Genomic DNA, 72,089 nt, shown 5'->3' on the forward strand with positions numbered 1-72,089 from the left:
AGAAGAGGGGCTGGCCCCCTTTTCCCTTGAGGATGGGTGTTTTTACTCTGCATAATCTTCAGCATGCAGAAAAGGAGGCTATAAAGATGCAAGCTTTATCCTTGCCCACTATGCCAGGCAGACTCTATGATCCAAGGAAGACTGCTTTCATTGCCCTAGAACAGGCCAAACTGACAAAGATTGACCATCAAGAGGATGAGTTTGATGACCTGTTCGTAGCTGCTGATACAATAAGCCAAACCAAAGAGCTTGCCAGGATGAAATACAATGATGAGAATTTAACTGAGTTCAATAAACTTAGAGAGCAGAGGTTGCAAACTCTGCCTCTAGATTTATTGTCATTAACCTCAGCATCCTCCTCAAGCGAGCCTGGTCGGAAACAGACAAGCCAACCTCCTGTTATAACTAAGGAACAAAAGAAACAACAGGAGGATAGGCAAAAGAAGCAGCAGGCAGAGAAGCAGGAAAAGCAGCAGAAAGAGCAGAAGGAACAAGAACAGAGAAAGCAGAAGCAGATGGAGGAACAGCGGAAGAAGGAAGAAGAAGAAAAACAAAAGAAAGAACTGGCAGATAGGCAGAAAAAGGAATTAGCGGATAAGCAAAGAAGAGAGCAAGAAGAGAAACAGAGAAAGGAGTTAGAGGAGCAGCAGCGGAAAGAGCTGGAGGAGCAGAAGAGGTTGGAACAAGAAAAGGAGAAGAGTAAATCCCAGACGGAGCAACACAAACAGACCTCCATAGATCCTGAATTGCTTAAACAATGGAATCAATTCGATTCCATTATCAGTGGAAAGGAAGGCTCCAAAGACACAGACACCTCTAAGACAAGCGACGCACCAGACACCACTTCTTCTCAGGTTCTAAGCGGAACCAGCGGCCCACCCACTTCAAAGGATGTCGAGGTAATCACCAAAGACCCTTCCGATCAGATTGTGCTCCAGGTGGAAGATATTCCTCCCCTGGACGTTTTCTACAGCCCTAGGCACAAAGCAGTTGTTAAGCGCTCAAGGAAGAGACGAAGGCTTGATCAACCTTCCATCTTTCCTGAGCAAACAGTCACGGGGAATGTAGTCTGGAAGGAGGAATTGGACCCCTCCGATGATCTGACAAAGCTGTCGCAGTATGCGGGAGCTTATTCCGCAGCGACTATTGACAAAGCATCGGAGGTAAGTCTTCTATTGAAGACCAAGGACCAGGAAATTGGTGCATTACAAGCAGAAGTAGCAGAGGCGAAGAACAAGGCAGCGCAGGTAGAAGAGCAGTTGCTGACACAACAGCAAGAAAACAATATATTGACCCAGCAACTGCAAACTGAAAAACAGAGGATTGACCAGAGCGCAATCCAGAAGCAGAAAGAATTAACGGAGGCATTGGCACAATTGAGAGCGGCAAACGAGCTAATGATGAAGTCAAAGGATGAGCAAATCGCTCAACTGTTAGCACAACTCGAAGATATCAAAGGCACCAAGAAAGTAGAGACTTTCAGAGCAGAAGCAGCTGAAATAAATGGCGCATTAATATCTCTGGTTAGACTCCTATGCCGACAACTTACCGAGGTTGAGCCATTATGTGAAATATCTACAACAGTATGTAAGCAGATAGAAAGGGCCAGAAATGAGCTGGATCAAGCCGAAGAAACTATAGCCGAATATCTTGATTGGCAAGATTCTGATGTGGGGAAGGCAGCGAACTTGCCTAGAATCTATGAAACATACAAAGACATACTCTTCATGGAATGGAACACTCAGATGATGAAAGCAGAAAGGGAAGCTTCAAGGTGTAAATTGATTGCTAGCAATATTGTTGATTTAGTCAACAATACACTCTATTTGGCCAACATGATCTCTCAGTGCACACCTGGAAGCATAACCACGGCGAACATGATTGAACAAACAAGTTATCATGAACTGGAGGAAAAGAGAAAGTTAATCGCTGGAGTAAATACTTTAACCTCCGACGCATATTGGCTCTTTCTAATCAAGCCACACACTCAAAGGTCGGCCCTCAAGTGTTTAACAGATGCTCTCGGATGCCTGATCCCCGACATTAATGATGCCACATATGATGCCCAGATCACTTCGCGTATCAACACTCCACCGGAAGTAGAGCCAATGCTGGCGATATGTCAGCTGAGGTTTAAAGGCAAAGAGCCCACCGAATGAAGCATTGCTGCCGACTGCCAGATCGCCAAAAAAAATGGAAAATATTTATTGATGCCAATTTAATAGCTTTTCAGTTTTTTCTTAGATATTTAGATTAGATTAGTATTTATAGACCCTTTCATTGTTTTGGAAAGGGTCGTAAAATTTTGTAATAGACTTAAAGGCTAAAGTTTGCACTACTGTGCTTCAGTCTATATTCTTTTGTGAAACTCGACCGATAGTCCTTAATTTGACAAGAAAGTTGTTTTATGCAATTGCGCACTATTGTCTCTTGTTTGGAATGCTTTCTGGTTTGAAGAAAGGACTGCGACATAGCGATTTATATAATGGATTGTTGAGCGGCTTACATGGTACTTTTATCTGCATCTGGCCTCTTTCCTCTCATATGAATTGTTGTGTTATTATTTTTGCTATTGTTGAATACATGTATGCGCTGTAACAGCAAATCTTCATTTCATTCCACTATTGGATGTTTTGTGATATGCCCTTTCTTTTAATCATGCATGTAGCAATGATATGAATGACAATGTGTAGTAATTCGCTATTATCGCTCTGCATAACTAATTATGCAGAGCAATCTTAAATGGTTTAAACATCTATGCTTTAGTGTTAGAGTCATCTATATGCCTGCCTTAAAGCACAGATTATCAAACGCTACGCTTTAAAAAGATTGATAAGTCCCGGGATTAGATTATAGTTAATATATTTCGCCGATAGTTTTAGTTGTTAGCTTATCACCATCATACATCATAAGTTACTCATCCATCCCACTTTTATCCATTATTGGGAAACTGGTCCCATTATCCCCAGTCAGAGCCACTATTCCAAACGGAAAAGGAGCTGTACTAAGGTCCGGACCGGGTGGTTTCCCCTTTGTTGTGGCAGCGATTTTCGAGGCCTCAACACAACAATAAGCTATATATCATGCTCTTCAAAAACATATAACCTAAACATCAAGTTATCTAACATAAAACAACTATATCAATACATACAACCACAGGTTACCATTATTCTTGATTAATTGACTCATGTGCATATGACTATGCTAATCAACTATCATAAATCATGTATGTAACCATAACATCAAAATACATGTACATAAACCTAATGTATATAAAAATCCTTTCCCAACATACAAACATGTATAACGACATGTATAACTATAACCAAGACCGTACATGCATAACGACTGCATATAGAAATATAACACACGAGTACAAAACCACAGACAAATTCTTCTAGCTAGAGCCCATTCATCAATGCATGACCATATCAACTTCACAAACCATGACCTCATGCATGACAACAACCATTACTCCATTGAACGCATTGTCATATGCAACCATCAACATGCATAATCAACTACACATGTGCACGAACACATGTAGTCGAGCATAAGTGATCAATACTTGTAACTAAACCTATAAGACTTATACATGTATTCAAACATACAAGAATGCAACCAAACATACAAGGATGTAATCAAGCGACATATAATCAACATGTATGCAACAGATAATCATGATGATGCATTCCACGAAATCAACATCAACTTCTTCATGACAACCTTACTACAACCATAATCAATCGTCAAGCAAATTAAACAAGCACATGGAATGCAAGTGTAGGAGACACACATTAAAATCACAGGCATGAATGAACAACACATAGCCCATCTAGTATGAGGTGTGAACCATGCTTTGATACCACTCTGTCACACCCTCCTCCAACATCTACCCAAGTGACAATGCCAACTGGGTAAACATGTGACGAGAGGCTATCATGATTGGATTTGACATCCTATGTGACCTTAAGGAAGTGGAATCGATAGAACACATCAACCAACCTATCCACATCAACAACAAAGCCCTCAGGAGACATGTCAACCACTCAGACATCTTGTCCCCGGGTTCCACTGATGTTTTGGACATCATAGGCCTTAGTCGCTCCCATGCTATAGGCAAGAGAGCATTCAGAAACCCAAAGTTGCTCTCACAGGCTTGCCTACGAGCGACAAGAGACTAAATTTATCATTGCCATGCCAGTGACCCCGAGATTCGATCCACTTTTTCAAGCCTAGAGCCTAGGTCACTGCTCAGAATGGAATGATAACTCAGAAACAATAAAATAATAGTGAAAAAATGATACAAAATCTATAAGTTGATCAAGACCTTAATCAAACCCCTACTATCCATGCTAGGCATTTCATCAAGAATATCATCAACATGTAGCCTACAAGTGTAAACAATAGAATTAAATATATGGATCTCATACTTTTCTGAGAATCTCTATGAACCATTGTTCCCTCATGTCATTTGTTACATTATTATCTATTATGCCATAGATACATTATCCATTCATTTACAAGTAAAAACATGATAAGAGCCATACATAGTTGTTGTCATAAAACATACATATAACCAACATAATAGGGACAAAAATGTCATAAGCAGATCAGCCATAAAATCCACATATATATATAAGTACATTCACACATGAAAATCAAGGGAATGAATTTATCATTAATGAATGCAATAAACCAATTGGAGATGGGACTACCAGGTTCCACTCGACCATAGAATTGAGCCAAATATCTCTTCAACCATTCCCCCTCGTGCCATATTCCAAGCATGAATGTGGGACTCATAGAACACACCAAGAACACCAAATAAGCATGGATTCCACTAGAGTTCTCCACCTACACTGTGATGAATTTTCAATCCTGCTAGTCTCCCTGACTTTACCATAATCCACAGTCTGATCCTGGGATCACTAGGCCCTACACCAAGACACACTCTCTAGGCTTTACCATACATCCAATCCTCAGACTACTAGGCCCAACAAAGAGAAATCCAACTCTTGGCTTTACTGTATATCCTGCCATTCACCGACAAGGATTCCTAGGCCCACCAAGGCACACAAACTTGGCTTTACCACAACCCATAGTCTGGCTCAGGCATTACTACTCCAGTGACTTTATCGCGATCCACAGTCTAGTTCAAGGACCCCTAAGCCATGTTTTTGTCATTTCGGAGATCCACCCCACTCAACTTCGAATCCATCCTGCCATTCCAGCTTAACCAAATATGAGAACCCGTCCCATCAAGGCTATCAGGAAATGACAAGGCTAGGCTAAAGAACATTGTCACAACTGGAAAAACCCATGCCATGATAGAAAAGAACCACATTCAATCCCATGCATGCCAAATCTAGTAAGGAAAATACGCATGCAAGTCGATACTTGTAATGAAGCCTGTTTTAAATGCTTGATTCCACCTTTCCCTACTTGATCTTTGCTTCATATTGCCTTCTTTGCCTTTCTTTCTCTAATGCCAAAGTACTCCAAGAAACTCTAAGTGTCCAAGAGTGAGATATAGAGAGAGAGAATAATGAGAGAGCTCCAAAATTGTATTGATCAACCTGCCCACTGATCCTCAAAAGCCTTTTTATCAATGAGGCCTCTATTTTCTTCATTTTCCATTATTTTCCTTCAATTTCATCCTCGCATGTAACTTGTGACCTTTCACCGTCCTTTTGTACTAATTTCCTTTATTTTCATAAATAAAATGGCAATAAATGCCTCATGCCTTTTCAAATCCTTAGTCATTTCCTTTGCTAATTTCCTTAGCCATAAACAACCAAATAAATACCCACTAGGATGTTTTTGCCCAACATTCAGCTTGGAATATGTGTCCCATCATCCATGGCCTTATATATATTTTACATGGAATTTTCACCAGGGTTGTTTCAACTTGCAACTCAATCTGCAATTCAATCTGCAATGGGGTTAGGTTTAGTCGTTGGTGCTAGTTGTTGCAGAGAAATTCTTGTTGTTGGGCGATGCAACTCTGTCTATCCAAAGAAAGACTTCTTTCATTTTACCTACGAGGATATATGTACAGACTAGGCAATAATAACATAATGTACAAAACTCTGACCAAATTAAATTCACTGTGAATTCTAGCTAGATGTAGCATGTTGTTGGCCTTCAGTTCAACAAGACTCAAAATGAATAATCTTGTTGATTAGCTGGTAAGTGGATCCTTAAGAAACGACTTGAGAAATTGTGGATCCTTAATGAATAGATTGAGCAATATTTTTTTCTATACTTTCAAGCATTTACATTTCTCTTTATTTTACTTCTATGAAAAATATGCAAAATGTCTTTTCCTTGCAAAATATGCCGTAAATAATAGATTATGATTTCCTATGAAATTGCAATTTAATCTGAAATAATGCAATACAAGGAAATAAAATTACCTCCATAAACTGAGATGAAAATTATGATTGTGTTCAAAATTTAATTTGTGCTTACAAAAATGTACTTTTCTCCCATGAAAACAGAATCCCTGTGATGTTCCTTTCCCACTGCTTGTTGAAGAACATTTTAGTTAGGTTGAAATTTACAAAGAAAGTGTTGCTCTAGCTTATCTGGGCTACCTCAATAACTAGGGATGTTGCATTTGTTTGGCCATAAAGAAAAATTTAGATTTTTGAACTAAATACAGCCTACGTTTAACATTTCGAAAATCTTGGAGGATTTTGATTTAATTTTGATTTGTGGGTCGAGTTTTCCTCTAGAATATTCTCCAAGAGAATTATGCTAATTTAACAAATTTACTCGCATTTTCAAGTAATTGTAGAAAATTTTGAGAAATTAATGAAAGAAAAATTTAAAAAGCAATGAATCCTGATCACACTTGCGTAGATATTGGGTTAGAAAGTTGGAGAGGGAGAGCTTGGGATTGGAGAACTTGGCTTGTAAAGAACTAGAGAGAGTGGGAGAGCTTGTTCATGTTGCTTGTTGAAGAATATGAGATTTCGACCTTAGTTTGGATCCTGAGGTCCTAGATTTTAGGATAAAGCAAGGGTCGATCTTGGTCTGTATACTAATTCCTTCTTGGTTTTTTTGTTTGAGAGTAAGGCATCATTTACTACTTTTCTGCTTTTGATCACCAAATAAGAAGTTCCTTGTTGTTCACTATTTGATTACCTTAAAAAACCTGTCTCTTCAAACTATCTAAAGCCATTGCCATATCTAATTGTGTCATATCATTATCAATGAGCCATTAAAAGAGTGCCTCAAACATAAATCAAATGGGTATGAAGACATCCAATTGCATCACAAACAATGTATACAAGAAATTTGAATTATTCTATTACAAAGGGAAAGGTAGAGCTTCATGCCCATCACTGGGCAAACTGCACTAACCTAAGAGCCAAGCCCAGGGAAAGCACAATGTCATTTTCTCCACTGACGATTTACTGAAATTAAGTGGTGCATGAAAGAAGTCCAATGATTAAAAAGCGAATGAAATACTTCTTGTGCAAATAAAACTACCCCATCCCACACAGGCAGATCTCGCCTTCTCACCAAAGCTGAAAACAAGGTTGTCAAGGGTACTACCTTTTTTCGCTACCTCGATACCTCTCACTAAGCCAGGTGTTGCATATAGAAAGTCCTGCCCACCAGGGGAAAGCTTCAGTGCTTTGGAGGTTACCTTTAACCAACCAGAGGAGGTGAGGGGACATGACGAGATGGGTGATTACTTCCTAGAATGGACACCTGCTGCTAGGGGTAGGTAAGGAAGACTTTTTCGAGGTTACTTAAGTGAACTTAGGGCAGTGAGATTTTATGTTATTAATGATTTTGACACAAGCTATCATGAACACCTCGGTTAACGGGCCAAAATTAACTCAATTGCAGTGATTCATGGAGCACTCAACTGTGGTCATTCATGTTGCACTAGAGGACCAACATATCCAGCGGTGAAAGATTGGAGCTTGTGAAGTTTGCAGTGGCTTATTTTAATCAATTAGACACATGAAATACATGCAAGCTCCACCTAACAAGTCTTTTCCTTTTTATTTTAAATTTACTTTATTTATTAAATATCTTACTTTTTATTAAATTTTAAATTTTAAATTTTTACTATATGCGCATGCATAAATTAAAACAAACTAACATAAGGTTGATGCATGGACCTTGCATACAACTCAAGTGTGCATTCAAGAAGTTTATGAGCATGTAATGTTTGGCTATAGTTTCTCTCACTCTAAACATTCATTGCCTAAAAAACAATTACATGCTTGGAAATTAAGTCTTTTAGTTTTTTTATTCTAAAATTTCCTACTCTTACACATCTTAGGTTTCTTCATGAGTTATAGGCAGGCACACTGTATATTATAATAACTAAAACAAATCATGTGATACAATATGCACTCATTATGGTTTGTAGAATCTTCACTTTTTGGTGATTTTTGCATCCTTATCTTCAACTCCTAGTATTCATTACTTTTTAAAGATTTATTATCGATCCTAAATAGCAAATTTTCAAGCCTATGTTGTAGGCTTCATCATTACCAAAACTTATATTTTAGCAGTATATTTTGAAAACATGTGTTAGCTTGTCACAAGTTGTTCTCCTTCAATGGATGGTGAGGTAGAAATCTAGTTGGTCATTCAAAATTATAGTTATGTTTTTAATTCTTCCATCAAATATACCTCTCATAATCTGGGTGTTTCCTCAAAATTTTCATTGAAACAACTAACTAATTGGGAAAATTTCATTTCTAGTGAAGGATTTCCTTGATGGATAAATTCTTCTAGTCAAAACCAATTGCTCATTCATTTGTCTATTTTATAAATATTTCATGGCCATGAAACATATTTATGTTTTAGTTTAGATAACAAAGATGATGAAAGAAACAAGCAAAAGGGATTGTGGTTAAAATGCATTGTTCTAATAATGTTTATGAATGATTTGTTTTTCAGCATGACCATAAACTTTTTCTGCCATACTTCCAATCTTGTTGTTAGTATTTATTTTCCAAACACCATCATGCTTACAACACCAAATATCATGTTTGTAGATGAGGTTCATTCGAGATGCTTATTGCATTTTTCATTGCCCACTAACACATCAATGTCTTGGCAAGATACTCATTCCATGGCAACAGTAAATGGAACTAACTACATTCCAACTATACTTACCTATGATTTTTGTTTTCTCTTATAAATAACCCACAACAAAAATCTCAATCTGTTGATAATTTTTCATCGACTTTAACAAGGGAAAGATGGATGGATGGTGATATCACCCAAGATGTCTTTCAAATCCTCTTTTCATTCCTTAAGCACAAAGAATTTTTTCAAAGGAAGGACGTAATCGAATTCAATGCGTTGGAAAAAGCATTACAATTTCATTGGAATCAAAGGAAAACCTGACAAATGTTTAGTTTGATTCTATGGAGAAGGAAGACTTTGTGGCATAATTCAAGATGTTTAACTTTGAGTTGTGTAACCATGTTAGCATAGGACTTTAAACATAGGATTAACCAAATGGCACCTTAAATTTAAAGTAAATTCTTATACATAGCTTATGCCTATGCCTTTTAGGCTAGGAAAAAATATTTTTGGCTTCTAAATAAGCTTTCATCTCCCCTCTAAAGCAATCAAAATTTATTTTTGGCTAAAAATAAGCTTTATCTCTGCAATGGAATCCCTTAGGAATGTAATCATTTAGAATTCATTTTGTAATGATTTCCATTGCCTCTCATTTGGGTTGAAGAGTGCTTTGAATTATCTTATTTGTGTATCAAATTTCACCTATGTGCATGGAGGGGAACACTGAGTGCCACCTAAAAATTCATTTCATGTAATTACAATTGAAATATTATCAATACAAGTGCTTTTTTCTAATTTCTAATTTGTTGCAATTGATAGTTTGCCCTTTTCCAAATCTGTGTTGTCTTCATAAAAAAAAAATGATCATATTAAAACTGGGGTGTGCAAACCTCCTTATTAGTATTGGAAACCATGTATTTTGTGTCGTTGGTTTCACCATCTTCAATAGTTTATTTATTAACTTCAAATCCAATCCTGGACACATCCTTAGTGCTAGAAACCATATATTTTGGGCTACTGGTTTCACCATATTCAATAGCTTATTTATTATGTTCAAATCTAGGCCTTGACACATCATTTTCAAAAGTTGGGATGGGAATGATATTTTCCATGTTCGCTTCTACATTTTCCATGGTGTTGGAAGTAATAATTTCTTCATTTATAATGGTCACCTATTCATTTTCAAACACATAACTTTTCTCACCTTTCAATTATAGGTTATTTTCTTCATCATCTAATGCAAGGTTGCTCATCTCTTCTTTCAAGTATGGCCTCTTATGACCAACCTCTTTAGAACAACATTAAATACCTGCCAGCTTTAGTGTAATGAACTCAAGAAAGCATTGTTTGATAAATAAATATTTTCATCAAAGAGAAAGCTAATGCCTTCTACCTTACAATAGATTTCACTAGCACAAAACCATATATAGTGGTTATTTGCAATCCATCCTCAACCTTTAGGTAAAGTCTCTAATTCATCTTCTCCCTTTGATAACATATTGAAATGGTTCTCAACTTCAAGCAATATGAAATTGTGAATGGTTCTTTGTTGCAGGGGCATTCACGAGAGCACATTAGAAATCTTGTGCTTACATCTGAACTTCAATTGTGCCTTTCTTTTTTTCCATTGATATTGGTCAAATCTATCAGTGAACCAGTTGGAAAATCTTGCTACAAGTGTTATTAATATAGGAACTCAAACCCAATTTTTTTATATTTTATTTTATTTTAAAATATTCTAGTATATTTAATTAAAAATTATACTATTTAATTTTATTATTTTATTATTTTTATTTTTAATTAAAAATAATTTTAATTATTGATAATATTGCAATTAATGAAAACTTTCGTCCTTGCCCTGATCTTGGTAGGAAAACGAGATTTAGATACTTCCCGAAGTAGAGGATATGCCATTTTCTGTCTATATCACTTTACATGTATGATAACCATTTGCATATTTATTCTTAATTAGTTAACAATGAATTGCTAATTTCGTGTTGATTTTATTTCAAAGTGGGGAAGGGACTGCAATGAACTTGGCTGGCCTAATCAACACATTGTATCTCTTTCGAAACCGATCCCCTCCAATCTCCATGCTTCCATAATCATATTACATTACATATTAGTATTATTACCTTTGGCTGGCCTAATCAACACATTGTATCTCTTTCGAAACCTATCCCCTCCAATCTCCATGCTTCCATAATCATATTACATTACATATTAGTATTATTACCTTACGGTTTATCGCTGGGAATTTGTATGCTTTTTATTGTACACTATTAAGCCAAAGTGTTAAATTCAAACCCAACTAACTTGAGACTAATGCCTCCATAAATTCCATTTTTATCAGATAAATCACTTGTAAGCTACCTCAAAAAAGCTTAATAAAGACATCATGTTCAATATCCAAGTCGTGAGAAATACACGTCAAGAAATATGCATCTGATGTTGAATTTTCATCAAATAAACCCTTCTACATGTGAAAACAATATAGATTGTACAGGGAGAAAAACTTAGGTTCATTTGATTACGAAGATAATATTTAAACATTCAAAAAGCATAGAACTCCAGGTAAGAACAAGATTAAAATTCAAGCACAAATGAGAGGATTCTTAGAAATGTTTTAGTTTCATATAATTGCTGATGTCCCAATCCTTAAACATTTGTACAGGAATAGAAAGGAAAAATAAAATGCATTCTAACAAAAATCCAATGTTAATAACAATGACACTAGCGTTCTCATGTGTACAATTAATAGAATTTTCAAATCTTCGCCATGTTACAAAATCAATGCGTACAACTCTAGCAAGCCAATTTGATGAATTTGTAAATTACTACTTTTAAGAGAAGATAATATGAGGCACACAATAAATAGATCAATGTGAACTTCCATATTTTAGGAAGTTTACATAACACTTAAAATTTATTATATAACATGATTAAGAATGAAAAATGGCAGAAATAATGGTTCACAGGCAGAAGGAGTTGGTGAAAATTAATAATAAACCCCTTTTACAACATGGTCTCCTAGAGTAGCATGAGAATTTTGTGATCCACTCACTTGTTGCTTGACTGGAAAAATGAGGGACATAATATATGATTGATTTGACCCTGAAAGGAGCACTGCCACTTAAGTGACCTTTCTCTTATTTGAGTATTTTTGAGCTACAAATAAATCACTCTTATTATCATCTACCAAAAGCTGGAGAAGTGTTCTAACATCCAACACCAAACAAATCAGAGTAACACTCCAAATTATCTTACAATAAGAGAGCAAGTGCTTGGAATGACTAGAAGTTTGAATTTAGAATACTAAAGGCATTTGAGCTTGACTTTGAAAATTGTAATGTCTTTGGGTTGCTCGCAAAATATTGGAAAACCCATCTCATATTCAACGATGACATTCAGGTTTTCCTATAATGTTTGATTATGTTGGCTATCTTACAATGTAACCTGTGTAACAAAGCCACAACTTTTCAATCAGTGAAATAGTATTCAAATAATGAGTTCTAAATATGTTATTCATGGATATTTAAAATGATGGTTGTGTTGGGATTAAGGATTTCACTATCCATGTTTTCAATAAGAAAGCAGGGTGCATCTTTGGTATTTCAGGGCACAACTATAGTGGTTCTGGAAGAGTTGGTTGCATCCTTAAAGGTGACTGGTGGAACATTAGCTCATTATACCTTCCTCTTCCTAGGAGCCTGAGAGGTAAATCTAGCTCTATGTGTGAACCATGCAAATGAGTCAAAGACGAGTTGCTTTACACTAATTAAAAATAATGGTGACCTTATCTTCCAAGCTCCTATGCAAGAATTCTAGGTCAGGCGCCAATTTTTACCTGCAAAGCTGGGTTTATGAAATTTTCTTTTTCCTGTTATGAAATTAAAGATCTTTACTTATGTTATGTCTGCAACAGATGCAATATTATATCTTTCCAACCTACACAATATTATAATACATTTTTTGAGCGAAATTGCTTTCAAGATTATGACTCTTTCTAAATTGATTAGTCCAAGTTGTGGCCATTGTTTACTTCCGATTTCTTCTTATCTAGATTGGATGAAGCTTCACTATACTGGTTTCCAAGCTCCATTTCTACTTTCTAATCCTACCTAAACTCATCTTCCTCTGAGTTTTTAAACGTTTGTGTGCATTCTGTATCTTTATTTCCAAGAGCACATCTGGTGCTTCCCATGTATATCAATTATAGTTATTTGTTGCTTAGCCGCACAAACCCTACTTCCTCAACACTAGCATAAATTACGTTGGAAAGGTAGAAGAGGAAAGGCACAAAATTTCACACACACAATAACAGGGGCTGTGACTCTTCAGTTAATCACCCAAATTTGATGATTACAATGAACCTCGTGAGGAGTATTTAAACTTTTTCAAACAACCTTAACATGCACACACACTCTAAATTTGAATTTACCCAAAATAAGACTGAACTCGAATTAATCAACTTGATTGAGTTAATCGACTCTCTCAATTTAGACAACTCTGCATGCAGGAGTAATTAAATATCTTTAACAATTTAGTTAAATAAATTAAAAATTTGAAGAACTTATATAGATTTTCATTATGTCATGTCTTTGTTCTAATTCTTATAGTTTATTTAGGCCTCACAATCCTATTTGGATTCTTGTGTTGCATCCTTAAGGAGTGTTCTTAATCATTTAGGAATTAAGAGAACCTACAATCAAATCAATTGAATGCAAATATTTATGCTCCTTAAAGTGTCTGAACTATATATGGTGAAAATATTTCTAGGTAGGAACATGAATTATGGAGCTTATAGTACTTGAAATGACGAAATAGGTAAATGAAAGACGTCAGTTTCTTCTATAAGTTTTGACTTTATGAGCATATATTTTGTTGTTTTCCTTGTGAAAATATTCCCGAGGGTACATACTAAGGTATTTTTACTCTCGTGGAGTAATAAATCACTGATAGAGGCTTGCGAGAAGATATGGATGGTTGACTCCAAGGTATTTTAAAATTTATCACAAAACCATAAATACAAATGAGATCATTGTGTTATTTGTACATTGAGAGCACTTCTAATATCTAATGTTTTAAGGAATCCTTGTCTTGTGTTACAGGGACTCATAGTAAAGTCAATAATGGAATCTCTTCAACATTTCAAGAGGCCATGGGAACATGAGAAGGAACCCCACAAAGATCTCTTAGATGTTGTGAAGTTTCTATCTAAATTCTTAAAAGATACATTTTGAATGATTATTAATTGAAAGTTTTGTTTCTTAATTTGCCATAAACATCCAATATGATGCAAAATACTTTTTATTGGTTCGAAGTTGCTATTTGATTCTCTTTACGAGCGAAAATTGCAAATATCTCTCAACATTTTATGGTTACATGTGATTTAGGTAATCAAACCGACAATATTGATTGGCTCATCATGAGTTAGAAGAAATTTCACAAAAGGAAGTAACCGAGGCTATTTCCTCTTACTGCGATGTATTATGATATTTCCGCCTAATTACCTCAATGGACGAAGCAAATGTCAAAATGTGTTGATATATAAATAGTTGTCATACCATTTTGCTCATTTGTACTCTATCTTCTTAGTTAAATATGTTAAGATCAAATTGTTGATTAAGAAAAGTTCAATGTTCCTTATATTGAACTAGAACCTTGCAAAAACTTGTTATTGTGGCTCTCTCGAATCCAACTAGTCAGTCAGAATGCAGTGCAGAGGAGGCATATAATTGGAGTCAGGTGTGCTTGTATATATATTGATGACTGCAACTGAGATTATATCAATTTAGTTTTGGAATTTTAAATATGTTAGTTTATAAAGATTGAAGGGCCTTATAATGACCATTATTTTCCTTTGATATTAAGTCTAATAAACGAGTGGCACCGAGACTTACATTGCAGGGGTGTGCAATTTTTGCTAGTGATTCTTGAACAAATCTTGTACATTTTCACATTAGGTTTAGTGAGAAAAAAAGTTCTTAGGGTTGATTATATTCATTGTATGTGGAATTTGAATGTTGTGATTCTCTTAGTGGATGTTGGTTTTCCTTGATATTGGAATACTAAAACTGACATATTTTTCCCTTTAATATTGGTATTTCCTTGGGTTGAATATTGTACTATGACACAACCTTGTCCATATTCCAGTTATGTGATAGGAGAAAATGAAGAGAAGTCAAAAGGATTCTCTGAGTCTTCACACCTATTCTTTCTTTTCGATTTCGCAGTCCACCAATGCATACATTTTCCCTAAATTTGGTTTAGGAGTAGTCATGTCGACGATATAATGTTGGCAGCTGATAATGATTTATCATTTCCTCCCTTTCCTATTTCTAGAAATTGACCTTTCCTATGATAATAAAATATGCATTCACATGTCTAGAAGTTCAAATTTAGAATTAAAAAGCATGTGAGACCAGCATTTTATGATTCTTAGTCGTTTGACAATTTTAAGAAACACTCTGTAAACCATTGTTGTATTAGCGAAACTTGCAATATTTAAAATTAACCCAAGTCATAATCGGTATTCGTTTTGGACATTTTGTTTTGCTGCCATTCAAATCAGAAAGAAGTATAGTATATCTACGGACCTCTAAATAAGTAATTACTTATTTAGAGATTAGATGCAAATGGTTAAGATTTATTTTTTACTAAAAACTATAAAAACTGCAGTTAGCTACTCATTTGGTTATAATGTGAAATTCAAAATAAATAAAAAAGTCTCTTAACTTTTGTCCATTAATATCGACGCCACATTTTTAATTTTCTCCTAACTTATGTCTTGGTAATGATTCTGTATTTAGTTTTTGATATTAGCGGTAATCTGGATTTACTTTTCGTTGTTGCCGATTTTTAATTCATATGACGACATTTTTAACTCGCACGGCAATACTGTTATTAGAAATAGAAAGAAGGTAAAATTAAGCACAATATAAATTATTTTTTATATTTTTATTGATCACAAAAATTACATATATAAGATACAAATAATTGATTTTGACAAATTTAAATTTTAAGAAAGTGGATCTATAATTTAGATATGAAACTACAATATGTAAAATAACACCTTGAAATATTCACTAACAATTTATAACACATAGAACACATCACATATAGAAACATGGCTTCCAACAACCGCCTAAATAAATAAAAAGTAACCATCAATACCTTAATAAAATACCATTATTGTTGAAAATGGTTTTTTTTTTTCAACTTCAAAGCACCTGACAAGAGACCATTATATAAAAAATTTAAACACATTTCACACCCAGAATGCCCTGTCTTGCCATCAAAATCCAAATCTGGTTCCAAATCAAAATCCAAGGCATAGATGAGTGTTTGAAGGCGTAGTTCAAACACAGTTTAACTAGTTGACATTTTGTTGGCATGTTTTGCGTTTTTTTATACGATGTTCTGTTTTTTATTGAGATTTTGTTGCTATTTTTTTGGTTTTCGGAATTTTAAGGATAAGATAATTTTGTTATTTAAATTTCATTTAAGAATAATCAAAATAATAGAGATTTAAAAATTTAATAATTTATAAATAAAACATTAACTTCTTAATCAAAATTTCAAAATATTGCAAGGATGTGGCATGTCCCACGGAAACGGTGTTTAATTATCTAATATGGAAATCCGTGTCATGCTAATATACTAATTCCCCGAAATGACATGGACATTATCCATAAGTACCAAGATTTTGAGATGCACAGTACCAAAAATTGGATTTGGAGTCAGGTTAAGCTCACCTCAAGCTTCTCACAAGATGTTCGTAACAACGCCGTCACTTCTGACAACATGTTCCTAAAACAATGCCGTCAGTGTAAACGAACGGCTTACAGCGTATTCGTTATTTAATGCAACCTCACTTGCTTTTACATTACCGTACGCTTTCCAGGGAGGGTTTATAGTACTTTTTTAAGAAAGGGCATTATTATTCTGCCTATGCATTCATTCATGAATGAGAGATCTTTCATATTTCAATATCTCTTTCCTTGAAAAATTGATATAATTTATGGGAGAACCACCAATATTGAAAGGAATATTAAATTTATCAAGAGTATGCATATGAAAACATAAATAAAATTAATGAACAAAAAATAAGAGAATTTTGATTCTCAATCTATGAAGTGAACTCTTACTGGAATTTCATATCCTTATATAGGAGCAATGAATACATTATTATATAGCCCACATATTTTTAATTTCATTATCCATTATCTGACTAATCTACTGTCCCTAATAATTCGTTGAATGATCACTGACTTCATCTACAAATTTGTTGCCCTAATTCTGATAACTCAGAACACAAAATTTGTTGGCTAATTTGTCAGCGATTACATAGCTTTATTTTAAGCATTATCTTCAACACTCCCCCTTAATGCTTAATGAGGCGATTCTAAGCATATCCCTTAAGTATTCGAGCTTCCCTCTAAGTAGTGCTTTGATAAATATATCTGCAAGTTGTTCATTTGTTGTACAAAATTTTATTTGAATTTATCCTTTTGCCACATAGTCTCTTATGAAATGATATTTGATATCAATGTGTTTGGTGCGATTATGAAACATTGGATTTTTAGTTATGGCAATGGTAGACAAGTTATCACAGTAAATAGTTGTGGCATATTTTGGTTCTTGTTTTAGATCTAACAATACTTTCTTCAACCAAATTGCTTCACATGTTGCTATTGCTGTTGCAATATACTCTGCCTCTGTAGAAGACAATGAAATAGTTGGTTGCTTCTTTGAACACCATAATACTACACTTGATCCAACGCTGAATACATAACCTGAAGTGATTTTTCTATCATCAAAATATCCAGCCGAGTCACTATCTGTATAACCAACCAACCCAAAATTATTTGATGAAGCATACCAAATCCCATAATTTCTTGTTCCAGAAACATACCTCAAAATTCTTTTTGCTGCTCCAAAATGGATCTTACTTGGACTTTGCATGAATCTGGAAATCAAGCCCACTGCATGCATAATATCAGGCCTAGTGGTAATAAGATACAAAAAATTCCTACCAGACTCCTATAGGATTGAGCATCTACCTTTTCAGCTCCATCTTCTACAGAAAATTTTTCATTTGTGCTCATGGGTGTGCTCATGGGTTTACAATTTCCCATTTTCCATTTTTAAATAAAATTTGAAATATATTTTTCTTGTGAAATAAAAATCCCATCATTCATTTGTATCACTCTTATGCCAAGAAAATAATGGAGCAAACTCAAATCAGTGATTTCAAATTCAATCATCATAGCTTCCCTAAACTCTTCCACTAACAAATTACTTGAATATGTGTATATCAAGTCATCTACATATAAGCACACATTTATTATATCATTACCATTGACTTGATATATAATGTGTGTTCATTTTCACTTCTATTTAACCTCTTTTTCAAAAAATAAGTGTCAACTCTGTTGTACCATGCTCTTGGAGTTTGTTTAAGCCCATAAAGAGCCTTTTTCAGTTTGTAGACTTTGTGTTCATTTTCTGCTTCTTCATATCCTTGGGGCTGGTGAACATATACATCTTCTTTCAACTCACCATTTAAAAAGACTGATTTAACATCAAATTGATAAACTAATCATTTAAATTCAGTTGGCAATGCCAAAACGGTTCTGATTGTATCAAATCTTGCAACAGGAGCATATGTTTCATTGTAGTCAATCCCTGGTTGTTGAGCATATCCCTTTGCTACTAACCTTGCTTTGTGCCTTTATATTGATCCATCAGTTGCATACTTGGTTTTCTACAGTCATTTCACCCCAATGACTTATTTTTCAGTAGGAGGATCCACAAGCTCCCATGCTGCATTATTTTTAATTGTTGCCATCTCTTCATCCATTGCTTTGCACCAAACTAACTCTTTTACTGCTTCTTCAAAACATCTTGGTTCTGCTTCAATCTGAGACATCAAAGAAAAATTAGTATAACCATAAATTTCATTTAAAGATTTTGTCCTTTTTGGAGGAGGACTTGGACTTGAAACGGGACTTGAAGTAGCAGAAGATGATGGAGTGGATGTGGCCTCTGAAGTATTTTGATTACTCGATGGATTTGAAGAAACAAAAGATTCATCTTCTTGTATAATAATACTTAGAGTTTGTTGTTGCACATCACGATTCCCCTAGCATTCTTCTTTCTCATCAAATAAGACATCACGACTAATAATTAATTTTTCAATTTCTAGATTGTACAATCTATAACCTTTAGTTTCTTCACAATATCCAATAAAAATGCATTTCACACTTTTATCATCAAGCTTTCCTAATTTTTCAGCAGGAACATGAGCATATGCAATGCAACCAAAGACTCTTAAATGAGAAATATTGGGTTTTCTTCCACACCATGCTTCATAAGGGGTAATATTTTGCACACTTCTTGTTGGGAATATATTAAGCAAATAAACAGATGTAGCTACAACTTCAGCCCAAAAAATGTTTGGAAGGTTTTTACCTTTCATTATGCTCCTAGCCATCTCAACAATTGTTCTATTCTTACGTTCAGCAATGCCATTCTGTTGGGGAGTATAATTAGCTGTCAATTGCCTTTGAATTCCATTAATTTTACAATAAGAATCAAATTTATTAGAAGTGAATTCTTCCCCTCTATCTGTGCGTAATGTTTTTAGACAATAACCACTTTGCTTTTCCACAAGAGCTTTAAATTGTTGAAATATGACAAATGCATCAGATTTTTCTTTAATGAAATATACCCATGTTCTTCTACTAAAATCATCCACAAAAATAATGAAACACTTATTTTTGTTGAGAGACAAGGTTTGCATAGGACCACATATATCTGCATGCACTAGTTACAATGGTTTACTTGCTCTCCATGATTTTCCTACTGGAAATAAATCTCTATATTGCTTACCAAGAATACACCCTTCATAGAGTTTATCAGTAGATCCAATAAATGGTAACCCTTTGACAATTTGCTTGTTATATAACAATTTCAAGCCTTTAATATTCAAGTCCATATCTTATGTGCCATAGCCAAGAACTATCATTATAAGCAACATTTAATGATGTACTTGCTTGAATCACAAGGGAGATTGAAAGCAAAAATTCTGTTTTGCAGTGTATTAGTCCTAGCAATAATTTTATTGTGATCATTTTTATCATAGATAATGCATTGCTTGTCTTTGAAAACAGTTAAATATCCATTTTCAAGGAGTTGCCCCACACTCAAGAAATTATGTGCTAGACCAGGAACATATAAAACATCATTAATGTGCTTTAGTTTTCCTTGTTTTGTCTTCACAACAATTGTTCCCTTACCTTTAGCTTCCACTGGCTTGTCATCTCCCAATAGTACATCAGATTTTGTAGATTCATCTATCTTTACAAAGCCATCTTTGTTTCCTGTCATGTGATTGCTGCAACCACTATCCATAAGCCACACCTCTTTGGAAACATTATTAGTTGAATTAGAAGCCAAGAATAAAATGCCAACCTCTTCTTTTTCTTCAGAAAAATTAACTTCTGGTGTTTGTTTTTTCCAACAATTTCTTTCATAATGGCTAAATCTTTTACAATAAAAACACTAAACTTGGGATTTATTAAATCTTTTACCTCCATCGTTGTCATCATTACCTCTTTCTTTGTTGTATGCAGAAAAAAATCTTCCTCGACCTCTGCCTCCTCTGTATGTTTGTCCTCTTCCTCTTCCTCTTCCAAAAATGTTCTGGGTTTCCTCATGAGAGGAACCACTTTTGTCTTTGAAAATATTTCCTTTTGCTTGAAAAGCTTACTCAATAGATTTTTCAGAAAATCTATTGATTCTTTGCTCATGAGATTGAAGAGACTCCATTAGCTTATTCACAGACAACTGAGTTAGATCCTTAGACTCCTTAATAGCAACAACAACCCCATCAAATTTTGCAGGGAAACTTCTTAAAATCTTCTCTACAATTTTTTGATCTTTTAAATCTTCTCTGTAAGACCTAATTTCATTCACTATACCCATAACTCTAGTGATAAAATTCTAAATAAATTCAGAATTTTGCATGCACAAGGTTTCAAGTTCTTTTCTTAATGACTACAACTTAACAATTTTTACTTTATCACTTCCTTGATATGCTTGCTACAAAGCATCCCATGCCTCCTTTGATTTCGTTATTGCAACCAGTCTCGAAAAGATAGAATCATACACTGCTTGTTGGATTAGGAAGAGAGCCTTCGAATCTTTCTTACGATTTTCCTTTAGCTGGTTTCTTTGGTTTTGAGTACAACGAGCAAGTGTGTGAGCATTCTGCATATCCATTCTCTATGGAATCTCACAAATCTTATGAGAAAAACATTGTTTTCATCTTAATGCTCCAAAAACCAAAGTTCTCACCTTTAAACATTGGTATTTGTGGTTGAGAAATATTCACATTGTTGGCCATTGCTGCTAAGTACTGAGGACTCCAACCAATAATTTGAATCTGCACAGGGTTCACAAAATTATGAAAACTCTTGCAAATGGCTTTCACAAACTTTTGAAACCTCTTGTCAACAACACACACTTTACATATAAATCAATTCTCTTAACCTAGCTCTGATACTATGATGTTAAATCTATCAAGAGCATGCATATGAAAACATAAACAAAACTAATGAAAAAAATTAAATAAGAAAACTCTGATTTTCAATCCATGAAGTAAACTCTGATTTTCAATCCATGAAGTAAACTCTGGTTGGAATCTCGTATCCTCATAGAAACAATGAATACATTATTATATAGTCCATATATTTCTAATTTTATTATCAATTATTTGACTAATCTACTGTCCTTTGTTGAATGATCACTGACTTCATCTATAAATTCGCTGCCCTAATAACTCAGAACACAAAATTTGCTAGCTAATTTGTCAGCAATTACATAGCTTTATTTTAAGCATTGTCTTCAACAGCGAAAAGCACGATGGAAATGAATGAGGAAATATGGAAGAGATTAACGCAAGACCTGTTAATGGTGGTTTTGGCAAGACTGCCTATGGAAAGCATTGTGAGGTTTCGCGCAGTTTGCAAAAGTTGGAAGGAAATGTTTCAATCCGCGAAGTTCAGGGGGTTGGTGGCCACCTCAGCAGTTTCTTCTAGTGAGGCATTTCTCATTGTTCCGGGAAGGAAACAGTTAACATCCCTTGATTCATCTCAGCCATTGTACGTCAGAAACCTATGGATTGGTATAGAATGTGGCTACAAATTTCGACGTCTGTCTTTGGATTTTCTTCCGAGCCCTGTTGTTGTGGTGGCAAGTTGCAAGAACATACTTTGTTGTTGGAGTGGAAAAGATGAAATTTACATATGCAATCCTGTCATCCAAACCTGGATAGAACTTCCACAACGTTTTGAAGATACAGCGTGGGATTTCATTAGTCTAGATTTTGATACACGCACGGCACGTTGTACCCTTATCATGGGAAGGAATTCTACTTCACAAAATTTTATGGTGGTAGAGATGTATGATTCCAAAACTAATAAGTGGACTCAATTAGAAACAACTGTGGGCAATCTAGTTCGACCTCAAGGGGAAGGCATACATTCGAATGGGAGATATTATTGGTTAAATGAATTACATGACAGGGATTGCTTGAGCATAGTCGCATTCGATGGAGAACAGAAGCAATGGAATGTAATCAAGGGGCCACCGAACATAAGAGTTGGCATCCTCCCCCGAAGACTTCATGCAACATTTGTTACTGGTTGCGAAGGGCGTATAGTATTAGTTTGTACGGGTCACATTTCTTTATGGGAACTCAGTATAGATGAAGTAGAAGGAGAGAAATGGGCTCCATTTAAACCAGTGGAGGTTGAGCACGAATTGAGGAACCTGATGTTTTGCATGGACATGACAGTGAATCACAGTGGCTGCGCATTAGTCTTTCTGCCCGTGACGAATGTTTTTGCGGTTTGGAGCGAGGAAGCAAATAAATTGCAGAAGATAGAGTTTGGACAAATACCTGATTTTTCAGATTATATTGGTTCTCATATTTCAGTGCGTACCTTCCAAGTAAACAATATTTTCTGGCCCTAGTATACACGGGGCTGCTTATTTCAGTTTTGTTACTGCTTTTGTGTCTTACATACGAACCTCGTTCAGATATTTTTATGGGTGTGGAGAACAGTGGTAGATTTTATTGTTTTTTAAATTCTCTAAACTTGTGTTTGGAGGGTATCTAAAACTGCTATGAATGCGTCTTTTTGTTGTTTGACTTCTGATCTCATATATCAATATTCGTTATCAACACTGTCTTGAATTGACACAGCTGTGTGCCATTTTTGTAAAGAGACTAAAATCAGTTTTGCAGTGATCTATTTAATTGGGAGGTTCTTATCTCGTTTGTATCAATTCTTTAGTGTAAACTTATAATTTCAGGTAAAATTATTTTTTCATTTTGATAATAGAATAGCATTATTAAGGCATTCTGCTGTGGGAGGTGAATGTGGAGAGATTTTAACACGAGGGAAGTAACGAGTCGCATCCTTGTAGAGCTCGCTTAAAACAGTGAGACACAATAAGACATATATATGTTTTGTTGGCTTATTTTGAGGGCATGGGCAAACAGGTTTAGTTTTGTGAAATTTTAGGGTTTTTTTTTATGAATCAAATTTTTGTTTCTGAAAAGTTCAGTGATATTTTGTTTATGTAATCAAGATTGTATTCAGGCTTTTGTGGTAGTTCTTTGCAGTGGCATGATCTAGATTATCCACAGTTTTGATATTTTGTTTATGTAATCAAGATTGTATTCAGGCTTTTGTGGTAGTTCTTTGCAGTGGCATGATCCGGATTATCCACAGTTTTGTGTTCATTCTGTCGACGTTTTAAATCCCAAAGGGGGTCCATTATCAGGACTAAATCAGATAGAAGAATGAAAGCTTTATTTTTCTATCTAATTTAGTCCTGATGATGGACCCCCTTTAAAGTTTGAAAGGTCGATATAATGAACACGAAACTGTGGATAATCCGGATCATGCCACTGCAAAGATTGTATTCATTGTACTTGGAAGAATGATGACCTCTTTGGGGATATATGTATATAAATTGGTAGATGTTGAGATTGTAAAGTTGTTTCAATTCAATTTACTCCTATTTTGGTTGAAATTTACTGTACAAATGACATGGCATTGTTGGTCATCAATTCAAAGTGTTTCTGCTTTACAGTATGCTGAAGATTAGTGAATTAAACGACAGAATGTCAGAGTGATAGTGAATTAAACCACAGAAATTTAGAGTGATTCTTTTAGTCCTTGGAGTGATTCTTCTAAGAGATTATATTTAATTTTTAGCTTTTTATTTAATGTGCAATTTTTTTTGAATCTATATTAATTTACCTAAATTTATTACCTTTGTTTTGATTTTGAAAAATAAATTTATTTTCATGTTTTAAATGTGTAAAGTATCAGATTTATCAATTGACAAAAAAAATTATGAATTGACAGAAAAAATAGTGAAGATGCCATTTATATTTTACCAATTGCAAACAAGAAAATCATTTTAAAATTTATTTTTTTGATTAACCTGCAATTTACCACATCAAATAATTGGGAACTCACTTTGGTGGATGTTCTGAAAAAAAATCATTTTAAAATTTATTTTTTGATTAACCTGCAATTTACCACATCAAATAATTGGGAACTCACTTTGGTGGATGTTCTGATGTTGAGATATTTATCTTCCAAGTTTAAATGCTGAGTACCTCCAACATTTCAGATAAATTTGTGATTCAGCTTTGTGTCTGTTTTAAATCGAATAATGTATTTATCTTCCAAGTTTAAATGCTGAGTACCTCCAATATTTCAGATAAATCTGTGATTCCCCTTTGTGTCTTTGTGTGTTTTTTTTTTAATCTTTTGCCAACTCTTCACCCCACCTCCGGATCTTTACACAAATATGCAATTCCTAAATTTTTATTATTGCAATATAATTATAAAAATTATAGGTGCTAGCTGGGAATCGTCTCATGGTTTTGTCAATTTTACTGTTTTCTAAGTATAATAGATTATACACGTGGAGATAATGGATAATTTTTTTAAATATGTGAGTTACTCCTAAGTTACTAATCCCAGAAGCTTTTTTATTTTTCAATAGGTATGAGTTGTAGTTGAGTAAAAAAAATTATAATCAATTAGTGTGTATAAAATCAATATATCCCATTGCTATATAATTTTTTTCCAGTACGAAAAAAGTTGTATATATTAATATAGTCCGCAACAGAAGTTTGATACAGAAAATATATGAAATAGGGAAAATATTTTGTTCCGCCGTATCTCCTACATCTCTTCAGGAACATGAGAAATCTTCTAACAAAGATACATGTACAGTAGGCTCTATAAATGTATGCTATTATTCAGCGAAAACTGAGCAAACGAGACGGATCCCATAGTGATGCACATGTTCCATATTCAGCATTGAGAGGATAGGCCCTTCTTTGATAAGTCATCAGCAATTAGCAATCATGTTTTGGGAGCGATTTATATGAGCAATGGAGAACTCCTTTGTAGAAATCCAGAATGAGGAGATTTTTAAAGGTTGGCATTTTTAATGGAATGTTTGCCAATCACATGATCTATAATAATTTTTGAGTCTCCATAGATTTGAAGGCCGCCAATATTCAGGAAAGTGCAGAAATTTAGAAGGCCATATAATGCCATTGCTTCAGCTTTATTGTTAGTTCCAGCACCCCTGTTCCTAAAAAATTTGTAGTGCAGGTCCTCCATAATATTTATATACATTCCACAACCGCAATTACCTTCTTGAGCAGCACCATCAAAGAATGCCCTCGGAAATGATAATAGAGGATAGGAAGGCACTTTAGATAAACAATTCCCTGATCCAAAAAAATTTGTAGTGCAGGTCCTCCATAATATTTATATACATTCCACAACCGCAATTACCTTCTTGAGCAGCACCATCAAAGAATGCCCTCGGAAATGATAATAGAGGATTGGAAGGCACTTTAGATAAACCATTCCTTTGTTGAGGAATGTAGGGAGAGAGCGAGAGGTATAAAGAGATAATTTGGTTAAATATGAGCATAAAGTCCTCCCTATAATTTTGAAAAATGACCCGGTTCCTCCATTTCCATATGTACCAGAAAACTATAAGAGGGATAGGCCTCCATATCCCTTTCTGCTTACTCCACCAATCCAAAACATCTTTATAGAAGTATGAAAGAAGAGCAAAAAACCAAAATGTGAGGCCAGTCAGGGATGGAATTTGACGGGCATTTTCATTAGGCATTTTGACCGTATTTGACGGTTGGATTTCGTGGATGCCCTTTTTTGTGAAGCGCTGGGAAGGGTAGAACACTTTTTTTTTTTTTTCCGAAGAAAAAGCGAACTTTTTATTAAGGAGATAAAAAGTTACATTGCAGATGCTGAGCATTTCCATAAGTTGCTGCTTGCAGAACCAAGCATACAAAAAACACTTAAGGCTCCTTTCTGTAGATGAGACACAGAAAAGCAGAGCAGTCAAGCAGTTACAGTCCACTGTAGCAAACAGCAGTGACCCAAATAGAGCACGACCGAGCAATATAAACAACCCAGCAAAGCATGCAAAAGATCAAAAACATACCAACGGGCCTCCTCAACAGAGAGGAAAACAGCCCACCAAAAATATAACCACGAGTTTTGGAACTGAAATATGTCTGAGTGATAAAAAAGTCTGTGCAAAAAAATGTAAAGTCTAGAGTGCCGAAAGCGAAAAAAAAACACCAGCTGATAAGGTTAAGTATAAGGCGGTGCATCTGAAATAACAGTCTGTCCTTGACAGACTTCAACTATTTTCCACCTTCCCAGAACTTGCTGCAAACCTTCCTTAGAAAGTTTGTCCGCGTCATCGTTGCTGTCCCTGTAAATATGGCATATGGAGAAAGAGTTAAAAGATGTTTTTAAGGCCTGTATTTCCTGAAGCAAGGGTTTCAATAAAAGATTTCTGCAAGTACTTTTTCCGTTAACCCAGTTAACAACGTTGAGAGAGTCTCCAAAGATCTGAATAGTGAAGGTGTTCCTTTGAATGAGCCAACAGAGGAGGAGCCTTAAAGCTGATAATTCAGCAAAGTTGTTTGTGCCAGACCCCAGACCAATGGAGGCTTTGAGGGAGTGATCAGCGTTGTTGTGTATAACAATGCCAGCACCTGCTATGTTATTTTGAGAGGCACCATCAAAAAACGCCCAAGGGATGCCAGCTTTGATTTGGACTGTTTTGTCATGATTTTGAGGTCTTTTTTCTTCGGGTTCTGGGATTGAATCGTAAATGGAAACTACTTGGATGGCAATGTTGGAAGACTGTGAATCCTTGTCTTGAAAGATGGACCTATTTCTCGCCAGCCAGACTCCCCAGCAAATGAGCGGTGGGAGATTCCTGAGATTCCCATCCGGATAGTGCTGCCACCAGTTTGACCAGGCCTCAGCCAGATTCCCATTGCCCCATTGAAATTTTTTGTTCATTAGCTTTTCGGCCTCCCTCCAGACTTTGACAGTTTCCGGACATTGTAGGAACAGATGGGTTATTGAATCCTCTGCAGCTTTACAGAGAGAACACCTTCCCGGACCATGCATGAATCTGGCCTGAAGAATGTCCCAGGTAGGGACTTTCCTTTTAAGGAGACACCAAAGAAAGAGTCTAGCCTTAGCAGGGCATTTGAGCTTCCAAATATGAGTACTTGACATATCCTCACTGCAAGTCTGCAACCCCGATAGATTTGCCACTTGATTAAAAGGGGAAACTTACCTTTATTAGCGTTTAAGAATATTAGTTGTTTGAGTATATCTGCGATGGCGGATGATTATTGATCTGAACATCCTTTCCATCTTTCTTTCTGCTCCCTTTTATAGAGTACACCACCTTTCTTCTACATAAAAAAAACCAAAAAAAAATAGGACCAAGGTCGTAAAGTACCGGTAAAAATGCCAATCAGCGCCATTGTTGCCCCTCCATTTCACAGTTTGGAACGCAATGAAAATTTATGATACAGATTGATGGTGGCGTGGCTTCATCTTCAAACTGCGCAAGCGCAAAGAAAGAGCTCTGGGCTGTTTACTTCCCACAATCGCACTCTCAAGGAATATGCTCATTGAAAGCTACCCCAGCGGAAAATGGGATCGGAGGAAACTGCGAATTGGCCCCTCAGGTTAGGCATTGAATTCTTTTCTTCAGAGACTCCGAGTCTGAGTCGCTGCCAACTTTTAATTTTTTTTATTTCATAACCCGTGCCAAGTGAATTTGAGTTTATTAAGTATAATTTATTTTCTTTTAATCAGAATATACAACTTGAGCGGGCCTAATGGTTAAGAGCATGTGTTTCCTCCTAAGAGGTCACAGGTTCAAAACCAGAAGGGGGTAGAGTATGTATTCCTTCGTAGACGGAGGTGGGTCCCTTGTCCCACAAATAAGGGGTCTCATACACCAATTTGGATTATTATTATTATTATTATTATGAACCAGATATAGATGCATCTTCGGTGTATAATTAAATTTGGGGTAATTTATTTCTGTGCAAATAAACTCCAACTTTCCACCTCTGTCATCTTGAATTAGACGGAGGTGGGTCCCTTGTCCCACAAACAAGGGGTCTCATACACCAATTTGGATTATTATTATTATGAACCAGATATAGATGCATCTTCGGTGTATAATTAAATTTGGGGTGATTTATTTCTGTGCAAATAAACTCCAACTTTCCACCTCTGTCATCTTGAATTAAATCAGCCTCTGGTTTTTTTCCCTTTTTCTGATAACCAATAAAATAAAAATCTATCACAAAAGAAATAGAGAGAAAGAACTGAAATAATAACAAAGGTGGAAATTTCATCATTAATCGAATCTTATTGAAATTGGAGATTCATCATTATCTAAAATCTCATGTTATGCAATTTTGCAATCTCTACATGTAATAATAATTTGAATTTTTATATATATAATCAATTTGTATCATATTTTCCTTAAAAATTACCACATTCAACTTTTATATTTATTTAATACTTCTCAATCCTGTACAAATGGCGAAAATAATTTGAATTTTATTACCATAGAAACAATATTCACTATATTTTCCTTTAAAATCCTAAAAATCATCAACTTCAACTTTTCATTTATTTTATACTTCTTCATGAAAGACTAAATATTATAATAATTTGAATTTCATAAAGTTTAAAAATCATTTGTAATTTAAACTTTTCAGTTATTATATGCTTCCCATTGGAAGACTAAATTTAATAATGATTTATTTCGAGTTATCTGAGAAAAACGATTTCTATATATCCTCTTTTACAACTCTTCATTCATCCATCTATTATATACACTCTCTTTTGCACTCATCCATTTATTTGAAGACAAATTTTAAATTAGATCTGAAAGGCCAAAAAAAACACTAGTTAATAATTATAACACCAATCTATAGATATCTACAAAAAAAAATTTATTTTCCAAATTATTTTCCCCTGAAATTAATTAGTTGAATACTAAATGTAATAATAATTTGAATTTTATCCGGCATAAACAATTTCCACTACATTTTCCTGGAAAATCGTCAGTCTCAACTTCTCGTTGATTTTAGACTTCTCAATGGTTGAATTTTATTAAACATAAACAATTTACATGATATTTTCTTTATAACAATTTACATGATATTCAAGGCATATAGGAAGTTCAGATTGCCTTGTTGTTAGTATTCAATTTTATTTTTGTTGTTAGTATTCAATTTTATTTCTGGTTTTTAATTGAGTTTTACATTAAAAGTTAATTTATAAGAGATTTGATGTACCATATTTAATTACAAATATTCTAAGTTGCACTAAAACAAATACGGATACATGGTTTGAAACGGATAGGACAAATTTTTAAAACAAGGAAATGACATGCGTGTATATATATATATATCATTCATCTTTTAGAATCTAGAATCTATATCTAAAAATGCATAGTCATCTTCATGAATTCAACATAAACAAATCATCATCATTAATTCAGCATAAACATTGTCATCATCATTAGTGATTATTATAACATTCAACATATTATCATCATCATTAATAATGTAATAAAAAATTCTACATCCTTTGTGCTTTCGGGTCCAACTCCTTCAAAGAACGTGTCATGCATGGAAAATGATATCTATCTTCCTTGCATGAAAATTAAAAGGCCCATGGGATAATTGGAATATTCCATCAAGACCTATTTGAACATTTCAATCTTTTCAATGTCAGCTTGGTCTCATGACTATATGCAGTGACAAGATTGGCTAGAGAAGATTTGTTATATTGGAGGGATTTTTGAAATCAGGAGCAAAATCAATGACAATTAACAAAACCTTAACCAGAATGAAAATTAATCGCTCAAATAAATCTCTCTATGAAGAGATTCATTAAACCCTTTTATTTGCATTTTTGAACATCTATCTTTTCCTTAGTAAGAATCCTTGATAAATATATGGAGTGTCGTTGTTTCTAAAGATTTAGAAAATACTTTATGAGACTCTGTTTATAGTGAGTTTATTAGAATATTTGATTTCTTCATTTTTATTATTTATTTATGGCTATACAAATTTTCAAAAATTTTAACATTTTAAGACTGGATTTCGATCACAATTTTGGTGGATCCATTTCTGGAGATCCAAAAAAAAAAAAATCCCTTGGAAACGTATCCAATTCCAAATCTAAAGTTTCTCATTTTTTGAAACGGCACAAAAACGTTTTTACAGCGTTTCGGACAAGAATCATATACGGGGATCAGCCGCAAAATTCTTTAAGAGTTTCAAGTAACTTAGCAAATATTATGTTACAATTCTGTTAAATAAGAGTGCCAGGCCGCGGTGAGCTGTGTGATCATTGATTGGTGAAGGGTTAATCTATTATGAAAACATCATTTTTGAAGGGTAAACTTTTAAACATAACGTTTGTTGACGGGAAGCATAAAAATTCAAAACATCAAAAAAATTGTATGACGGGTAAAGAGAAATACAAATTCCAACCCTTAGGCTAGTCTCTTCCATAAAGCCTGTGTGAGAGAACAATGGAAAAAGATATGTGTATTATGTTCTGTGTCAGACAGGGAAATAGAGCAAATGGCTAGGCCATGCCAATTCCTCTTAATTATGAATGAGACATATTGTGATATATGTGAGAGTGAGCAAACATGAGCTTCATCTAATTAAAAACGTTCTGTTATTGTGTTTAGTGATTTAAATTGATATCAAAGCGGAGAAAACACTTACTAATTAGAGCCGTGTATAAAAATATACATCTATGTGAAAATATTATGGACTATTTCAAATGTTTTCAGATATTTTTCAAATCAACTAAACCAATACGAAAAATTGATTGTAATTACAACCTCGTATAGAGTTTTTACACCAAATATTATTGATTATTTAAGAAAATTTCAAAGCATTTAATGGTGTAACATACTTACTATAAAAGAATGGCAAGACATATCTCTAATCTCAAAAAATTTAATGGTATAACATACTTACTATAAAAGAATGGCAAGACACATCAGAGATATGTCTCTTCTTTTACCATACTCAGATTGACCCAAGGGTTAAACTTCTGGCTAAAATATATCTAAGTTTCTGATAATTTTTATACGGTGAATCAGAATTAAACTCTCGAGAATATAATTTTTAAAAGCTTGGGCCATAGCACTCTGCATCTCTAAGCTTTGCTCCTGGTGGCTTCCCAGCTTTCTGCTGTCCTTGTTGCCTAGATGTTTGGAGAAAATAATTCCAATTACGTGTTCTTGTTTGCTAGGTGTTATAATTGTAAATCAGTTTTCATAATTAATTTTAGTTCAGTTTTGGTTAGTTGAGTTCAATTAGTGAACTTTAATTTAATGAGGATAGTGATTTTGCTTCCTTTCTATTTTAAATCATTTTCTTTTTTGTCTTTTATTTATGCAATTTTTAATATAATATTAAAACTCAACCTGGATACGACTTTTTGAGAGCAATATTTGAAAAGATTAAATTGCAGAAAAGAAAAGGCCGTGGAGAAGAATTAAAAACCCAACTGTGGCCAACTCAATGAAAGCCAAGAAGCTAGAACGGGACGAATTGTTTCCTTCAACTTAAAAAAGCTAAAATATTTTTATTTTTATTTTTGGCCCATTGAGGTCGGAGTAAAGTTTATCGAGTTGCATTATTGACCCACCCGGCTGCCTTAACAAATCACGTTACCCTTAATTTTTAACAAATCATGTTACTTGTAATTATGCTCTGCCGAGGGCTCCCTTCATCAGGGGAGCGTTAGCCAAGAATTTTTTTTTTTAAATGTTCGAAAAGTCCAACTTTGGTTCAAAGACAGTCTGCTCTGAAAAGTTATGGCTTCCTATCTCGTTTACGAGTCTTGGAAGTGAGTTCCACCCACCACCGTTTCAGCCTCCTTAATTCTGGGCGAGATTTCTAATTTATTTTTAAAAAGAATAGGGGTTATGTTAATTAAAAAAAGGGGATCTTGTAAGTAATGCCATAGCTCATATTCGAAGGTTCTTTTCAGAAAGCACGGTGATTTTTTTTTAAAAGAAGGTGTTATTCAAATCAATTGTGAGCATTGCAATATAAAAATAATACAAAAAGAACAGTTCGTAAAAGATTTTGTGAAAGTGTTGTTCACTTACAGAATTTGTAGATTTGTCTCTTTTGTAGAAGTTAAGTAGCAAGAAAAGCCATCACAAAGACCCAAGTGCAAAGCCATCACAATGATCCAAGTGCAAGTGTTACGTTTACAAGTTTATTTGCTTGTTGAGCCGTAGTCAACCAACACTTATGAAATAGGAAAAGTTAACAAACTAATAAAGTCAAAGAAACAACAAGAGTTGTTTCAGATCTATTTGAAGGAGTTGGAGGACAAAAGGCAAAAGAAATTCTTCGCATTAAAATTCTTAAATGACAACATTCTTCTCTTGATTACAGATGCAAAGACAAAATTCATTGTTGATGGGTTTAATGCAATTGTGAACTGTCCAAATTGTGCCACTAACTGGCCCAAAGATTCACTAAAAATGGAACCAAAGTCACCATAAGAAAGTGGTTCCACGTTTGGCTTGTGTGGATCATTCAATGGCATTGGAGCAAGGGGAATAATTTTGTACGAAGTGTCTTACTGAAACTAGATCAAATCAAAATGTTGGTCTCGAAGTATATCTTATTCCTCGATCATCATCCCTCCCATCCCAACATCATTGGATATGGGAAGTAACAAAGACTTGCTAAACAAATGTGTTAGAATTTGGTTAGGAATATTGGCCCTTATAATCCTTTGAAACTACTTCCACTCATGGTTGTAGTCAAAGATATGGGTGGTGGTGTTTTGACACAAGTATGTCATGATATCTATCCCTATATCATACCTAATTGGCAATTAAAAGTGCATCATGAATGCCATGGCCAATGACCAAAATTCATGAAAGGAAGCACCTTCTAACTTGACATACCATTTAGCAAAACTTATAATCAAAGTTCTTTTGAAAAGGCATAATTGAATACTATCATATATCAATGAATTAGTTGAGCACGAAAGATGGTATGCCATTAAGTGCGTCGATGGGCCTTCTCTAAGTTTATTATTGAATTTTGATATATCAAAAGGTAGATTTATAGGAGTGGTGTTTCATTAAGGATTGTGAAGGATGCGGTCAATTTTCAATCATGAGAAATCTAACAAACCTATTGTCACCAAGAAAGGAAACTATGTATTGGAAGACCTATTTTCGGAGAAGGAAGAAGTCAAATTTGTAGAAAATATAAGGAAAATCCATATGTAGGTACATGAGACACTATAGAAGTCATAAGAAAAATACAAGGCTGAGCATGATCAACACTGTTAGCACTTTGTAGTTTTCTCCAGGCTGAAAGGAGAAAACTCAAAGGTAACCACAAACCTCTTTGGGGTCAAAAACTGGTCTTTTCAACTGAAGGGGGCTCCCTCACTGGAAAAATATAAAGTTTAAAGACTTTAAAGCACAAGTTTTTTCCAGAGATGAGGTCTGAAAAAAGGAATTCTGAAGTATTTGGTTGAAGATGATAATAGCACGTGATCAATTTATCTTTTTATTCACTTTACTTATGCAAGTAAAATCAACATCCTCAAAAAGGGTTTGTTAGGCATAACTTTGGACAAAATAGATCGTCTGTAGTATAGAGGAGAAAACAAAAAACACAATTTCTTTCCTTGCATTTAACAATATTGCTCATACATAAGAAATAAGCTAAACAGAGGAAATAGCATGCATGAGTACAAAATATTTCATTTGAAATTGAAATATGAATACCTCTATTTTAGAGCAGCTTAATTGAATTCCAAACCAGTTGAGATCACTATACCCATAAACAAGAAACTATAGAGAAGAAATAATTGAAAAATGAAAAATAGACAAAGATAGCTCCAAAATCTCATACCATAAGAATCCCTATAGACAATAATCGATAACCCTCAAGTCATAAGAATTCTATTCATAAAATGGATCACAATCACTCTCATAAACTCTAATAACTGATGTAAACAATGTTGAACCAACAACAACCTTTTCAATCTATTTTTCCAGTTTAAATAGACATACAATAACAAATCCAAAGTGTCTAGATGCATCAAATCATTGATCCAACAGAGGATCGAATCAAAGTAAAGAGGAAATCTCTTTGTTGTTTTAAAGTCTTTTTCCTCTAATGATCAAAAATAAAAATAAAAACACAAAGCATTCATATTTAAAAAAAAAAAATGCTAAATCATTGTAAAAACACTCTTGTTTTTGAAGCATATCTTCATGGATCAAAAGCAACAAAAATAATGACCACTGACTACTGCGTGTGCAGTGACTGGGTAACAGTTGGGAAACCACTCTGTTGGCACTTTTGCTTTCAAAATTGACATGTGGGTGGAAACTAATGGTCTAAGTTGGCTACCACCTCTGCTACATGATCACCCCTTTAAACTTTGACATTTGGCATCTTTGTTGCACCTGTGAACACCTCCCACAAACTGAAATTAAACTACGCGACACTGGGGACCTCAGAGATGCAATGCGTGACATTGATAAATTCATAAAACACTACGCAACACTAGTAAATGCATAAAACGTTGGACGACATTGATAACTCTCTACGCAAAACTGCGCGAACACTAGTAGCCTCTGTGTGGAATTGTGTAGCGATTGTTTAGTGCCTATGCAACAAGACAATGTTTTGGGTATATCTCCCAAACAGTGATACTTGTGTAAACCCTGAAGGAGGTTATTGTATATGAAACTTTTGTGAAGATAAACCTCTTTGAGTTTCTCCAAATTCTTCCCCATCTTCTTAGAAAATGCTCTGCAAAACAATGACTTAAAATATGAAATTTATGAATTGCGAACAATGAGCTTTGAATATGCATTTGAAACTCTCGATCGGTTACACTTGTGAAAAAACTAGGAGCGTTTATTGTTAATTGATCCATGATTGAGAAAAAATTCTTTTAGTTTTTTGAAATTTGGCTCCATGCGTTTGGAAACAATGTTTCAAAATGATGGCTAAAACATGGCATTTTGTGCAGCACTGTGCAGTGAATCTAAGTAGCCCTCCATGATCTGTATGGATGCACACCTCCTTTGGAAAAATGGATCAAAGGGGTATGATCTAAATGTCTATGTGATGGTCTATAATCCTTTAAGTTATCTTTTCCCTGTTTGCAGGGTTCCAAAATCACTAATCCTAGTTTGCGCGAGGGTTGCACAACGACCTTCTTCCACATGGATTATGAATTATGAATTATGAGGATGGATTATGAATTTAGGGGTGGTGGGGGTATAGTGGCATGATGATGAGGTGTGAATTGAGAGATGAAATGATGATAAATGGTGCATGGAAGGAGTACATAGAGGTGAATGATAAATCGTGAATGATGGACATGTGAATGGTTACATGGGGATATAATAGACAATAGTAACATACCTATAAAACTTTAACAAATAAAACTTGACTGCTATGGTTTTAACTTGTGATAAATGGAAACCCCATGTAATGCCCCCCTAGATTATGACAACAATGATCATAGGGTAAATTGACATGAAAACCTCCAAACTCAAAAATCATAATGAAAGATTTCAAATTCAAACACCCCTTCCCATAAATGATAAAGACCTTGATGACCAAATGAAAAACCACTTTCATAATGACTTCCCAAGCAGTGGTTAGTCAAACTCATAATAGTGAAAAAGTTTGTGAGTTTGACCCTTCGTATGACAACAAAACTATGAATTTTCGAAGACCTTCGACTAATAAATTAAACGACTCTAACACAGATCAAAGAAGTTGTTCAACGTGGGAGACATAGTATGGTTACAATTGAATAAGGAGAGACTATAGGTTGTTGGTAAGAAAATCAAGACTTTGAGATATGGCCCCTTCGAAATATTGGGAAAGGTAGGGGATGATGTCTACAGACTTATTCTACCCCCATGCATGTGTATTTACTCTGTTGTGATTGTGGAGAATTTGAAGCTCTATGAACCTCCCATGCTAGATTAGGAAGAGGAAAAAGTCCTACATTGTGTAGAGGATTTGGCACTAGAAGTTTAAGGAGAGTTGACACAAGATATAGTTTTGTAGTATAAGTCTAGAAATATGAGACAATGATAGCATGACCTTTGGCAAACTGGGTTGAAAGGACAACTTTCAGACATAACTAAATGGTACACTTGAGAAAAGGTAGAGAGAAAATTTTCCTTACCTCATTTAGTAGAAGATTTTTTGGACTAAAATCTTTCCAAAATGGTGAGGTGTGGTCCAAATTATATCATTATATTGTTTTTGATCCATCTAATTGCCTTTAAAGTGGAAAAAGTGGAGGAATCAACTCATAGGACCATTATTACCCACGAGACCTAGTTTGGAAAAATGGGGTATGAAACCTTATAGGAAAAATTTTAGGGGTGAAACAACATTCCTTTGGAGGTAAATATTTTCTACTTTAGTGCCACACTTTATTTTTCATATTCTACACACAAAGACCTTCCAACAATGCAAAAATCACCTTAATTGGAGTATTTATGCAAAAGTTATGCCACTTAGAAGTTTACCTTCCTGTTTTCACCACCATAACTCGAGAGGATTCCATGTCAACCCCTATTATTCATGGAAAAAGGGCTAGCCATGTGATTGTGATGAAGAATAATCTAGAAGAGCCCATATTATAACTATAGTTAAGAGTTGAGTGAGTCAAACTTAGTCACTAGTAGGCTATCATATTGTGTTATAAACAAACCACTAGGAGGAAAAGGGGTTCCATTAATTTCAAGAGTACTTTTTCCATAGACACGTAGAGTAGCCAAGAGGGATAGGGATAGAGAACACAGAGAGAATTTGCACATTGTAATAGCCTGCAAGCCACATGCCATACTTCTTTGTACCCACAACCATTTTCTATTAAGAGAAAGAGAGTAGTGCGGCCTCACCATTCAGATGGGTTTTCTCCTGAAAGGGTTTCCAAGGACATATCTTGTGTCAATTGTGTTTGTGAGTTTTTATTTAGTCGTTTTATATTTTCAATAAAAAAAATCTAATTTTTATGTATATGCAATCAACAATAATCTACAAATCCAAAAATCTAAAGAGAAATAAACCCTAATAGTGTAGGTTTCAAGTTTTTATATATAGATTATCAAATATATTATGACAAACTATCAAGTGGGATATCCGTGATAATTTATGGATCGGTTTGATAAGAATTATGCAAGCTATGTATAAAATTATGTGCATTCCCTGCCTTGGTAGCGTTAATGATTTAAATATTAGTCGCATTCTCTTTACCATAAGTATATTTCATATATTATGGTAGCAAAAACTGTGGGGTTTTGTTGTACAAGCCCAATTTTCAAATGTGGCAACTTCAGGTTTAATTTTTTGATGTCTCTACCATTTATTGTAACCTTACCCACTATGAGGTCATAAAATATTTCAACTAATGCGAACATTAAGCCTTTTCCTAAAACACTTTCCCCATCCAAGTCTTGGCTATGACAGACTTTAATTTTTAGGTTCAAATCCTTGAAAATAGCGATTTCAAGCCTTCATGTATAAGAAAATTCTATATGCTTTAATTCAATTTCACTTTTGATTTTATGAGTAGTTTCTACATCATCGTCAATATGGAGCACTATTAGAGTGAGTTTGTTATGAATTTACTCAATGTTACTTTAATACACATTGGTTTTACTATGTATATGTATTTAGTGAATCCATATATATATATATATATATATATATATATATATATGGATTCCTAAATGTTGGTGATAAATAGAAGAAAGGATTTGATTAAAGCATTTTTTACCACATTTAATACTTATAAGTATTTTCTTTCCGAGAATGTAATACTCAAGGAGGAAACCATAACATAATCATATAACATGATGTTAAGAGATCGGTAATATTTATTTTTTATAAATTTACTCTTTTAATTTTTAAAAGCTTCAAATACCATGCATTCAATTTTGTTAATATTAGTGTATATCCCATGATCCAAAGAAATGATAAAACATATACTATCAAATGTATACTTTATCTCTAGATTAGATAGTATATATTATATTATTTAAATCCTAGCATAAACCATATTAATTTTGAGTCTTATTGATAACTAGTTTTTCTTTATTTGTCATCTTATATATCCCATCATATCTACTTAGTCATATCTCATATATACAAATTCTATGGCATATCCGGGTTGAGGATATTTGAGTTTGGAGTTATGGAGATTTTATTGTTAGTGTTCCATGCAATTTCAACCTGAGATTTTTGTTCTATGGTCATTTTGTTTTTTTTCTTATGACAAATATGTGAATTTTTTTAACATAACTATATTATTGAAGGGTAAATTGTAATCAAACCTTTATTGGTGAAGGGTTAATTTATTATCAAAACATTAGTATTTAAGAGTAAAATTTTAAACATAACATTCCTTGACAAGAAGTATAAAGACCCAAAATATCTTATAGGTAAAGAAGAATCCAAATTCCAACCCTCTCAACTTAACAAAAGGGAAGATGGTCATTATACATGATTGCAATGAGGGTTCCCATCAAACACTGCTTCATTCCATAATTAAGTGAGGTTGAACCAAACCAAACCAACGCTTTACAAGATCAGAGCGTTAACAATGCAAGAATGAATTAACAAATCTCATTGATGATTCTCTCATGTTAAACCAAGCCTGTATCTTGTGAGTCCCCACCCTTCGAGTTGCATAGACTATCATAATCGATTTTAGACAATGTATTAGTGGTGCACGAAAACCAAAACAGATTTCCAGATCTTAAACCAAATTTTCATGGAATTATATATATATTTTTTATGAGTTTTCGTGATTTTAATCAAAGTTTAAACTTGGGGGTCTTATTTGGCCTCTTCCCAAGGCATTAACCATATTAGATGGTAGGATATAGACTGGAATAGGCTTTTTCTTGGTAAAGTAATGCTAGGATCACCTAGCATTAGTTCACAAACAATAATTGTTTAATTGACTCCTTTTGATTTCCTTTAGTGATATCTGAGACATCTGGCTCAGTTACATATGACATTTGGGCTTTTCCTGGCGAGCACATAACGCCTCTTCCCATTCATTTACTATGGGTCATCGTATCTCCCTTCCATCCTTGGCCTCTGCACCTTTTCCTTTGTGGGATCAAGGCAAGCCATTCAAATTGCAACTCAATTTGCAATGGCATATGCAACTCAATCTACAATGGGGTTAGGGTCATTCGTTGGTGCTAGTTGGTCTAGGGAAATTCTCGTTCTTGGGCGATACAACTTTAATTGTTCGAAGAAAGACTTTTTTCGTTTTACCTACGAGGATAAATGCAAGGAATAGGAAATAATAACTTGATATAGCATGTATGTTGGACTTCAGTTCAACAAGACTCAAAATGAATATTATTGTTGATTAGCTTATAAGTGGATTCTTAAGAAATGACTTGAGAAACTGTGGATCCTTAAGAAATAGCTTGACCACTATTTTTTTCTATAATTCCAGGTATTGACATTTCTCTTTCTTTTACTTCTATGCAAAATATGCAAAATGTCTTTTCCTTGCAAAATATGCAGTAAGTAATAGATTATGATTTTCTATGAAATTGCAATTTAATCTGAAACAATGCAATACAAAGCAATAAAACTACCTCCACAAACTGAGATGAAAATAATGATTGTGTTCAAAATTATATTTGTGCTTACAAAAATGTACCTGTCTCCCACGAAAATGGAATCCTTGTGATGTTCCTTTCCCACTACATGTTGAAGAACATTTTAGTTAGGTTGAAATTTAAAAGAAAGTGTTTCTCTAGCTAATCTGGTCTACCTCAATAACAAGGGATGTTGCATTTGTTTGGCAATAAAGCAAAATTTTAATTTTTGAACTAAATGCAACCTACGTTTAACATTTCCAAAAGCTTGGAGGATTTTGATTTGTGGGTCGAGTTCACCTCTAGAATATTCTCCAAGAGAATTATGCTAATTTAACAAATTTACTGGCATTTGCAATTAATTATGGAAAATGTTGAGAAATTTGTGAAAGAAGAATAAAAAAAACAATGCAACTTGAGCAAACTTGCGTAGAGATTAGGTTACAATGCTGGAGAGGGAGAGCTTGGGATTGGAGAGCTTAGCTTGTAGAGAATTAGAGAGAGTGGGAGAGATTGTTCATGCTGCTTGTTGAAGAATATGAGGTTTCGAGGCTAGTTTGGATCCTGGGGTCCTAGATGTTAGGAGCAAGAAAGGGTCTATTTTGGCCTATATACTAATTCCTTCTTGGTTTTCTTGGTTTGAGAGTAAGGCCTCATTGACTATTTTTTTGCCTCTGATCACCGAACAAGGAGTCCCTTGTTATTCACTATTTGATTGCCTCTAAAAACCCTGCCTCTTCAAACAATCTAAAGCCTCTACCATATCTAATTGTGCCATATCATTGAGCCATTGAAAGAGTGCCTCAAACATGAATCAAATGGTTATGAAGATGTCCAATTGCATCACAAAAAACGTATACAAGAAATTTGAATTGTTCCATTACAAAGGGAAAGGTAGAGCTTCACATCCATAGCTGGGCTAACTGTGCTAACCCTAAGAGCCAAGCCTAAGGCAAGCATAATGTCTTTTTCTCCACTGACAATTTAGTGAAGTTAAGTGGTGCATGAAAGAATTCCAACGATTAAAAAGTGAACGGATTACTTCCTGTTCAAATAAAACTACCCCATCCCACACAGACAGATCTCGCCTTCTCCCGAAAGCCAGAGTCAAGGTTGCCAAGGGTGCTACTTTTTTTAGCTACCTCGATCCCTCCCACCAAGCTAGGTGTTGTGTACAGAAAGTCCTGCCGACCAGAAGCTTCAATCCTATGGAGGTTACCTTTAACCAACCAGAGGAGGTGAGGGGACGTGACAAGATGGGTGATTACTTCCTAGAATGGACACCTGTTGCTTGGGGCAGGTAAGGAAGACTTTTTCGAGGTTACTTAATTGAATTATGGCAGTGAGATTTTACGTTATTAATAATTTTGACACAAGCGATCATGAACAGCTTGGTTAGCAGGCCAACATTAACTCAACTGCGGTGACTCATTGAGCACTCAACTGTGGTTACTCATGGAGCACTGGAGGATTGACATATCCAATAGTAATTGGAACTTGTGAAGGTTGCAATGGCTTCTTTAAATCGATCAGACACATGAAATGCATGCAAGCTCTGCTTGACAAGTCTTTTCCTTTCTATTTTTATTTTCCTTTATTTATTAAATATCTTAGTTTTTATTAAATTTTAAATTTTTACTATATATGCAGGGATAAATTAAAAACAAGCTAACATAAGGTTGATGCATGGACCTTTCATGCAACTCAAGTGTGCATTCAAGAAGTTTATGAGCATGTAATGTTTGTCTATGGTTTCTCTAACTCTAAAAATTCATTGCCTCAAACACCATTGCATGCTTGGAAATGAAGTATTTTAGTTTTATTTTTCTAAAATTGCCTACTCCTACACATCTTAGGTTTCTTCATCAGTTACAGGCAAGCACATTGTAGATTATAATAACTAAAACAAATCATGCGATACAATATGCACTCATTGTGGTTTGTATAATCTTCACTTTTTGGTGATTGTTGTATCCTTATCTTCAACTTCTAGTATTCATTACTTTGGTAAGGTTTATTATCGATCCTGAGTAGAAAATTTTCAAGCCTATGTTGTAGGCTTCCTCATTACCAAAACTTATGTTTTAGGAGTATATTTTGAAAACATTTGTTAGCTTGTCACAAGTTGTTTTCTTTCAATGAATGGTGAGGTAGAAATCTAGTTGATCATTCAACATTATAGTTATGTTTTTATTCTTCCATCAAATATACCTCTCATAATTTGGGTGTTTCCACAAAATTTTCATTGAAATAACTAACGAATTGGGAATCTTTCATTGCTAGTGAAGGATTTCCTTGGTGAACATATTCTTCTAGTGGAAATTGTTTCCTCATTCCTTTATCTATTTTAGAAATCTTTCATGGCCATGAAACATATTTCTATTTTAGTTTAGATAAAAAAGAAGATGCAAGAAACAAGCAAAAGGGAATGTGGTTAAAATGCATTTTTCTAAGAATGTTTATGAACGCTTGCTTTTTTACCATGACCATAAATGTTTTCTGCCATATTTCCAATCTTTTTGTTAGTTTTTATTTTTACAAACACCATCATGCTTACTACATCAAATATCATGTTTGTAGATGAGGTCCATTCCAAATGCTTATTGCATTTTTCATTGCCTATTAACACATCAATATCTTGGCAAGATACTCATTCCATGGCAACAATAATTGGAACCAACTACATTCCAATTGTACAAACCTATGATTTGTTGTTCTCTATTAGAAATAACCCACAATGGAAATATCAATATGTTGATAGTTTGTCATCCACTTAGATGGATGGATGGTGATGTAAGGTAAGAGGTATTTCAAATCCTCTTTTCATTCCTTAAGCAAAAACTAATTTTTTTCAAAGGAAGGAGACAATCGGATTTAATGTGTTGGCAAAGGCATTAGAATTATATTGGAATCAAAGGAAACCCTACCAAATGTTTGGTTTGATTCTATGGAGAAGGAAGATTTTGTGGCACAATTCAAGATATTTGAATTTGATTTGTGCAACCATACTAGCATAGGACTTTAAGAATACGCTTAACCAAATGGCACCTTAGATTTAAAGTCAATTCTTATACAGGTTATGCCTATTTTTACACCGAACAATCCCTCTTATGGACAAGAGAGATCTCCCTAGATATTTGACGGAAACTATAAACAAGCAAGACAATTGAACTGACTTTTTCCCTAAGTTGAAATTGTTTTAATTATAAGAATTAAAGCTAATGGATGAGCCTCTTACCTCTTTCAAAAAAATGCTCAATGAAGATATCTTGTTGTGATTCGATGCAGCTCTTCAATGCTTGATAAGACCTGCAAACATTGACCATAAGAGGATCAAAAACACATGTGATATAATAATCCAAACAACTTAGCCTAAAGATCAAGGAAATTAGGAAATGAATATGCCTTAATAAACATTATAAAAAATTGTAAATCATTCATCATTCAAATAAGACAAATGAATGGGAGAAAGTGTTCATTTGTATTAATCAAATCCTTCATTGAGATTCCTTCATTTCAGATCCAAAAGGGGAGGATGAGACTCCTTCTTTGAGGGATTAGGTTACCATGAGAAAATGGATGGAGATGCATCATCTCAGGGTTATAGTTCGAATATTCATCACTTGAAAGCTTTCAGTTGGGAAATATTCGACCAACTATTTTTTTAGAATGTACTTTTTATTTTTACTTTTTAGAATTCACCTGCGCGGGTTTATAGTGGCAGACAAAACACAACTCTGCGCTATTCTCAGAGTTAGTTTCAGCGCATGCACGGGAAACTCTAGAGAAATTGGCGCAAGTGAAACTTAACAAGGCGTGACAACTATTTTTCTCAAATTTCTCATCTATATCAAAATATTTTGGGTTGCTTAACTTATGAGGGAGCTGGTTCGAACATGTTCACGGATGGTAAAAAGACCCATAAAACGATCAAGTGTGATGGTGACAAATTGACATGTAACAAATTTCCCCCTAAAGTGCGAAGTCTGTAAAACAAGTTTAAAAGATTGAAGCACTTTATCATTCCAAGGATCAGATCAGAGGCAATGGTCAAAAACCTGTAAGGAACATTCAAGGATTACAATGCAAATATATATCAAAAATCATCTTTGAGGTAGGCATTCCCATACTCAGAGTAAAAGTGAACTCAATGAACAAGCATGGAAAAACTAAAATCATATATATGGTAGACACAGTATGGAGGCAACCATCTATCTACATAATCATGAATATAAAATTTCCTAGCAATCTGGATTGATGAAACTAGATCCAGGGTCTTGATCTCCATCTCTCGATCTATGGTACGAATCTAACCATGCGAGTGAATGTCTCAAAGTCAAAAATGGCAGAAACCATGTAATTACAAATCAATGATGAGAACCGTTACCAAGCGTGAGAGAAACCACCAATAATGACAATGGTTCTCAAGGTACTTCTAGTACAATATATGAAGTGTGAATATGTGATATGAAGTCGAACACTCATATAATTTTTCGATTGAAGGCTAATGATGAGTACCTATCATCAAAAGGGAGAAATTTTCCATTAAGGCATGCATGCTTCAAGGTACTAAAGGTTTCTAAATCAACTTCCTAGATAATGAGCTGAAGTTGATAAGAAGTGATCCGTTGTAGGAAAGCCTACGACACGAAACATATTGTCAAGTTTTGAAAATAGTTTGCAAGGACTGACTCAAGGATGGACGACACGATTGAAGGCATAGCATTTGCAAAGGGATTTTGAATAGAGGTTGAAATTCCCTTGAACACATAACGACATGACTATGCCTTGGCAGCATTTGACTTAACGATAATACCCAAAACTATGAAGACTTTCTGTTGTGGGGAAAACTGCCTATGCAGGACGATCCTATCCACCTAAGGTGTGACAGTGCCTTAGCAACAAACGGAGACAGATATTCTAGTATTCTTCCTTTATGAATTAAGAATGAAGAGAGAGATGGATGGACTAACCGGTGTCTTCCGTTTGTCCCTCGATCCGGCTTCTCTTCTCTTGGAGAGTTCCCAGCTACTTGCCTTCTCGCTCACCCAGCTTCAAGAGGTTTCTGCAAGATCACAAGAAGAGAACACTACACAAGACATGGATTCATATTCATAACTAGTTCAGGATTAGAAATAAACTAAACATATTAATGCAATCATACATAAAAAATACATCAGTATATAGGAGAAACCAAGATAGCTTTATTGATGAATAACAAGGTTCAGGAAGAGATACAACCCAGAGGGCTCCAATCCAGCATCTCCTTCCCAAAAAATGGAATTCCTATCTTCACCCCCTTCAAAGCATTAAGCACCCAATGATTCCAATCTCAAACCAACAGCAATTCTTTGCAATAACAAAATTCCAGCCTCCAGATCTCATGGAGAGATCCATATATAGATGTTTGGAGAGAGGATGAGTCAGCTTGAGATCTGACTAGTGTCCTCTCCCTCTGTCAGTTCTTGATTCCACTTGGAGGTTCTTGCTTCCACTTGGAGATTTGGAACCTCTTACTCATCACCAGTCGAATTCCCTGAGGCAAGTGTCATTTTGGAAGCTTCCTGGGTTTTGACACCTTGTGGAATGAACTTGCCACATGTCCACTCTCGCTCAGCGCAGGTAGCTAATGTTGCCTTTGACATTCAGCGCAGGTAGCCAGTGGAGCCACTGAAATGATCCTGAATTGACTTGTTTTTGAGCAGTTTCTGGTGGAGAACTTCTGTGAATTGCTGTGGTTTGTTAGCCTTGTTCCTCTAGGGGTAGGAACAACATGTTTAGGGACTTTGGATCCCTTAGATTATGGACATTTCATGCTCAATGCTGTAAGGCACAAAAATGTCTATAACAGTTTCCCCCTAAAGTATGAGGTTGTTTATCGGGTGAAATGCTTTATCAGGGGGATCCGAAGTTCATCCAATGCTGGGAGGAGACCTGTAATAAGATACAATACAATACATTATTTTTCATACTGCTTTCATGATCTAGCTGAGGCGGGCATTCCCATGCTCAGCTTTATAAATTCATTTTTCTGTACATAGAACAGACAATCGTCTGATGGTAGACTGATAATTTTGATGAAATTATCATCCTTTGAGTAGGATGATTATCTGCTGCAATGATGTACATGTCAATGTCTTTATCTTTCCTGAATATATATCGCAGCCCGGATGGATGAAACTAGATCCGGGGTCTTCAAACTCGTTCGATCTTCACTCTAAGTACAAGTCGATCCATGTGAGAAATGTTCTGAAGTCGAACATGGAAAGACATCGCTTGATTACCGGTCAATGATGTAAACCGTTAACAAGCGCGAGAGGAATCACCGATAATGATAATGACCCTCAAGGTACTGCAGTACAATTCACGTGGTGTGAATAAAGGACTTGGCGTCGAACACCACGCAAAATCTTTCGGTCGAAGGTCATTGATGTATACCTGTCGCCGGAAGTGAGAAACTTGCCATTGAGGCATGCAAGCTTCAAAGTACTGAAGGGGTTGTTCCTAGATCAACTTCTTGGATAATGAGCTGATGTCGACAAGAAGCGATCCGTCAAAGGAGGGCCTTAATGAATCCCACATCAGTGACACGGAACGGAGCTAATGATTTTAATGGAGGTGAAAACGATCTGTGACATATGATTCAGGGTGGCGGTCATGAAAGGATGAAGGATAATGTATGGCAGTGGATGGGACACGGTTGACTTTTTTGAACGACTTCTCTTGAACATATGGCGACACTGATGCGATGGATCGGTAGCATTACCCCAAATATGGATGGTATGGCGAGACCATGGTGATGTGACCGGTGAATGAAACAACCCAACCCGATTGTGGTACGGAGGAAAAGTGTCATGTTCAAGAGCGACTTGCTACCATCAAAGTTTTCTTGAGTTTCTCCCAATTTTTCCCCAGTCATTGCTGACCAGTACCTCTTTATTTTTGTCAAGCTTGAGGAGGATAACATATGCTTGTTCTATAACCTGCCCTTCGGGCAAGCCCATCGCTATGTTTTAACGAGCCTAGCGATAGTGAAACTCGTTCTCGTCTAAAGACAAGTTTGTCGCTATTTAATGATTTTAACGAGTCTAACGACAAGGATAACTCGGTCCTTTTCATTTTTAGAGAGTCTGAAAAGGTACATAAAGTTAACTCCAAAATTCTTTTTTCGTCATCTAATCCCTTAAGTCCGAAAAAGTATAAAACAATACAGAAGGGATGAGTTTTCGATAGTTTTAACGAGCCGAATAAAACAAGCGCTCGATCTTTTTGTGCAATAATCCCTCAGGTCCAAAAAGATTAAAATCTAGAGGAGGGATAGCACTTCCTGTCCCTTTAACGAGCTGGAAGGCCAAGGACTCGGCAATCTTTTCATATTTTACGAGTCAGTTGAAAAGAGCTTAAAGAAGACTCGTCTTTTGAGGAACGAGTGATAAACAGGGTTAGCAGCTGATTCCAGGTACAGGTTGGAATTTTCCAATCACGGCAGTGTCACAAGGATGGCTAGTGAAATCACTCTTCGCAGCTGTTCCTCAAAATGGGTAAACAATCATATGGAGGTGAACGATCGGCCAAATGAAAAGTGGAGGTGACGGTGCAAACACGACCAAGGCTTTAATGGCTGATAAGGTTACATTCACAGTGGTTATTTACCGGGTAGTGGTTCATTTTTTATTTTAAAATGAGCTTAAACGTTGGTGGAAACACTTGCTCATTGCTTATGTTTATTTTTTAACGAGCATGAAGTCCGTGTTAAAACTGCTCGGATCTTGCGTTTATTTTTTAACGAGCATGAACTGTGTGCTAAAACTGCTCGATTATACCAGTCATATGATAAGAGTGTCTCATTGAGATTCTATTTTTTATGGAGCTTCATCTTACGAAGCTTTGCCCTGCATCCTTTCGTTATGCAAGTTCGGAAACGACTAATCCTACGAGTTTAAAGGGTTAGACCTACAGGTTTAAAGGGAGGACCTAAAAATTTAAAAAATAAATAGCCGCCCCTTGCTTGCACTCCAAAAGGTTTGCATGCCCCCAGGTATAAAACAGAGTTTCAAGGTTACCTCTACTTCACTTCCGCCAAAACATTTGTTTTAACGAGAGAGGCTTACCTCTTTCAGGTTACCCAAAGATTGTCTCGTTAATCTTTCAAACAAAACACTTCCTCGGCAATGTCTACCGAAATAGACAAAGGTGAGCGACGATGCCCGCCAACTCACATAACTTTGACAAAAGAATCTTATTCTAGAACAACCCCTCTTCCTAGACGGACGGGGTACGGACTAGTCATATTCCCCTGCGGAAACCTACCCTATACCCAAAGTTTTCCTGCCGAAGCAGACCAGGACGCATGCCCCCTGGGTTCCAGTCATATCCTCCCGGATTACTCGCGCTCATCAGGAGGACGGACCGTGGGTTGAGACACTTCTTGCGTGAATAGACCATTTAGGGATGGTATATGACTATTTGCGATGCGTGATCCGGGAAATGAAAGTTGGTCCACGAGCTTGACCACTCTTCCTTCGTGCGGAAAACACATTACTCTAAAGAGTGAGGAGACGAGGGCCCCATGCAATATATATAGTCTCGTCCAAGGAGTAGGTTATAATCCAAGGGTCCTTGAACGACCATCACGTTCATTTGAACGGTCTTCCCTTTCAATGTTATGGGCACATTGGGGAGGATCCCTAAAGGTCGACTGGTTCCTTTATCAAAGCCTGATAGATTTCTCATTTCAGGCAAAAGCGCTGGCGAACCAAGCACTTTCCAAGCAATAGAGGAAAGGATACTCACAGATGCCCCCTCATCAATGATAGTGCCAGCCATTACCATTCTGTATATTTGAACGATAATTCTGAATGGTATGCTTGCTGGCAACCGGGGTCTGCCTAGTTGGTTCCAGTCGAACGAGACAACTAGGTTGCTTGGTGGTGGGACCGAATAGACGACCGGGTATGACTCTGACGAAGTTCCTTCCTGCGATAAAGGAATGGGAAAATTTCCCCCTTGTTCATTGGAGTCTGTGTTGATGAAGAGAATTTGGACGGTGTCATCTTTATTCTCCTCTGTGATGGTATCATTCGAAGATAGAGCCTCTGAAGGCAAAACCGGGTCAACTGCCGCCTCAACCTTTTGACTTTCATCAGGCATGGATCCAGACGGTTCATCTTCAATGATAGGTGCTTCGGCTGACCACCTGGGCGGGCCAGCCAGGTTCTCAACTAGTGAAGGACTTGGCAGGAGTTTTTGATATCCAGGAGGAAGTTGCGCTCGTAAAATCAGGCGATCTTCCAAAAATCTTTTAGCCTCGTCTAAGAAGGGACAACGGTGGATGGCATGGTCGCCTTCACACAGTTTGCAGGGAAATCTAGCTTTCCCTCTCTGTCCTGGGACTTCACTTTCACTAGTCGACGGTGAGCTGTCAACATGGCTATCAGAGGTTGACTCTACCGAATTGTGCAAACGGGGAGACCAGTCCCTTAGTATCTGAGGGATGCAGGGACAATCTCTGTGGAAGTGGTCTCCCTTGCATATGACACATGGCGATTTAGGCCTGGTCAGTGCTGTGTGTGGATTTTTGTCAGACGACACTTGTTTGCCCCCAGTCGCTTTTGGTTCCTTCTTCTTCTTCTCTTTCTTCTTCTTTTCCTTCTTCTCCTTAGGAACTTGGTTTTTTGTTCTACCAGTTCCGTCAAGCGAAGAGGAAGGAGGAGAGGAAGAATTAGATGAAGTAGAAGGCTGGTGGGCAACTTTGGTCTGGTCTAACTGTTGACTCGACTGTTCAGGAATAGTGGTGTTCTGAACGACATTGGTTGAAAAGAGCTAGACCGGCAAGCCAATTGTCAGTCCTGGAAGCGACAATGTGGCCATATGGGGCGCACCAACATCTCCCCAAGAGGAGAAGGGACTAGGATTTCCACCAAGGGGAATTCCTTGGTTGGTGTGCTCCATTTTTTCAACCTAAAGATCAACGCAGGAATAAAGGGTGATTGTTCCATTTAAAATAAATTTTTAACGACGCTTAGACACAACTTGCTTTTTCAATTTTAAAGAGTCGAGAAAAAGCTAAAGATGACTCTAGTCTCCTTCGATGTTTTAACGAGCCCGAAGTGACAAATGCTCGGATGGACTTTTTCCGTTATAGAGTCTGAAAAAGGCCAAAAGGAACTGCTCTGGAGTTCTAGGTAGAGGGTGTGCCAAACTTTTCGCAAAACCGCAGAATACTTTTTAGGGTACGGCGGTCGATCTTCATGAATGTTGTGTTCAGTGCATTGCGATCAGTAGGGCGGCCGACACGGCTTCCTAAGGATAAAGGTTTTATGCCTATAGGGGTCTCCCAATATATACGCGACGGTACGTGGGAGCACAATCCGTACTGGCGCTATCGTCCCTCAGGAGGAATCACCCACCATCCACGAGATCGACAGTCACTAGGCTTTACGACGCCGGAACACGTCTCTAGCCTAGACCTCTATGTTGTGCGTTATGTTGCAAAGCGTTGTTAAGTTCATTCAATTTATTTTAGGTTGATCTTTTTAGAAGTTTGCCTTTCAAGGTTCACCACGAGATGTATGATACAATTCCTAAATGCAGTCTAAAGATGATAAGCAAGCTTTATATCTTTTCAACTTTGAAAATCCTAGCTACTAAGGGAAAAGAAAGACACCATCTTTTCTCAAAGAGCAATCAGCACACTCTAATGCACTTTTCTTAAATCAAACATGCAAACTATCAAAATGCAAATGCACAATGCAAGTGTTTGTTTTCCGCTTTCTTAGTATTGATGCCTACAAAAGAAAGCTTTTTGTACAACTTTGAATTTGCTTTTAAATGACAAATACAAACAAGTTTTCTTTTCCGAAATCAGAGAGGGTAGAAGAGATTACAACACTTAACAATTTCCGAAATGAACACTTGTTTCGACACTTAAAAGAGACAAACTCAAACCAATAAGCAAAAGAAAATGTATAATCAACTGCAAACAACCAATGAACTCTCTCCTAAGATCACAATCAACAGATCTGAATCAAGGGCTACAGGATGATTATTTCACTCATGCAAAGGAAAACTGCGAATGACGCCACAAACACATAAAAACACTCACAGTCTTTTTGTACAAAAGGAGGCAGAATTTAAGCAGAGAAAAGGAGTTATCAGACTGGTACCTATGCTGGTTACAGGCTGCAAAAATCAGAGATCAAAACAAGGCAAAATAGAGCAGAGAACCCCAGTTGCACAAGGCCAAACTGGTTCAGCGCAACCTCAACACAGGGGTTTTGACATTCAGCGCAGGTAGCCTTCACGGGACCTGCGTTGAAATGCAGAACCTCTTCACAGCTGTCGCACTGAAGGGGAAACGAGAGTTTCTCACTGGGTTCTGGGTCACAGATTGCTATTTAATCTACTGTTTTAGGCCAAATAAAAGCAACAAGCAAGGTACAATCAAAGGGATGCTTTGAGGGAGTACTGAGATCTATCACAAAGGATCATCAAATCATTTGTGAGTCCATTGTTCAGATCATAGACAAGTCCAGTGATTGGATCAAAGCAGCAACTGTCTACTTTTCATCTGGGAATAGCAGATGCAGTTCGATTGTTGTTGTCAAGTATATGAAACAAACAATGATAGAAACACAAATAAAATGACTAAACAGATCTCCCCAGCAGAGTCGCCAATTTGTTGTGGGGAAAAATGCCTATGCAGGACGATCCTATCCACCTAAGGTGTGACAGTTCCTTAACAACAAACAGAGACAGCTATTCTAGTATTCTTCCTTTATGAATTAAGAATGAAGAGAGAGATGGATGGACTAACCGGTGTCTTCTGTTTGTCCCTCGATCCGGCTTCTCTTCTCTTGGAGAGTTCCCAGCTACTTGCCTTCTCGCTCGCCCAGCTTCAAGAGGTTTCTGCAAGATCACAAGAAGAGAACACTACACAAGACATGGATTCATATTCATAACTAGTTCAGGATTAGAAATAAACTAAACATACTAATGCAATCATACATCAAAAATACATCAGTATATAGGAGAAACCAAGATAGATTTATTGATGAATAACAAGGTTCAGGAAGAGATACAACCCAGAGGGCTCCAATCCAGCATCTCCTTCCCAGCAAATGGAATTCCTATCTTCACCCCCTTCAAAGCATTAAGCACCCAATGATTCCAATCTCAAACCAACAGCAATTATTTGCAATAACAAAATTCCAGCCTCCAGATCTCATGGAGGAGAGATCCATATATAGATGTTTGGAGAGAGGATGAGTCAGCTTGAGATCTGACTAGTGTCCTCTCCCTCTGTCAGTTCTTGATTCCACTTGGAGGTTCTTGCTTCCACTTGGAGATTTGGAACCTCTTACTCATCACCAGTCGAATTCCCTGAGGCAAGTGTCATTTTGGAAGCTTCCTGGGTTTTGACACCTTGTGGAATGAACTTGCCACATGTCCACTCTCGCTCAGCGCAGGTAGCCAGTGTTGCCTTTGACATTCAGCGCAGGTAGCCAGTGGAGCCACTGAAATGATCCTGAATTGACTTGTTTTTGAGCAGTTTCTGGTGGAGAACTTCTGTGAATTGCTGTGGTTTGTTAGCCTTGTTCCTCTAGGGGTAGGAACAACATGTTTAGGGACTTTGGATCCCTTAGATTATGGACATTTCATGCTCAATGCTGTAAGGCACAAAAATGTCTATAACACTTTCAATGAGGTTTGATTAACTGTAAGGAAAATGGATTTCCCAACCTGGACATGAGTGTGACGGAGTGTCGTGTTCAAGAGCAACATGCTACATTTTAAAAATGATAATGTAAAATGGACACCTTTTCCCAATTTTCGCCCACCATTACTGGAAAGTACCTCTTTATTTTTTACAAGCTTGAGGAGGATAACATATGCTTGGACAGTAAGCTCATCCTTCGGATGAGTCCATCAAAGTATTTTTAATGAACCCTAAGAAGAAATGGTTCAGTCCCGTTATGCTTAACGAGTTCTATATTGTTTAGTTTTTTTACGAGTCCAGTAAATGAGTAACTCAATGTCGTTTTCTTTTAAGAGTTTGAAAAATACACAAAAATGAAACTCATTCAGTTCTTTTACCGTAAAATTTTAACGAGCTCAAAGAAAGTAAAGATCGACATTTTTCAGTTTTAGAGTGTTAGAAGAAAAGCATAAGTAGACTCCATCATGTTCTTTTTGGTCAGTTTTAGTCTCTCAGGTCCAAAAAAGGATAAAGTAATACAAGAGAGAACTCTACTGACCATGTCTTGTCAACGTATACCTTTTTTGTAAATAGTCCTAGCTCAGTCCATAGAATGGATAAACTTATACTGAGTGGACAGTTGTTCATTTAATTTTACGAGTTCGAACAAGCAAGTACTCGACGATCTTTTTGTTTTAGAAATAGTCTGAAAGGGGCTTAAAAGAAGACTCCATTATTTTCACTTTTCGTAATTTTTAAGAGCATGAAAAGTGATAAAAGTCTGCTGAAATTTCAAAATGATTCATCTTTGCTCCGTAACCGATCCTTCACATTTAAACTCAATAAATTGTCATAACTGCTCAAAAAGGTCATTTTCCCTCTCAAAAAGGTTTTAATCATAAAAAATAATATTTTTTAGCTCGAAAAACTTATAAAAGTTGGAAAAAGTAAATTATTTTCACCATTTGAGAGCAGAGGGAGGAGTTTTTACCACCAGACTTCTAGGACTAATTTCGAGCCAAACGATGGACGATATCACACACCATTTTTATCTGTTTAGAATTTCATTTTGAGTTTTCATTTATTTTTTTAGAGAAAAACTTTGTTAAAAAATGTGCCCTTGGCCCTGCGCAGATTTTTTAATCGGGCCTGCATAGGTTGATAAAAATTTCCACACGGAAAATCACGTCCTGCACGGAATTCTGCGAGAAAAAACCATGTATCTGCACTCTGTCAGTAAAATGGTGGTCGCGTAGGTGCCAGGGGTTTATTTTTAAACAATTTTTGAGCTAAAAAATTATGAGATGTGTTTTTAAAATGATTCTAATTGCTTTAAAATGGTCATTTCAGGTCATTTGATTGCTCAAAATGGAGTGGAGGGAAAGAGAGCGTGAAGCCAATGATTTGGCAACTTTGGGAGATCCCGCCACCATGCAGACTCTTAGGACTTGTGGCCTCTTGAAATACTGGCTCATTCCTAGGATGAAATCTCAGGTAGATCTGATGACATGGTCAGTAAGGACCTATTATGTCCAGGAACAATTCTTTTTGATTTTCAATCATCGTGTTACCATTGATGCCGATGACATATACTTCTTGAATAGGTTGTCTCATTGGGGAACCAATCTTTCACTATTCGGATCAAGGATGGGAGGAGATACTACTGATGGGTATATAAGACGCTTTTTCAGGGGTGCACCACCCAAGGATGGGAGAATCGACATTTAGACCATCGAGCTTTTACCCTTGGGGATCATTGCTTTCATTGTTCATATACTGTGTGGCAGTGCTTCCCTTCATCTAGCCACATGGGCATAGATGCAAACGGTCGTGGAATGCTAGGAATCCACGATATACAACTGGTGTGAGGTAGTGGTAGTGAATATGAAGTTTTAGTTGACTAGGTGCAAGAATTGAAAACTGAAGAATTTCGGTTATGGTGTCATTCTTAATAATTTTTCCTTAGAAAGGGTTCTTATCCTCCGACCAAAAAAAATTTTACCAAATGAGGGGGGTTCTAGGGATCCACGCATGATGAGGTGGGTTGCACTGATGGCACGCCATGGAAGTGATGGACCAATAGTGAGGTATACGACAGTTTTTTGACTAGTTAGGCCAATATATTATTCTGATTGAGGAATTCCCGTATGTCGAGATGGATTAGAGAGATGATCCTAATATCCCACTTCTAGTTAGAACTCAGTGGGGTGATCTAGGTAAGAATTCCTCATTTTTACATATTTCCAATGTTTTAATTTTTATTCGAAATGCATGTGCAGATGTGGGTCCAACCCAACTAGCCGAGGTGAGATGATTCGATAGACGAGGTGACAAGCCTATAGCAGATGCGACAACAAACCCAAAGGTAGAGGATATCCTGACAAAGTTGGAGAATAACCTTGAGAGGTTGACTTCCAATATCCCAGAGACTGAGACCGATGACATTCCACGCGCCTATCAGAGACATGCAATTGGGGCTCCAGGGCCTCTCAGACATTTGCTGTGTCGAGTTTCTCGTGCTATCGTTTGTTATCATGAGCATCATCATGCTTAGATGGTCTAGTTTCTAGGACCACATTTTGACTTTTTGGTGTCAGCATATTCGGAAAATAAAAGGCCATAGGGCCTTATGTCCTCAGATGACATATTTTTTAGATACACTTTTATACAAACTCTATTTTAATGAAATATCTACTACTTTTTATCAATGTTTATTTTGATCAATGTATGAATGAATATTTTTTTTAATTTACAAATGTTCCAAATGTCTATTCAACACATGATTCACCAATGCATCCATCAATGTGTTTAAATATCTCGGTATGGTTGATATTTGATGTAATCACATTCCCTTTCCAAGAGACAGACTTGTAAAAATACTCTTAACATAGTTGGACTCCTTACTATATAGACACCATTTAAATGTAATACCACGAGTTGTGAATCTAACCTAATGATCAAACATCGGATACCAAATGTGATGGCATCAAATAATAGCTCAATGAATACGCTATATTCCGCAATGTTATTTGTTGTTTGACCAAGACATATTCCATGAATAGAGACTACATCATCACTGGGTGAATAGATAACCCAGGCTGCGGGAGATAAATTTATATTATTACAACTAGCACCATCAAAAAAGCCAATGTAAGTATGAGAGAACGTCGACATTTGCAAATCAAGTGTAAAAATGAGATAAGCAGGAGAAGCAGTAGAAAATGTAAAAAACATTATTTGTCACACATACCTAGAAAAATGGTAAATAATGTATAGATCTTCACCAAAATTTTATGCAAAATATTTCATTAGGTAAAGACCATTTCTGGGCTTTCCCAAAGGAATACCATCGTAATCAACCAGCTCATAGGTGGCTTTAGCTAATACGCGTTGTATGATATAAGGGTCATCCCACATGGGTTCGAACTTCCCATGCACCTAACTTGTCATGAGCTTGATCATAAACCAAGACTAGATCACCTTTTGAATATGGATGAGGATTAACGTTTTGATCATATTTGGATTTGACACATTTTTGGTGAGCCTCGCTAGTCGGTATGGCATCACGACGATTTTCATCTAAACGAGTTAAATGTACAAAGCATTCTTCGTCTGCAGAGGTAGCAGGTAATAATTCGATTGCTAGTTTTAGGGATGGGACTTCACATTCAATGGGTAATACTGCTTCCAAACCATAAACAAGTTGGAAAGGAGTAAAATCGGTCGATGTTTTTATAGTAGTAGGGTAGCCCACAGTGTTGAAAAAGAGCATAGAATGCTAGTTTCCTTTATGCATACCAACTATTTGTTTAATCATATTGGTTAAAACTATATTGACAACTTTGACTTGACCATTAGCTTGTGGATAATACAAAGTAGAGCTATCTTGGGAAAGGCCAAGTTGTGTGGATAGTTCGACCATCATAAAGTTACGAGAATGACTACCATGGCCTGTAAAAATAGCTTGTGGGACACCAAATCGAGCAATCACATGATTGAAAATGAAAACTGTTGCAGTTTCACCGACGTCCCTATATGTAGGCATCCCCTCGGCCCATTTTGTAAAGCAATCGAATACAAGGATAATATATCGGTGCCCCCTAGCCGAGTGAGGGTTACAAGTGACGAAGTCGATGCCCCATTTGTCAAAAGGACCGAAAGCTATGATAAGGTGAAGAGGAGCTCAAGGTTCTTGCATTTTATGATCATAGATTTGGCAATTATGGCATTTGCGGACTGTAGCCAAAAATAGCCAACATGTAATATCTTTTGGGCAGTAGCATACCCAGACATGTGACTACCACAGGCTCCAGAGTGATAGTCATTTAATGTTTTTACAGCCTCTTGAAAAATAAAACAACGTCGGAATATAGAATTGGGACAATGATAGTAAAGAGTGTCACCAATAATATTGTATTGTGGGGATTGGTATTAGATTCGATGACAATCAATTTTGGATAACTCAGGCCTAAACGTTTGTGTTTGGAGATATATAATGATGTCTCCATACCACGGATCTAACGTACTGATAAGAAAGAGAGATTAATTAGCAAAATAATCTTATGCTACAGTTTCTATATCAATATGAGGAAAGTCACACAATAATTCAACGAAAATCAAAGATTTCTTCGATTTGGATTTTTCAAATTCCAAATCAAACTCTTGTAAGATAACTATCCACTTGGAGTATTTCCCCCTTAGCAATTGTTTAGTGAGAATGTACATCATAGAGTTGCAATCTAAAATGACAGTTGTTTTTCGAAGAAGTATATAGTGATGAAATTATTGAACAGCTTACACAGCTACCAAGGCTAGCTTCTCCACATGTGTGTATTTAATCTCGATTTTAGTGAGACTCTTACTCAAATAGTAAATCACATGTTCGCTGCTAGAATCATCCTCTTGGACTAACACCATGCCACTGGTGGCATCGGATGCAGCTAAGTACATAAAGTAATATCGATGATTATCGGGTGAATGCAGTAACGACACATTGGTCAGTGCATGTTCTAATGCATCAAAATCTTTATCATTAAGCTCATCCCAAAAAAATGGAATGCCCTTTTTCAACAGTTGAGTAAAACCCTAGGATAGTTCCGCATAATTGTGGATGAATCTACGCAAAAAGTTTTCTTTCCCTTGCAAACTTTGGAGTTGAGTAAGGCTAGAAGGAGAAAGAAAATTCAGAATTACCTCTACCTTGAGGGGGTCAACACGAATGCCTTATTTCGAAATGATGAATCCTAGAAGCCAACCTGATTGCACACAAAAAGCACATTTGTGCGGATTCAAGCGAATATTGTAGTGCCTACACCTAATGAAAATTGCTTTCAAGTGTAATGGGTGATCCTTCCTTTTCATTGAATGAGCCAGTAGGTCATCTAAATAAGGCTGAACAATATGCTTGATATCATGGATTGCATAAGACGTGGCTTACTGAAAAGTTGCACCATCATTTTTTAGGCCAAATGGGAGTTTGCGATAAGAAAAATTTCCCCATGGGAATATAAATGCAGTTTTGTATTGATCGACGGGGAGTATGTTTATCTGATTGTAGCCAGAAAATTCATCCATGAAGGAAAAAATTTCATTTCCAGCACAGTCATCGACAATTTGGTCGATATACAAAGTTGGATAATTTTCCTTGGGACAAGCTTTATTAATATCTTGGTAATCAACACATGCTCGAATAGTTCCTTGTTTTTTAGTAATGGGCACAATATTTGATACCCAATAATTGACAGGAATGGGGTAAATGGATCCTGCTTTCATTAATTTTTCAACCTCAGTCTTGATAGGCTTAGCAACAACTTTTCGTGGTTGTAGAGGACGTAATTGTTGTCTAACTGGCTTAGCATCCGGATAGGTTTTTATTTCATGTACAAATATGCTAGGGTCGATTCCTAGCATTTCTTCATACAACCAGGCAAAGATGTGACGAAATTCCTAAAATAGGGTCTTTGTAAGTTTGAATCTCTTCTAAAGAACAAGAAGCTCCTATATGAATATTTTCAGTTATCCCAGATTTCACTTAGATGTCTATAGGTATCGTTGCCAATATGTTCCCTAAATTCTATTTAGAATTGGAAGAAAGAGTAGATATTGGACATTGAGGATCACTAAGGGTCTTAGATGACAACATAGATGAGAAATTATTCTCAATTTTGTCAAAGGGTGGCAAGAAAGTTGAACGTTGATGAGTATTTTTCCATGACATTTCGTCCAAGGTCATAACTTTGATAATCCCTTCATCAATTAAAAAATCTGTGTTAAAAGGATCAGGCATAGTGATTGGTTCCAAACATGACAAATGAGAATATTCATCAATAATCGTATTCATTTGATTGCCTTCAAATGTTGATGAGTTGGAAAAAGACTGAATTTCCTCATAGGCCAACTCAAAAGGGCTACGAGGCATTTCATCGCCATATAAGATCATTTCTGATTCTGAAGGTACTTTCCACAGATCCCTCAATTCGAAAGTACTTGATGTAATCATGTTAATATGGGCATCATTATGAAGGAAATTGGGTGGAGGGAATGTGAAATTTCCCATCAAAGATGAGTCTTTGAGAATACCAACACCAACTTCTTCATATGGAGTGGTTGATTTTCCAAAAAATGGGGCACTACAGTGGAAATAGGGTCTGAGGTATGGTAGGATAATTGATCTACTTTCACAATTCTTCCTTTCTGAAGAAACATAATCAACCTAAAATATGACGAGACTATTTCCACCATGGCATAAGTCCAGCTCCAACCAAACAAAAGGTTATAGTCAAGTTGAGCATCAACAACCTCAATGTCTATAACAATCGTTTTTCCCTCTAATTCGATTGGAAAATCATTTCAAAGTTCATACGAATGAAAACCTCTTCCATCAAAGGCTTTCAAAGTCGTGGGAGATTGTTAGGTCCCTATAATACTAGTGATTACCCCATTACTATTGTAGTTGTATCCCTTATTAATATTGTTGTGCCCCTATTGTCCCCATATTCTTATTACTGTGCCCCATAGAATCCCTCTATTGTTATTTTTGTGCCTTTATATTATTATTGTTAGGTCGGCTGGGTTATATTGTGACTCCTTAGACTCCTATATATAGAAAGGAGGTTTTGTCATTTGAATCATCCAAGAATTGTTCATTTGTGTAATGTAAAGGAGGTTGCCCCCTCGAAGAGTCTGAATTCTAAGGCGTTCAACTATCTTTTCTATCTTTTTGTGAGTTGGTTTCATAACATTTGATATCAAAGCTTTTGGATTCTAGGGTTTCGCTGCCCCAAATAGGTCATCGAGGAATTTTTTCTATAACATTTTTTCTGCGACGTTTCAAAAAAAAAAAAAAAAAAAAAAAAAAAAAAAAAAAAAAAAAAAAAAAAAAAAAAAAACAAAACACATTTTAGATTAAATTACATTGAACCTTGGGTCCAAATTTCAGAACTTTTCGCTCTATATTTTCGGAGATATGATCTGAGGAAGTTGGTCTTTTTGCAGACTCCTGAATTACATTCCAAACAGGTGACCTGGGGAAAATCATCGTAACTTTCTCTCTAAGCATAGGATTGAAATTTCGTAAGAAGGTACAGAAAGAGGACGGATAGTAGTTTCTTGTATATATTTTTCAAAGCCAAAGGTCGAAACAAGGACACGTGGCACATTGTACAAGTTCGCTCTACTGAACTAGTCTATAAGCAGGTCACTGTGGGAGATTTGGCATAACTCTTCCTTGGAGAATCCAATTTGGATCAAACTGGTGGAATTGGAAAGAGGATACAAAGGGCTACTACAGGTCACAATTACAAAACTGGATGATCCAAAATTACAGAGATACATCAGAGACAATATCGAGCTACTACAAAGTGAAAAAATGTGTGTAGATTTTTTTTTTAAATTCTTGCTTAAGCTTGGTTTGAAAATTTATTTTGAAGGAATTCAAAGGGCATAGTAGAGCATTATTATCGGTAACTGATACCCCGAGGAAAGAAAATGCAAACACCTAGTAAGCAACCTGAAAGCTCTAACATGAATTATGAAGAAGAGGAAGAAATGCTACATGATATATCAAAATTACAAGACCAAGTGAAACAAATGTCACTATCACAAAAGCTAATAGAAGCTAAGATAAATGGTGTGGAAGCTAAGATGAATGGCATGGAAGCTAAGATGGACAATTTGAATACAAATTTGAAGATAGGCATGGCAGATTTGAAGACAGATTTGAAAAATTTTCTACAAGAAGTACTTACTAATGGTGAAAGGGTAGTAAAGGAAACTCATGATGCGAACAAAAGAAATGTTAATCATGATTTCATAGACTCTAATGTTGGATTGAAGACCCACCATATTCCAAAAATCGATATGAGGAATTTTGATGGCAAGGATCCCGCAACATGGATATTACAAATGGAGCAATTTTTCGATCTCAATAATGTGCAAAACACACAAAAGGTATGTATTGCAACTTTATATTTGGAACCAAATCAGTTTGTATGGTATTAATGGCTTTGCTCTCATAAACAAATTATCACTTGGGCAATTTTTACAGAAGAATTGACAACACATTATGAGGATACAAAAAGCAACACTTTTTTTAGCCAATTGATAAGTCTCAAACAAAAGGGTTCAATAATGGAGCACATTGAGGAGTTCCAAAAATTGAACATAAGGGTAAAAAATATTCTAGAGGAGCATAGAATTGATGTGTTCATAGGGATTTTAAAGGATAATATCCAACATGATGTTCGCCTTTGGGAACCTAATTCATTAGAGAAGGCATTCAGGTTAGCAAGAAAAATGGAAAGAAAAATTATGGCAACCAGGAAGCATACCACTCACAACTATAAAGATGGAAGTGTTGTTGCCCCTAGTCTTCCACAACCTATAAGGTTGACACCACTATTATAGACATTTTTGGGCACTGCAACCCCAATCATAAATGTCCATAAACTAAGGGCTCCTAAGTCCCTAAAAGTGTTGTTCCAACCCATAAAAGAACAAGGTCAGTTGATTACATCATCTCCCAGAAGTTCTCCATGAAAAACTACTCAGAACTGGTCAAAATTGGACCATCTCACCTGCTCCATGGTCAAAGTGCGCTGCATCCCACCTAAATGCACACGGGAGGTGTGATGCATACTGAAAATCCCTTCTATGGGGTGCGATGGGCAAGAGTGGACAAATGGCAGGGCCAATCTGTGAGGTGGAGGATCATGGAATCTTCTAGAAACTTCTCCTGTGACACTTGCCTCTCTGCATTCGCCCAGGGATGAGTAAGAGATCATCAATCTCCAAGTGGAATCAAGAACTATCAGAGAGAGGACACTAATCAAATCTCAAAAGCTGACTCACCCCCCTTGCAAACATCTATATATGGATCCCTCATCCCAGAGATCCAGAGGCTGGAATTTTGTATCTTGTAAGGAAGTGTTGCTGGTTTCTTGGTGTAACATCATAGTGTTGGGTGATCTAAGCTTTTCATGAGGTGAAGAAGGGCTTTCTTGCTGAGAGGATGACGTTGGGTCAGAACAATTGGTTGTAATCCTCTTTTATATTCTTGATTATTAATAAAGCCATTCAAGTTTTCCTCCACATTCTTGTATGATTGATGATATATGCATTTGTGTGGTCAATATATATCTGGTCCTATATTGTTTATGATAGTAGATCTTTGTACTTGGATAGTGTTATGCTGCTTTGATTCTACAGGTGCTCTTTGAAGCTGGGTAAACGAGGAAGTGAGTGGAAAAGATCTATCAGAAGGGAGAGGAATCAAGCAAGGAACCAAGCGCAAGAAAGAGGTTGGTCTCCTTCTTTCCTCTCTTATCTGCTTCTCATAAAGGAAAACGAAAGTGGTTTTAGTTTGTTTGTTTCTAAGGTAGCTATCAGCCTTAGTGGGACTAGCAGCTCTGCATAGACACTAGATTTCCCGATAACAAAATGGCGACTCCGCTGGGGAGCGAATAGATTGTTTGTTTGTCTATATTTGTTTGCTTTATAAACTTACAGATGGAGCCTGAAGTCAAGCCAGTTAGCCTTCGAACTGCATTTGCTATGCAAGTGCAAAGTAGATCAACACTGCTTCAGTCTATCTCTGAGTTTTGTTTATGAACTGAACAATCGATTTACAAGCTCTCTAATTGTCCTTGTGGTGGTTCTAGTAACTGTAGTTTCCTATCTAGGGTGCTAGATTAGGCTATATTTATTATCGACCAGGATCAGTAAACTTCGAGGCATGCGTCTACAATTTATAGACATAAAGGATTCCTAACTAAGTGTTCGTGATGGTAGGTTACAGAACTTCTTTACGGAAGGTTGAGGTATGCTCCCTATCACCTGGACACTCAGGTCACTCAATTCATCTACCTATTCTCAAAACACTGTGTATTAATTAAACCAAGATTTCAATCGCCTTACGAGGATGCTATGCATAAAACCCCTGTTCAGTGAACACTCAGCATTCAATGTTTATCATTCATGAAAGATTGAAATATACTAGAATCATAAGCACACTTAAAATTCAAATATATGAGAAACAGGGTTCATGAAGATGCTCTTAAAAATAACGAAAGATCAGATCCCTTACAGGATACAATTCAACGATCTCTGCGATGAATCCTTCAAGCTACCATCATAAACATTACTCATACGAATTTCTAATTAAATCAGCGAAAGCATAAACTAAACTCTAATCACTGTGCATGCTATTGAATATTCAGAAGTTGCATATAAAATGAAATGACAGTATACCCGTTCCACGCAGGGCCCGTCCGCGTTTCCAAGGTATACTGGACTATGCTCAAGCAACTATAGAATCAACGCAACAATGAAATCGTGACTGCAACCGTGTTTTTGGTATTAAGTTCAAAAACTCTGTTTTCAAAACGATACAATGATAACCAATCACTGACAACACATAATTGTGTTTACATATGTTTTTTACAACGTTTACATTTCGGAATGAATGTACATTCGTGATGCGGCTGTTGCCGCTTTTGCTATGGCATAGTTTTTAAGTTGTTTCCATTCTGAACCGATTTCAAAAAGGAACAAAACTAAATCGGTTTAGAACCCTATGTTGTTGCTGCTTTTGTCGCCAACATGCTGTGCTTTGACCGTCATTGACCGTGCCTTCAGGAGCGTTGGTTATGTTGTAGGATAGGTGTTCGTCCATGCTTGTACATTCTATTTTTCATCCCTACCCTTTGCTTTAGCCTAGCTGTCATGTCATATATCAAACAATAAACCAATTACATGATGTTGCAACTTCCTGTAGTCTTTTTATCAAAAATACCTAATTCTTTAACATAAAACTCATAAATCAATTCTAATGTATTTAACAACTATAATACTGTTAACTAATCAATTTCAAGGGGTCTAAGAGATGTATGAAGGAAAAAGGTAGGAAAACGATGTGTTTCAAGAGGAAAAAGGAGGTCAAGTAATGATACCAACATCTCTTCCCGACTTAATGAGTTAGCATGACCTCATGCTAATCCTGATGTGCTTCCTCTGAACTCTGTCCCTGCCTGTACCTCTGCTGCCCTCAACAATGTATCCACATTCTTCTTCACCTGGGCATCTTTCTGACCATGGAGCTCATGCTTTAAACTTTTGTACTTTTCCTTGAGGACCTTCTTTTGGTTGTACCATTTAGTGGCCCACTTACAAATATCTGTTTGTTCAGCTTCAAGTTCCTTAATTTGTTCCCTTAAATTTTCATTTTTTTGTTGAGTCTCTTTACTCTGTGCTCTGAGCATTTCATTTTCTTTCTTGATAACTTTTCCCAGCATATTAGCCTCCATTAGTTCTTCCTTTAACTTTTCAATTTGCTTCTCCAGTTTCTTCTGTTTCTTAATGGCAGGTTGTGAATCTTTTTCTTGCCTGTTGTTGCTTTCAACCTCCATCTCAGCTCCTGGTCCAGGTTGTGAGTGGGCACTACTTTCAATATCCATCGGCATAGGTGCATTTGATTCAGGCTAGTCTTCTTGTAGCTGGGCCTTTGATGTTCTCCTGGTTCTTCTTGAATAGGTGGTAAAAATTTTATCTTGCTCTGCTTTCCGAGCATCCTCTTTTCTCATTTTCCTCGTCCTTATACTGCTAACAGGTGGAGGTACCTTGCTTGCTTTGTGTATAGGAATCTCTTCATCGATATCATTCATGAATCCTGAGTTTTCCTGTGGTTCTTCCTTGTCCTCTTCGTCTTTAATTTGGTTAGCAGCCAAGAACTCCTTCCACGTTTTCCCTCTTCTCTGTAATTCATACTCAATAAGAATTTTAATTAACCCAAAGTGATATAAGCCCTTGTCTTCGTTACCTTTCTGCTTTTGGATGGTCTTCGACATTTTGGTTAGGCTTTGCAAGAGGAAGTATGGCAGACTGATAACACACTGCCCTTTCAAATGTAACAGTAACTTGATATGGTACAAGTAAACAATATTGTATCGGCCTTCACAAGTTACAAACTTTTGGATGATATAGACCATCTCGTCTCAGGGATGCACCAGCGAACTTCTTGGGACGCCTTTCTTCCAATTAACGGACGAAACCCTGGATCTGGACATAAATTGATTCCATGATTTCTATTTAAATTGCTTTGTCTTGAAGTATTTCTCCCCTTCTGGGCTGATCCCTGGGGCTTGAGCTATGGTATCTTCCGAAACTCTGAATGAAAAATTACCTATCAGAGCTTTCTCTCCGTTGAATGTAAAAGCGAACTATTTGGTGACCTCTTCATTACTTCCACGAAATTTCTCTAAAAAGGGCAGCCACTGTATTTCTTTAAGAATTGAAATGCAATCTTCGTGATACTGGGAACTGTCGAATATGCTTGGTTCGACCCTATTGGTCATTTTGGCCGAGAGTTGTGCTCTAACTCTTATTTGTTTATGTTTTACAAATTCAACAAAGAAGTTTTGATTTGTTACCTTTTATCTTCCGCCCCAATACTGCTGACCTGGTGGCGTCCTCGGCTCTTTAACACTAGCTCCTTTAGTAACCCAAACGATGCTCGATTGACTATCTTGTAATAGAGGTCGAACCCAATTAACTACATTTTCCTTTCGTGGCGCTTGCTACTTTCAGTCTTTACTCTTGAAGTCACAGGAGTCGAATGCTAACATAGAACAACTGAAAATGATAATGAAATAACCGGCTTAACTCAATTCATAACATATTCATCTTTTGAAACATAGGAATGGCTGTACTGGTCGTATGGATGCCATCATAGAAACGCTAGAAGCATATATATGAAATACTGGGATATGATTTCGGTAAGTCGTTTGCATCATTTGGCTTCGTCGGGTGGTTAAATCATAATTCGGCCATTTCAAACATAATGAACAAGCCCGCATGACATTTGGTTTCCAAACAATTCACCACGTTTCCTGCTTCTGTTGGTACCCGGCCAAATAGAAATGTTGGGATGGATGTAGGATCTAACTGGTTGGTAACAGAGATTGAAAAGGGTGATATGAGAGGGGATGGAGTATTGGAAGATGATAGGGATTAACAATAGGATAACGAGTGATAGGTATGGAGGTATCTCTGAAATTGATCATAGCAGTCACAGTTATTAAATTTAACATTAAAAATTAATCTAAGAATTTAAATGTTAAGAATAATGAATACATCACACTTTTGTTGGTTGTTCAAGCGTTGCATTGGCATGTTGGGTAGGACTAGTCTCTTTTGACTATTCTTTGTTGTTCATAACAGGTCCCCTAAGATAGATTCGAATGCAACAGGTCCCTCTGAGATCTTGAAGATGTTCATGCAGCTTCTTTGAAATCCGGAAAAAGAATTATATGTGTACAGGTTCCTTGATCTTTGGTATTTGATGAAGTCTTGGTGCCCAGCAACCTGTGGATCCTTGTAGAAACTTGATGAAGCTTTGTTGAAGTAATATTGAAGTAACAGTCTCTTAACAGGTCCCTTTTATGTGTCTTAAACAGGTCCCATTACTGTTGGTGTTGGTAACATGGTCTTCTGGACAGAACAGGTCCCCCTGCATAATGTTTGTAACCAGGTCCCTCTGAGATAAAACAATGACAAAACAACTTCTTTATTGAAATCTGGAATGCTGAAACAAACTGCTTTGGAAATTTACAGTGAGGAGATGAGATAAGAAATCTTTTAAGAATTTACAATGGAGAGATAAGAGAACAAAATGTTGATGCTTCTCTCCCCCACTAAAGTGTTGACTTGTCCTCGAGTCATTATTAAGTTGATAAATCAAACAGGGAACAAAAGAAAAGGAATTATTACCCGCCAACGAATTGGTTTTCAAGTAAGAATTCAGGGTTAGAGTGTGCCAGAGTCTGGTTTTCACATCTAACCCATTGTTATTATTTTTTTTGTGGTGTTTGTTTTTTTTTTTCTTTTTTTTTTAAGATTTTGTTTTGTTTTGTTTTTTTTATTAATTTCTTTTTTTGAATTTCTAAATTGAAATGAAATGAACTAAGGCAGGGATACTGCAGCTGAAGGCTGCAGTATCTCAACCTCTCTTTGTTGAGATACTGTTTGGAGAAAATTTTGTTTGCTGATGGGCTTAGTGTAAAGTTTCAGGCGATGACCGTTGACAGTAAAGGAATGACCTTCTCCATCAATAGTTTTGAGCTTGACTGAACCATTGTCGTAAGCCTGAATAATTTGGTATGGGCCCATCCAATGGGTGGTAAACTTGGCTTTATGATCTCTAAATTTAGAGTCAAAAAGTAAAGCCCAGTCGCCTTCCTTGAACTGCTTCTTCTTGATATGTGCATCATGCCACTGCTTCCTTTGTTTTTGCATGAGGATTGTGGTTTCCTCTGCTTGCTGCCTCATCTCATCCAGCTGTTTCAACTGCTGAATTATTTCTTGTTGTGCTTGGTCCAGGTCAATTTGCAAATCTGCAGCCAATTTGAAAGTATGTATTTGAAACTCAATAGGAAGCATTACCTCTTTGCCATACACCAACTGATATGGTGTAAATCCTGTAGTATTCTTCCACGTAATTCTGTAAGCCCAGAGTGCATCTTTGAGCTTCTCTTCCCAATTCTTTCTGTTCATTGCCACAGTTTTAGTGATGATCCCTTCCAGAGTTTTGTTTGTGGATTCCACCTGCCCATTGGCCGGTGGATGGTAAGGTGTACTTCTTCTGTGCTTGATTTGGTATTTGTCTGTGATGTCCTTCACTAACTTTGAGGTAAATTGAGTACCCTGATCAGTCACTATTTCCCTTGGTACTCCATACCTTACAAAAATCTCTTCAAAAAGGAAATTTACCATTGTTTGTTCGGTGCCTCTAACTAGTGCTTTTGCTTCAGCCCACTTTGTGACGTAATCAGTACATACTAAGATGTACTTCTTATCATTGGAGGTTGGGTTAATGGGTCCTATAAAGTCTAGAGCCCATTTTTCAAATGGCTCTAGGTGAACTTGGGGCTGAAGTGGCATCTCGTCTGTAGCTGTTGGCCTGCCCATTCTTTGGCAGTTGTCACAACTCTTCACGTACTTCTTGGAATCCTTAAAAATGGATGGCCAGTAGTATCCAAGACTAAGAACTTTGAATGTTGTTCGCTTAGCTGCAAAATTCCCACCACACGGTTCATCATGGCAAGATTTTAAAATATCAATTATCTCATCATTTCTGACACATCGTCTAATAATCATATCATAACCAGTGTAAAATAAATCGCCATTAATCCATGAGTATCGAGCAGTTTGTTTGACTAGTCTCTTCTTTTCCTTTGGAGTAAGGTATGGAGGTGTCCTTCCTGTAGACAAATAATTGGCCAAGTCAACATACCAAGGATTCACTATGGAAATTGCAAATAAATTTTCATCTGGGAAAGAATCTTCGACCGAAACAACCTCACCTGGATTTTGTAGTCTAGAAAGAAAATCTGCCACCTGATTCTCTTTACCTGGTCTATCTAACACTGTGATGTTAAATTCCTATAACAATAATAACCATCTGGTAACTCTGCCACTAGTTGTTGGTTTATTCATTAAATGTCTAATGGCAGAATGATCAGTATGTACAAAGACTTCATAGCCAGTTATATAATGTCGGAATTTATTCACAGCATATATGATGGCAAGTGTTTCCTTTTCTGTGACTGTGTAGTTTGACTCTGCAGGTGTTAGATTTTTGCTAATGAAATAAATGGCATAATTACAAGATTCCTCTTTTTGGCCTAATGAGGCACCCACTGCAGTGTCAGATGCATCTGTAAAGATATGAAATGGTAGGCTCCAGTTAGGCCCTCTTAAGACTGGTGCAGTTGATAACTTCTTTTTGAGTGCTTCAAATGCTTGTTGGCAGTTTTCATTCCAGTTGAAAAGTACATCTTTTGTTAGAAGCTTAAACAAAGGTAAATCTATTTTACTAAAATGTTCAATAAACCTTCTGTAATAGCTTGCATACCCAAGGAAGCTTCTTACCTCTCTTTGATTATTTGGAATTGGCAAATCAACAATGATCTGGATTTTTGCTGGATCAACTTTGATGCCTTGAAAAGAAATATAGTGGCTGTTGGGACTCAAAAATGTCATATTTTCATCCACCTTTTTCTTCACTATTCCTTACATTTCATCATCCCATTAACCTTTTATCATATCATTTTCATACATACATTTGGGTTTCACCTTCTTATTTTCCATTTTATTCATTTTTGTATTATAAGTGAATTTATGATTAATTATTAGAAAATGTACATATTTTTATATATATCTCAAGAATATGTGAGTTTTGTGATGTGTAGGAAATATGTGAAGAATTAATATCTCCTCCACCATATCAAGGAGATAATTATGCAAGCCTTTTTCTAAGGAGAAAATCATGGAGGCATATCTTATCCAATTCCTAAGGAGAAAATCATGGAGGCATATCTTATCCAATTCCTAAGGAGAAAATCATGGAGGCATATCTTATCCTAAGGAGAAAATCATGGAGACATATCTTATCCAATTCCTAAGGAGATAATTAGGAGAAAAGCATGGAGGATTTGGTTGGCATATCTTATCCAAGATATGTGAGAGATTTATGGGATCATGTTTGAGAGATTTGTGCGATCATATCTTGTAATAATGGGAAACTAGTTGAGAGTGCTTGAGAGAATATTGGATATGTAATTATGGAAAGGTTATCTTCCTCATGTATATAAGAGAGTGCTCTCTCTTCATTGGGATGAATAATGAATAATAGAGAATGGAGATTAACTTTGATTCATATTCTTTTATTGTTATGCTTTCATGATTTGTGATTTAGTTCTTGTAATATAATTTGACATAGTTTTATTGTTGTGAGCTCACATATGTTGTTTGTCATTCACTTCTTCACATGTTGTATTGCTTTTCTTTTATGCAACTTCCTGCTTTCATAGTTAATGTTTCAATGCCTTCTTAGATTAATTTGATTTCAGTAATTTAGATTAGATTAGATTAGATTAGTTCCACTTCAGTCCTACATATATAGTGCATGTGTCTCGTAAGTCTACAGACCTCGGCACTACAACAAAACCAGCGATTTGCGCCAGATTTAGCGCCAGATTTTAGTGCATTTTTTTTGTAATTGTGATGAGCAACCTGGCGCTAAATCTGGCTCTATTGTACAATTTTTAAAGCGTCCTTTTTTGCACCTGATTTTGCATCCTTTTTCACGCTAGATTTTGCATCATATTTTACACCAAACTATGCATCATTTTTTGCGTCAAATTTTGAACCAAGATTTGCATCTTATTTTATGACAGGTTTTGCTTCTAGTTTTGTGTCATTTTTTGCATCTATTTTTCATTCTCTTTTGCTTCCTATTTTGTGTCATTCTTTGCTTCCATTTTTGCACCATCATTTGCATCAAGTTTACACTGTATTTTGAATCCAATTTAACGTCTTTTTATGCATCCATTTTGTGTCAGTTTTTGCATCTAGTCTTACGCCAGGTTTTGTATCTAGTCTTACACTAGTTTTTGCTTCTATTTTTGCACCAGCTTTGGTGCCTATCTTTGCACCATGTGTTGAATTTGATTTAGCACCAAATTTTGCATCCATTTTTGTGCCCATTTTTGCATCTTTTTTTGGACCATTTTTTACATCCACATTTACGTTTGATTTGTCTCCATTTTTCCCATCTCATTTTGCACCATATTTTGCGTCATTTGTTTCATCCAATTTTGCATCATTTTTAATACCATCTCTTGCATCTAATGTTACATCATTTTGAGCATCCAAATTTGCATTTATATTTGCATCTTATGTTGAGTCATGTGTTGTGTCCACCTTTGCATCTTATTTTGTGTCTAATGGTACATTCAATTTAGAGCCATTTTTTACATCTACTTTTGTATTTGTTTTTGCACCAAGTTTTGCATCCAATTTTAAGCTATTTTATGCCCCTTTTTGCACCATTTTTTTGTGTCTACTTGTGTCCAATGTTACACCATTATTTACACCGACTTTTTCATCCAATTTTGCATTTTTTTGGTGTCTAGTTTTACATCGTTTTCACCATCCAAATTTGCATCTTTTTTTGTCTCATTTTGTGTCCACATTTGCATATAATTTTGTGTCTGAGTTCGAGCCTAAATTTGCATGTGATTAGGAATCATTTTTTACATCCAATATGGCATCCTTGGTTTCACCTTTTTTCAGCCCCATTTTGCATCTTGTTTTATGTCTTTTCTTACATCTTTTTTTTTCCTTTTTTGCACCCAAGTTTGCATCCCAAATTTACACCATTATTTGCATCATCATTTGGCATATTAATTTGTAACGTTTTTTGCTTCTTTTTAACGCTCAACTTTGCATCTTATTTTACATCTAGTTGTCTTTTTTTGCATCTAATTTGGTGCCCATTTATGTGTCCTTGTTTTTGCCCAATTTGATATCCTTTTGTATGCCATGTTTTGTTCCCTTCTTTGTGTCAACTATTGCACAATTTTTCACTTCTAATTTAAAACACTTTGTATGTCAATTGTTTGCATTTTGTATTAATTCCTAGTTTAACATCCAATTTTACTTTCAATTTTGCATCCATGGTTACATCCGCATTTGACTTCTTATATAGAGTATATTTTTCTTTACATATATGACCCCATTTATAGATTCATAGTGAAATATATGATAGTTTCTAAATATCATTAAAGCAGATATCACAATTCAAAATCATTTGTAAAGAAATTTAAGAGAAATT

At 36.0% G+C, this 72,089-nt stretch overlaps 2 protein-coding genes across 2 annotated transcripts; one reads left to right on the forward strand and one right to left on the reverse strand.

Moving 5' to 3' along the window:
* The first annotated feature begins 21,996 nt into the window (after nucleotides 1-21,996).
* LOC149209888 (F-box protein At5g49610-like) lies at nucleotides 21,997-23,109 on the forward strand. Its single transcript, XM_089398786.1, has one exon. The coding sequence runs from the start codon at nucleotides 21,997-21,999 to the stop codon at nucleotides 23,107-23,109; it is 1,113 nt and encodes a 370-aa protein (XP_089254912.1).
* A 3,692-nt stretch (nucleotides 23,110-26,801) lies between these two features.
* LOC149209889 (uncharacterized) lies at nucleotides 26,802-27,635 on the reverse strand. The gene has a single exon (XM_089398787.1). The coding sequence runs from the start codon at nucleotides 27,633-27,635 to the stop codon at nucleotides 26,802-26,804; it is 834 nt and encodes a 277-aa protein (XP_089254913.1).
* Nucleotides 27,636-72,089: the final 44,454 nt, after the last annotated feature.

This window comes from Pinus tabuliformis, chromosome 1_2, assembly GCF_031772625.1.
Source record: "Pinus tabuliformis cultivar Carrire ecotype Pingquan chromosome 1_2, CPIR1, whole genome shotgun sequence".
Classification (NCBI taxonomy): Eukaryota; Viridiplantae; Streptophyta; class Pinopsida; order Pinales; family Pinaceae; genus Pinus; species Pinus tabuliformis.

Bases quoted from the DNA above. Each gene is read 5' to 3' on its own strand.
- LOC149209888 (XM_089398786.1), top strand. From the start codon at position 21,997: ATGGAAATGAATGAGGAAATATGGAAGAGATTAACGCAAGACCTGTTA.
- LOC149209889 (XM_089398787.1), bottom strand. From the start codon at position 27,635: ATGCATGGTCCGGGAAGGTGTTCTCTCTGTAAAGCTGCAGAGGATTCA.